Source organism: Eumetopias jubatus, unplaced genomic scaffold (assembly GCF_037043125.1).
Source record: "Eumetopias jubatus isolate StellerSeaLion01/CBP00866 unplaced genomic scaffold, mEumJub1_p1.0 scaffold_13, whole genome shotgun sequence".
Classification (NCBI taxonomy): Eukaryota; Metazoa; Chordata; class Mammalia; order Carnivora; family Otariidae; genus Eumetopias; species Eumetopias jubatus.
In genome coordinates, this window is record NW_028274819.1 from 9,650,049 (window position 1) to 9,720,687 (window position 70,639).

Genomic DNA, 70,639 nt, shown 5'->3' on the forward strand with positions numbered 1-70,639 from the left:
TCAATAGCAAAAACACAAAACAATTCAATTTAAAAATGGGCAGAAGCCCTGAATAGACATTTCTTTTTCCTGAAGAAGACATACAGGTGATGGGATTTCACTTAATTCTCACTGTGAGAGCTCTCTTCTTACATGCATCCTACAGATAAAGCCCACAGATATTGCTTGGGGGGGTAAGGAACCATTCCTATATCCTTCACCCAATCCGCTGTGCAGGTCAGAACCAGTATACACACTGTATATACATGCTGCTCCCCGCCTCACCTACCTGACACACTCCAGTGAGTCCTTCAAGCTTCCACTCAAGTAACCTCCCCAAAGCATGCCTTGATTTACCCACGTAGGTTGAGGGTGATAGGACACAGGGGGTAGAACTGGCCAGCCTCACCTTTGTGTCTCCACTGAAACCTACAACTTGCCCAGGGCCTTGCACAAGCCATTTGACCTTGAACAAGTGACTAACGTTTTCAGTCTCACTTTCCAAAAGCTTAAGAGGAAGATGAAAATAATACCAGCCCCCATCTTGGAGAACAGATGTGATTGAAGAACACAACCAAGGCCAAGCACCGTGCACCATGCCTCACACACAGTAGGTGCTTTATTATCCATACTCCTACACTATTCCCCAGGAAGACTTAGGTGGGGCTGGATGACAAATCCCACATCCTTGGCCCCGACAGAGTGAGTTTACTGGATGAATTACTGCCATGTTGTGTTCTCTCCCTGAGTCACTCTTCTTGATCTATTGCAGCAAAGCATGAGACACAGCTGGTGAAGGGCCAGTGGCACCCAGTCCTGAGGACAGGAGCTCCACAGGGAGTGTGCTTCCCACCGGAGCTCCTAAGGGCTGGGCCTGAGTGGGGACACAGTCCTGTTCCCTCAAGGGCCACCATCTTCACCTGGACCCACTTCATTGCCACCTTTCCTTGGCTCCTCTCAATAAAAACACTGCAATTGCTTTCTTGGCTAGGCTCTGCCCTGCTGGGATCTCCTACAGAGGTGAACCCAGTGAGGGCTGGGTGCTATGGGTGGAAGAGGGTGGCATGGTGGCTGAAATAATCAGGGGTACTGGGGTAAGAGGGAGAGGATTGGGAGCCACACAAGTTGTCCATCCAGGGACGATGGTAGGCACCTAGATCAAGCCAAGTGGCTATGAAGTTGGGTCCTTTGAAAGTGTTGGCCTTCACATCCACTTTTTCAGGCTGAATAAATTGCAATTAAGGCAAGTACCAAAGGAAGGTGTGACTATCCTAAAAGTTCCCCATTGCAAGAAAATGAGTTTACTTCCTCTTTACGGCATGTAAGGCAGATTTCTTTGGTTGAGAATGTTCAAAATAATTGGGCAGGAGTGGGGATTTGGCTGGGTTGGCCAAGTAAATTATTGGCTACTTGGTTGGGGGCAACTGAGTTTGTACTTCTCAGTGACAAATACAAAAACCTCAGGCCTAGAGTAACTCAGCTTTCTATGGTTCTGGGTGCTGCTATCCGGCTCTGTAGATATCTAAGGGAACCTCAGAATTAAGCTCCAAGCAGCTCAGACAGGACAATAACTTGAGATCTGGGGAGAGATGGGAAACCTTTGTAATACAGGTTATGACCAACCTCCCTTCTCATGCCTGGTCTTCCTTCTTTCCTAAACCTTCTGGAGAAATGTTTGCATCGTGGAAGCCCAGAGGAAGCAGAGCCTGCCAGGGCTCTTGCCCAAGCCGAGTTTACCCAACATTCACCATTGCTCAGCAGACCAAAGCTGCAGGGGGTGTGCTGGTGGCTCACGGTTCATTGCAGCACAGACACTGAGGCCTGTGCTGTGAAGAAGCCCAGATGGAACCAGAAAGAAGCTGTACCTTGGTCTACCTGAGGGAGACAGGTGAAGTCTCATGGGACAGGCAACTAGCTGGGGCCCAACAAGAGGAAGAGTACCAGGTAGGCAAGCGGGTGGGGTTAGGGGTAAGGTTGGCTGGGCGGGTCCTACTGAAGCAAGAGAATCTACACGAACCTGTGTCATTCACCCTCACCGTGACCACGTGGTGAAGATCATTCCCAGTACTATATCCAGGAACATGATAGGATAGGTTATTTGCACCATTCCACTCATGCGGAGGGCAGGAGAGAAGATGTTGAATAATAGCAACTTTTAAAGAGGAAAAAGTTGTTGATTTTGATTGACTTTTACCTTTATACCCATCCAACGTAGACTTTTTCTTTTATAGTTCATACTTGTTGTGTCAAGTGTAAGAAATTTGTACCAAATACAAACACTATGATTTTGTCCCATTTTCTTCTGGGAGTTGTACATTTAGGCCTATGATCTATCATGAATTAAATCTGATATATGATGCGAGGAAGGGTTGCAGATTTTTTTTAACATATCCAATTGCTCCAGGACAATTTGTTGAATATCTTTCCCCACACTGAATTGCCTTTCCACTTTTGTCGAAAACCAAGTGATTATATGTATGTAGTTCTGTTTCTGGACTCCGTATAGTTCCACTGATTTGTCTATCCTTACACCAATACCATACCATTCTTAACGTTGTAACTGTAGAGTGAGTCTTGAAGGTATGTACGTAGCCCCTCCATATTTGTTCTTCTTTTTCAAAGTTGTTTCGGCTATTGTAGGTCCTTTGAAGTTAAATATACATTTCAAAACCACATTTTTCATAGACTTCTGCCAAAAAAAATCCTATTTGGGCTTTCAAATTGCATTGCATTAAATCTATAGATCAAATTGGAAGAAATTGACATCTTAAAAAAATTGCTTCCAATCCACGAACACTATGTATGTCCCATTTAGGTCTCCATTAACTGCTCTCAGAAATGTTTTATGTTTTAATGGATAGGTCTTTCACATCTCTTGTCAAATTTACTCCTAAGATTTTGATAATTTCTGACATTATCATAAAATGCAATGTTTCTTAATATTGATTTCTGATTGTGCAAGGTAAGCATATAGAAGTAGATGTGATTAAGTGATTTAGTGAATATGTTTTGAACATTATCATTAATTTTATTGTTTTTATATTACAAAAACAATATTTGCAAAAATACTACATAGTTTAGAAAAAAATGTTTGACAATGGATTCACTGTACTTATTTTGTAATTTGTTTTTTCCCTTTCAAATATCTAAGATACCTTTTCATGTTGATTTATACAGACTTTTATTGTTATGTTAATCACCATACATTACACCTTGAGTTTTTGATGTAGTGCTCCATGATTCATTGTTTGCGTATAACACCCAGTGCTCCATTCAGTACGTGCCCTCTTCAATACCCATCACCGGGCTAACCCATCCCCCCCACCCGCCTCCCCTCTAGAACCCTCAGTTTGTTTCTTAGAGTCCATAGTCTCTCATGGTTCGTCTCCCCCTCCGATTTCGCCCCTTCATTCTTCCCCTCCTGCTATCCTTTTTTTTAACATATAATGTATTATTGTTTCAGAGGTACAGATCTGTGATTCAACAGTCTTGCACAATTCACAGCGCTCACCGTAGCACATACCCTCCCCAATGTCTTATCACCCAGCCACCCCATCCCTCCCACCCCCCACCACTCCAGCAACCCTGTTTCCTGAGATTAAGAATTCCTCATATCAGTGAGATCATATACTTGTCTGTCTCTGATTGACTTGTTTCGCTCAGCATAATACCCTCCAGTTCCATCCACGTCATTGCAAATAGCAAGATTTCATTCCTTTTGATGGCTGCATAATATTCCATTATACAGAGACTTCTGTGTGATATTTCATTCTGTTTATTGCACTTTGCTTATCTGAGCTTCCACTGGATGGGCATATGAACTGTTTCCAATTAAAATGTTAAACTTAAAAAAAAGAAATACATGTGATTTTTTTTTATATTAATTTTGTATCCGACAACCATGCTAAACTCACATATTCATCCCGGTAGACACTACCAGATTTTGCACAAGTTGTCTCTGAATATAGTTGTAATCCTTCCTCTCTCCTGCCTTTTTTCTGTCCTATTGCACTGGCTAGAACCTCCAGTAAAATGTTCAGAAGTAATGAGTGGACATCTTTGCATTGGACCTATTAGTAAGACAGTCACCATGATGTTTGCTGGAGTTTTTTGTTGTTGTTGTAGATGTGGTTTATCAAACCAAGGAAATTCCTTTTAGATTCTAATTTGCATGTTATAATTCATTCACTCATTTATTTTTTGAGATACTTAAATTTAAGTCATATTATTGGCCATACCTTCAGCTTAATGGGAGAGGCAGAGTTGAATATGAGACCAAAAAAAATTCTAATTTGCTTAGAGCTTTTATCACAAATTAGCGTTGAATTGTCAAATGCACTTTCTGCATCTATTAATCACACGGTCTTCCTCCTGTATTAATATGGCAAATTACATTAGTTGACTTTCACATGTTAAACCTACTTTGCATTCTTGGGATAAACCCTATTTGGTTAAGATGTATTATCCTCTTTATAGAACTTGTTGGATTTAACTTACTATAATTTTAAGAATTTGTGTGTTGAGATTTTTGAGGGATAGGTATCTAATTTTCCCTTCTTCCAGTGTCTTCGTATGGTTTTGGGATCAGGGCAATGTTGGCCTCACTGATGGAGCGGAAAATATTCTTTCCTCTTTAATTTCCTGAAAGAGGTTATGTAGAACCGGTGTTAATGTCTTTCCTGAATACGTGGTTGCATTTACCACTAAAGTAATCTAGGTCTAGAGTAGTCTTTGTGAGATTCAATTTCTTTCACAAGTAGAGCTATTTAGGTTTTCTATTTCTTCTTGATTGAACTAAAATAATTTGGATCTCCCAAAGAATTTGTGTTCATCTAAATTGTCCAATTCATTATAAGTTGCTCATAGTATTCTTTCTGTTGTTTTAATAACTACAGAATCTATAATGGTTGTACCTCTCATTCCTGACACTGGCCATTTGTTTCTTTTGCTGCCGATCGATCCAGTTAGAGGTTTATGATTTTTTTTTTTTTTTGAGCTTCTTAAAGACTCAGCTTTTGGTTTAGTTAAATTTTCCCTATTATTTTTCTCTCTCCAATGTCATAGATTTCTGCTCTACCTTCATTATTTCCCTTCTTCTGCTTATACTTTTATTTGCTCTTCTTTTTCTAATTTCTTAAAGTGGAAGCGGAAGTCACTGATTCAACACCTTTCATCTAACACAGATATTTAGTACTATAAATGCCCCTCTACACACTGCTCTACACACTGCTTTAGTTGCATCACAAGATACAAGGTCAACACACAAAAATCAATTGTATTTCTATATATCAGCAATGAATAACTGGGAACCAAAATTAGAAAAACAATACCATTTATAGTAACTCCAAGAAAATGAAATACTTAGCTATAAGTCCAACAAAACTTGTACAGGATCTGTATGCTGAGACTATGAAACGCTGATGGCAGAAGCCATAGATGCAAATAAATGGAGAGACAAGTCAGATGACGGTTTAGAAGACTCACCATCATATGTGAGTTCTCCCCAAACTTATCTACAGATTTAATGTAATTCCAATCAAAATCCCAGCAACATTTTTGTATAAATAAGCTCATCCTGAAATTTAGATGGAGAGGCAAAATTGATGGAAAAGTGAATATAATTCTGAAAAGGAAGAATAAAACTAGAGGAATCATACAAACGGATTTTTAAGATGGATACAAGCTACAGTAACTTTGACGATGTGGTATTGGTAACAGGAGAGACTCACAGACCAATGGAAGAGAATACAAAGTCCAGACATAGACCCATACAAATAGGGCTAATTGATTCTTGACAAAGATGCAAAAGAAATTCAGTAGAAAACAAACAACAGTCTTTTCAACAAAATGGTCCTGGAACAACTGGACATATTGCCCCCCAAAACCAAATAAGCCAAAAACAGAAACCTCACACTTTAAAAAAACTAACTCCAAGTAGATCATAAAGCTAAATGTAGTATTTGTAAAACTATAAAACACTTAGAAGAAAACATAAGAGGAAAGCTTTGAGAACTGGGGCTAGACAAAGATGACTAAGACGTGGTACCAAAAAAGTACAGTCCATAAAAGAAAAAAAATTGATCAATTCTAGGTAAAGACGCCCTCGCCAATGGGCTCCACACAACAGTTTCTAGTCCAAGAGCATATGGAACCAATTTGAATTGTGCACCATATTTGAATGAAGCATCAAATTTTTTTTTAATGGGTGGATTCCTCTCAACTTCAGTCTGTTGTGCATGTTCACTATGTCCTCATTTTTCAAGCACTCTTGAACTTAGCCTGTATTTTTGTCCTAAAGCAGGGGTCAGCAAACTTTCTGTAAAGGGGCACAGTATCTTCAGCTTTGTGGGCCATAAGGCCTCTGTTACAACTACTTAACTCTGCCCTCAGCGGAGCAGCCGGAGAAAACAGGTATTTGTTACAAAACAAAAACTGACTGCGGTTTCATTTGGCCCACGAGGCCATAGTTCGCCAACCCGTTCTCGGGGTGGGGCAGCAGATGAGAAGGAGGTGGCCGCTGCAGCTAAGGGACAGCACCAGAGCCACTAAGTTCTTGACACTAAGCATTCAATGAGCAGCTGCCTGGATTTGTTGGAGAAACATCTCAACTGCTTGCCAGCACTGGACCCAACGTGGTTTCAGGAGACATCTTTCTAATCAGAGCTCCTGCTTTAGCTGTGTTGCACACCTCGTCAGGTCCTTTGACCATCCGCGTGCCTAGGGCGGAGCCCGTGGGGCTGAGGGACTGTCCTAGGTGGCACAGCTGTGTCAAGAGCCCGGTCCTCCTGACCTCAACCCCATGTCTTTCCCACGGAACAAGCTCCCCTTTACAAACAGGGGGCTCTCCAGAAAATCAGAAAGTAGCTTCACCTGCCCCATTGTGCCAGTAACTGACCTGTGTCTTAGCATTGCCCAAGGACAGGATCAGAATCACCCACCGCATCAGCATCTTGACGTGGGACCCGGGTGACCTAGAAGTACACCCCAGGAAAAGGCAAAGTCCCTTGGGGCCCCCCGCCCATCAGTGGCCTGAGACATGTGGCTGCAGGGCCAGGGTCCAGGGCATTCTGCCAAGGCCCCCCATCTCCACAAGACCCACAGCAGGCTTGAAGGAACAGACTTTATTAATCTAGCTCTCGAACACTAGAGGCTAAAATTCTGCTGAATTATAACAATCTATTTACAGAGTGCTGTCTGCAGGCCAGGTGGGGCTGGGCTGGTTCTCCCCCAACCGCCCACCGAGTGCAGCCTCCAAACAGGCCTGGGCCACGTTCTACCTGCAGCACACAGAGGACATTTATATACACATGGCAAAGCCCCAGAGACAGAACACCAGGCAGGATGGCACCAGACCACCAGAGGGGCGGACAGACACACACAGGGGCGGAGACTGCCGAGAAGGCCTGGGGGCCTCAGTACTTCTTCAGGCTGTAGGCCAGGCTGCTGGGGATCCTGGCGCCCAGCAGGGGCGGCGAGTTCCAGACAGCAGAGCTGGTGCGCTTGTGGTAGCGGGGCTTGCTCTTCTTGAAGATGTCCTCCAAGTCCAGTGGGAGAATGGTTCCAAAGAGCTCGAGCAGGTTCGGGGGGTGGTAGTACTGGTGGATGATGGCCTGGCTTAGCTGAGTGCCTGTGGGGGACACGGAGGGTCAGGTCACTGCCTTGGGGCGCCTCATGAGCCCCCCCATCCCCCATCCCCTCATCACCCTCTCCACCCCAGCACGCCCCCACCTCTGCCACACGAGCTCCTGTCTCAGAGCCCTCTTCCCTAAAAATGCTCTTCCTGCCTGTTCCCACTGCCATCCTCCGGCAGCTCTGCCTGAACACGGGTCCTCAGGCGCTCACATAAGCCGGGCCCTGCGTGGGGCCCTCACTGCCTGACCTCATTACCCCCACAACCACCAAGGAGGCAGCTCCTTTATTCTCCCCACTTTATAATGGGGAGATTTGCCCAGAGGCACACGGCTAGTGAGTGGGGAGCTGGGGTCTGGAGACCAGTCTAGCTCCAGAACGTTAAGCACACACCGCCGTCCCTGACTGCTATGCTCGGCTGCTTCTCTCCCCAGCCCCCACCCCTGGTCCCGTGGCGCAGGGTGCTTACCAACGGGGCCCCCGGGACACAGCTGTGGGTGGCACACAACCCTGTCAACAAGGCTTTAGGAGGACCCTGGGGGGTCAGGAGGTGGAAAATGTGCCCGCCGCTTACAAACACTAACTCACTTCATCCTAAATAACCCCCCTCAGCTGGCATCACCCCCATTTCACAGATGAGAAAACTGAGCCAGTTTAAGTAAGCTGGCGAAGGTCAACCACCATTAGGTGGCTCTGTCGGCCATCTGGCTCCTCGGCCATGCTCACCCCTGCCTGCTGCCACCTCCCAAATGACCTGAAGTCAGAAGTTAGGGAGACCAAATCAGATTCTGGCTAACATGGAGTTCAAATGAGGTGATACCGAAGCAAGTTGTCTTCTCTAGAAAGCTGATCCCCGACGGAGCTCTGGGCCCTTCTCGCTGGAGAGTGAGACTGCATCCCACCCTGACCCCCAGCTCAGCACACTCTATAAAAGTGCCCACTGTATGCACGGGCCCCGCCTCTTTCCCAGTAGGCCCTGCGCCCTGGTCGGCAGTGGCCTGATCACCCTCACCCACACTCCTGTTTAGACACTGGGGCTTGTAAACTCTGAGGTCAAATCCTGCTCAAGTGCCCCTGCCCTGGGCCTTCCCCAGCTGCCTTCAGCTCTTGGGGCGCTGCCTAAAATCTGTTACCCCTCTTGGCGCTATTCCTACCCTAAGCTGCTTATTGGGGTCCAACTCTCAGCTGGCCCATCGGGTGGGGCTCCAAGGAGGGGCCTAGAGCCCAAGCTAGAACACCCAGCACCATGCCTGCCTGCAGCCAGCCATCATTTAACTCATTTGTTGAGAACAGAGGTGCCCAACACTGTTGATCTGGTCCTCAGATGAGCCCACTGGCCATAGAGTGCCCACCCCTCCCTGGGCACATCCCAAGGCCCAACGCAGGCTTGTTGGGCCAATGCTTCAGTCTGCCAGCCCGTGGGTACAACAGCCTCCTGACACCCACAGCTGCCGAGCCACTACCTCCAGGGTCCTAGATGTCACAAGTGAGGACCCAGGTCTCCCGGGGAACTTTGGGCCCTGCTCACCTCTGGCCCAGGTGGGGATGGGCTTCCGGGGATGGGCCTCATCATCGGTGGAGTCATCACTATTCAGATCCATCCCGTAGTTATCTGGGTTGATCTTGGGGGGGGCCCTGTGGCCCTGTGGCGTCATCTGATAGGAGGTACAAGCTGGAGACTGGAGAAGACAAACGTGGCCGTCAGCTCCCCCTCCCCCCGCATTCCTGCATCTCTCACCGCTGAGGAGTGCTGGGGCTCTAGTCAGCACCCCTCACTTCATGGGGAATAAAAACGGTTCAGGGGTTCGCTTTTTAATTTAAAAAAGTCACACCACATACATGACTGTGTCTTCCTTTTTCAAGTTGAAGTGTTTTGCAAATGTTCTGTCTGGTCAGTGTGTCCCCTTTCCAACAGCCCAGGATACTCCCCTGGGAACCCCATGATTGGTACTTTTTTTTAACCATCTGTTATAGATGAACATTTGGTTCATTTCATTATCATAAACTATACCGCAACGAAAACATACATTTTGTTTATAAGAATATCAAGCTGTTACCAGGGCTTGTTTTTTTGTTTTGTTTTGTTTTTATTTGACAGAGAGAGACAGCGAGAGAGAGAGAAGAGAAGCAGCGGGAGTGGGAGACGGAGAAGCAGGCTTCCCGCAGAGCATGGAGCCCGATGCGGGACTCGATCCCAGGACCCTGGGACCATGACCTGAGCCGAAGGCAGACGCTTAACGACTGAGCCACCCAGGCGCTCACCAGGGCTTGTTAAAGAAATTCTGGTTCAAGGGGCGCCTGGGTGGCTCAGTCAGTTGAGTGTCTGACTCTTGATTTCAGCTTAAGTCATTATCTCAGGTTCCTGAACTAGAGCCTCGCGTTGGGCTCCGCGCTCAGCACACAGTGTGCCTCAGATGCTCTCTCTTCCTCTCCCTCCCCACCTGCTCGCACTGTAAACAAATAAATAAAATCTTAAAAAAAAAAAATTCTGGTACAAGTAACTGGTACACAGCCGTCAAATAGGAGATTTACAAGTGCTGAAACACACAGATGTCTACAACATACTAAATGAAAGGGGAAAAAAAAGGAGGAAAAAATTCAAATGGCCAAATTGGTATATGTTATAGACTAAATGTTTGTGCCCCCCACACCCCCCAAATTCTTCTGTTAAATCCTCCCCCCTAGTGTGATGGTATTGAGAAGTGGGGCCTTTGGAGGTGATTAGGTCACAAGAGTGGAGGCCACATGAGTGAGATCAGTGCCTTTGGAACACAGTCTCCAGAGAGCCCCCTCCCCCCAGCCATGGGAGGACATGGGGAGAGGACCGCCGTCTGTGAGCCAGGGAGAGGACGCTCACCGGCTGCTGAATCTGCTGGCGCCTTGGCCTTGGACGTCCGGCCTCCAGAACTGTTGCTGAAGCCACCCAGTGTGGCAGTTTGTGGCAGGAGCCCGAGCAGACTGACAGTATGTACAGCGGTGCTCACTGAAAACTCTGTGCGTGTGCATGTGAGTGTGAGAGAGAATGAGTGTATGTATGTGTGTGTGTGTGTGTGTGTGTGTGCGTGTTGAGAATGAGTGCGTGTACATGTGTGCGAGTGTGTGCGTGAGAATGAATGTGTGAGAGAATGAGCGCGTGTACATGTGTGCGAGTGTGTGCGTGAGAATGTGTGTGTGAGAGAATGAACGTGTGTATGTGTGCGAGTGTGCGTGAGAATGAATGTGAATGAGCGTATGTGTGTGCGTGTGAGAATGAGTGTGTACATGTGTGCGAGTGTGTGCGAGAGAATGAGTGCGAGTGTGTGCGTGAGAATGAGCGCGTGTACATGTGTGAGAATGTGTGTGTGAGAGAATGAACGTGTGTATGTGTGCGAGTGTGCGTGAGAATGAATGTGAGAGAATGAGCGTGTATGTGTGTGCATGTGAGAATGAGTGTGTACATGTGTGCGAGTGTGTGCGTGAGAGGATGAGTGCGAGTGTGTGCGTGAGAATGTGTGTATATGTGTGCGAGAGTGTTTGTGAGAGAATGTGTGTGAGAATGAGTGTATATGTGTGTAAGTGTTCGTGAGAATGAATATGTGTGAGAGAGAATGAGTGTGTGTGTATGTGTGCGAGTGTGTGCGTGAATGTGTGTATGTGAGTGTATGTGCGAGTGTGCGGGAGAATGAGTGCGTGTGTGCGTGTGAGAGAATGAGTGTATGTGTGCGTGAGAGAGAGAATGAGTGTGTGTATATGTGTGCGTGTGTAGAGAAGGTTTATGTGTGCAAACTATAGAAAGACACCAGACTTCGAGTTTTCCTGTAAGGGTGCCTTTCTTTCACTTTATACTCTTTAAAAAAAGTTTAGTTTCTTCTTTTTTTAACAACGAATTCTACTTTTAAGAGTAAGAAAACATACATACCAAAAATGGTAAAAACAGTTGGGCCAACTGTATGCTTCCTCTTTCTTGTGGTCCTAGTACACAGTCCGCGCCTCCAGCCACTGGGAAGGGACGAACCAGAGCCGGCCGGGGGTGGGGGGTGGGGGGGGCTCACCTGCGCGTCCGCGGTCGCAGTCAGGCCTTTGCTGGCCGCCGCCGCCTCCCTGGCTCTCCTCTGCTGCTCCTCCTGCAGCCGCTCCTCCGCCAGGCGCTGCTGCTCCTCCTGGGGCCCGGCGGCGGCGGGGCGTTAGAGACCGTGCGTGTGGGCCCCCCCCGCCCGGCTCGGGCCACCCCCACGCAGCGAGGCAGCGAGGCAGAGGCAGCGCCTGCAGCCCGCAGGGGAGCCCCGGCCCGCTCCCCGCTACCTTCTTCTTCTTCTCCTCCAGTTCCCGCTGCAGCCGCTCCTTGTGTAGCCGCAGGGCCTTCTCCCGCTCCCGCTCCCGCTCCTGCTGCTCCCTGAGGACCCGGCAAGGGCCTGTCAGGGCAGGAAGCCGCGCCCTGGCCCAGTCCCCGACCAGAGAAGAGCCCGTCCTCTCGCACACCCCCAGGTGAGGGGGGAGCCGCCTCCCTTCCCCACGGCCCCAGGGAAGCGGCGGCACGACGCCAGGATGCCAGGCTGGGGCGCGGGGGCCCCTCACCTCTCAGCCCGGAGCCGCTCCTGCTCCTCCTCCTTCTTCTTCTGCAGCAGCTCTTGGTGCCGCCGCTCGTCCTCGTCCTGGTGAACAGACAGCAAAAGGTCGGGGGCCTCCAGCCAGCCCTGGGCTGGCGACGTGAGAGGCGCCGGTCCGGGAAGGAGCGAGGACAGCCCGGCCAGACAAGCCTGCTCCCCTCCCAGCGGGGACACCCCGGGGCAAAGCTCCACGAGAATCCCCACCACCACTGCTCTTCATTCAGCGGCACAGCCAGGACTTAAGGGTTGCCGCTGAAGCCAGACTCCCCGGCTGTGTGACCCCGGCCCGGTGGCTTAAGCTCTCCGGCCCCGCTTTCCTCACTGATAAAGCGGGAACAACAGGCAGGTATAATACCTACAAGCTCCCCAAGCTGCGGAGTCCATACGGCGGACAGACTGCGAGCGGCGCCGGGCGCACGGCAAATACTAACTACACTTCGGTTACTAGGGTTTACAACCCCCTAGTGACAGATCTGTGTTCCCTACCGTCCTCAGCCTGACGGTCCCCAGGAAGAAGCAAACCCCTCCTCTTCGAGGTGACATGTTCAGTCCTCCCACCAACCCTATCAAGCAGATACCCCTGTTCCCTGAAGGCACGGATGCCCCGCCGAGTCGGGTGACCCGCCCAGGGTCGCACGGCTGCCAAGCAGCAGAGCCGAGACTGGAAGTCAGGCTCCAGAGTCTATACACTTAACCCTCGAACCGTCCACAGGACACGGGAGGCCAGTCACTGTCACCGTCCACGTCTCCAAGGCATTTGTTGAACCTCTTCCGGGCTTGAAGCCACAAGAGCCACCAAGACCGACCCAACAGAGTGGGGTGTGCGCAGTGGCACGGCCCGGCCTTCCCCACCCTTCCCGAGGCCCGAGGCCCACCTGTCCTCGTACCTGTTGGAGCCGCCTGAGCCGCCGGGCCTCCTCTTCCTGCTTCCGGCGCGCCTCCACCTCCTCCATCTTCCTGGCTGCTGCCTTTTTCTTGGCTTTCTCCTCAGCCAGCCGCTCCTCCTTGGCCTGCAGAGCACACCCCTCCTCACTCAGCCCTGCAGAATGGGCCCAGAACTCTGCACCCCCTGCCCCTGCAAACCCGGCTTGTTCCCCATGGCCCGGGGAGGAGAGGGGGGCACCCAGAAGCCGTGGGCCCCCGAGTCTGACCTGCCTGGGGCCCACCAGGGTACAACCCACCAGCCTGAGGCTCGCACCTTCTCAGTCTTCTCGTCGATCTGAGCAAACTTCTGCTCGATCTGCTTCTTCTTCTCCTCCTTCATCTGCTCCACCCGCTCCCGGGCCTGCAGCACCTTGCGGAGGCGCTCCTCACGCTTCCTGCGGGCACAGGGCAGTCACGGGGAGCCGAGCCAGGGCTGGGCCGGGGCTGGGCGGGGGCCAGGAGCCAGAGCACTTACAGCTTCACCTCCTCCAGCCGCCGCCGCTTGTCTTCTTCTACCTTCTGCCTGCGGAGCAGCTCGGCCTCCTCCTTCCGCCGCAGGTTCTCTAGGCGCTGCCGCTCCTTCTCCTGGGGCGGGGCGGGGCGGGAGGGGGTGGGGGGGGTGAGCAAAGCCCTGGTGCAGCAGGGAGGGGGGGAGCCCCCCGGGGCCCCGGCCGGACTGCTTGAGAGGCAGAGTCATCCGCAAACATGCCTCCCTCCCCAGATTGAGGCCTGGGGCTGCAGTCCTTCTGGGGAGTCGGGGACCATAAGGCCTCCCAAGTGCCCTTGACTGAACCCTGCCAAGTCCCAGCAGCACAAAAATCAGGCTCAAAATTAGATATATGTTCTGATTAGAACTATGTTAAAGTGCACTTGGGAAGAGATGGAAGGATGAGACCGGGAAGGGAGAGACAGCTGTAGAAGTTGGGGTTAATGTTCTACACAGGGGGTGGTGGGTACATCAGTGTTCATCTATTAGTACCATGCTCTGTTTATACTATGTGTGTGTACACACACACACACACACACACACACACACACTCTTTTGTGTTTCTCAATATTTAAAAAAAATGAAATATGGCCAAATGCTAACACAGATTACCACAAGCTGGGGAGATATATTAAGGATGGCATATTTTCCAAACTCCCTGTGATACAGGTACATAACGATTTTTACAACTTTTTTAAAGTACTAGTTGGTTGTTCAGCAGATCAATGCTGGGCCCCTCCTTCTCCGCATGCCCAGAAAAGCCCCAGAGGCACAGCAGTGGGCAACCAGAGGGCATAGGTGGGGGCTCCGAGCCCTCCCTGGCCAAGGACAAGACCTGTACTTGCCCCCTGATGGCCAAGGGCATGGACCAGAGCCGCTCCCCCCCCAACCCCCTCTCCTGGCTCCCATCAGACTCTCACCTCTGGGCTCGGCCAGCCATAGGCCCCTCTCCCTGCATGAGTGACTGTCCATCTGCCTTTGGCCTCTGACCTTGACTGCAGATTTCCCACCTAGAAATCTGGCCCCAAGGTAATACAACCCTTAAAGATGGAGAGAAGGGTTTCTCCTGGTTGAGGGTAGACACGCTCCACGCAGCCTCTCCCGCTGAATGTGCCTATAAAACCCAACTGGCACGGAGCAGCTATGTGAAGCCTATGTGAGCACGCAGAGGGGGAAGATCAGGCTTTGAAGCATCACTGAACCGCAGGAAGTTTACCATTATTTTTCCTCTAGTCTAAACTCAGTGAGGTCTGAAACCCCAAAGGGACCTGTGGGGTGCAGACAGACTCTGGGAAAGGCCCTCTCGTTCCGACTCAGGGGGTGGAAAGGGGACGTCTAATGCTCCGAGTATGCAGAATCCCGGTTCTGGTTTGTCCTTTCCTTCCTCCTCTCATGCCCCAGGCCACAAGGAACCCTGTGGCGGTGCGAACAGCGGCAGTTACAGGAACCTGCAGTCAAACCCTGAGGGAGGAGAAGCTCCCCCTCCACACAGCAGAGCTGCGATCCCAGAAGGTTGTGACAAGGCTTCTGGTCTTCTCTGTGTACCCCACACTGGGTGACCCTGGATGCGGCCATGGAAGCACACAGCAGAGCAGGGTAACTGAAGCCCCAGCTTCCCGGCTGAAGGACGGAGAGGGGGAACCCCAGAGAGGGGAAATGTATACAGGACGGAGGGAGAAAACACCGTAGGGTTGTCTGTGAACGCCAAGGTGCAGCGCGGGCTGCAGATGCACAGATCGGACCCTAAATATGACACCACAAACTTCGGAGAATTAAACTCACAGACCACCTGCCAGATCCTATCCTGACCACCGACCAGCACACCCAGGACAGATCCAAAGAGCACGGCAGAGGCTTTGAAATCTGAACATCGGAACCACACCCCACAGCAGGCAGGGTGGCACCTGCAGCCTGAACCAAAGCCGGTGGGTCGCTGGCAGAGCAAAATACCAACATTCTCTGTAAGATTTAAACACGCAGCCCCCTAACATGATATTCAAAATGGCAAGGATATGATCCACAGTTCCTGAGCACACAAAGAACCAGGAAAGTCTCAGCTCCCAGGTGAAGGCAATCAGCAGCCACCCACACCAAGATGACAGATGTTGTTAGACTTATCTGACAAAGATGTCACAGCCGCTATTATAGAAATGTTTCGACAGTTAATCACGTTAAGACACTTGGCAAAAAAGAAAATCTCAGCAAACAGGAGATCTAGAAAAAAGCAAATTGGAAATTTTAGAGCTCAAAATATAGTAACAGAGATAAAAAATTCAGTGCCGAGGTCCAAAAGCAGAATGGGAAAGACAGGCAGATGTCAGTAAACACGAAGGTAAGTCAATAAAATGTATCCGATCCAAACAGACAGAAAAAGCGACTGAAGAGAAATGAACAGAGCCCGAAGGACCAAGAGACACGCAGGAAGGGCCACTGCTGGCAGGGGGTCGTCACCACCCACGATGGAGAGGAAAGAACGCAATACTGAAACAGAATTTCTTAGCAACAGTGGCTGCAAACACTCCACGTTTGCTACAAGGTGTAACTCTGCAGGTTCAAGAGGGTCACCCAAGCAGAAGTCGACTCCCACCCCCTGCTCTTCGGTGAGGAAAGCACCTGGGAGGCAAAGCTCCCGTGGCACCTGGAGCACCCACCACCCTTTCTTCCTGCCCCAAGTGCCGACCAGACTCCTGCTTCCCATAGGGCTCAGCAAAACCGGTATCAGTCCCGAAGTTTGAGTGCTAAAATTTCCCAACCCAGGTCGGGGAAACTATCCTGAGCATTGTGAATTTCATAGAAGAAAGCAACAGTTGCCCTGGTCATAGAATCCATGTGCGCCCTCTGCCCCCAAGCCTCCGAGGTGGGCTGGGTTGTCCCTGCTCCCCAGGGGCTGCCATCGGGGCCAAGGCAGCAGGTGAGAAAACCAAAAGCTTGTTGGGCTCCTTCTGCCTCCAGGGGCCTCAACCGAGCCGTCTCTCTGCCTTTTACTAAAAACCACTTCATACCAAGCCCTGTGCAGGGTGCTTGGAACACAGGACTCTGGCTCATCCATTTCTAGGAAGCGACCTCCATCTCCTTTTGTGGCCAAAGGAAACTCAGCCAAAGGTTAGGCAACTAGTCCAAGGCCCTGAGGTCCCTGTGACCCACCTAGGCCCCCCATCTCCTAACCGAGAACTGGCCCCCCCACCCCCAGATGCCCGGTGAGGGACCTGGGCTCCCCAGAGCAGGAAAGGGCAGCTCTCTGGACCTCTCGGTCACCCCCACGAGGCCTGTCAGGTTCCAGGCCGTCCGTGTGGGCCATGGGAGTTCTCTGTAGGAAGAGCAAGTCCAAGTCCGGCTCACTGCCGTGGGCCCAGGTGCCTAGCAGGGGCCTGGCACACAAGTAGGTGTGGAAGGCCACACAGCCTGCTTGCCTGCACAATGGAAGGCATGCCATCGCCTCGTTCAACCGAAGGGGACCGGCCTCCTTGCAGGAGAGGCAAGTTCAGGGCCGACCCCGTCTAGCTGCTGAGAAGCCCCGTGACCCGCCAAGCCCCAGGCCCTCAGCTAGAGGCAGAAGCCCTCTTAGTAGGAGGCCCTTCAAAGCGCCAGTGGGAACAAAGGAGACCCCAGGAAGCCGAGACCCCAGACTGAGCCGATCCCGGCTATCTGGGGCTCCTTCCTCAGGGCCCAAGGCCCGGCTCAGCTCTGAGGTACCTGAGAAGAGAACAGCTTCGGCGGCCTTCCCTTCAGAGGCCGCTCTTGACGGTTCCACTGCTACGCCCACAAGACCCAGCCTTCAGCCCTGCTCCCCCCACTGCTCTGCCCCTCACGGCAGTAGCTCCCGTCTGCCACCCGCTCGAGCTCAGTGGTCTGGGGATCAGAGACAACGTCTCTGTTCTCTTCGCAGCCCCCGCCCCCCTACCCCCGGACTCTGAGTGGGAGGAGCCCGGTGCTGGGGAGCGGGGAGGGAGGTGTTGTGGGGAAATTCAAGCTGTGGCCCCATAAACAGCCACAGGCCGCGCCCCCTCTGCCTCCTCGGCCTTCGGGGAGGCTCTGAGATCAACGCTCGTCCTCCGGGGAGCAGAGGCAAGGGCAGAGAGGGCAGGCCCTGCAGGGGGAGGACACCCGGAAGGGCTGGGCGTCTCCAGGCGGTCACCCAGCGCCTCAGGCTCCCCCACCCCCTTGGCCGCACCCCTCCACTTCCCATGTTAGTGCTTCTACAGGCGCTGGTGGGTTTGCAGGAGCAGGGCTAAGCAGGTGAGTGCTAGGGGCAGCTAGGTTACCGGGGCAGGAAAAGGCTTTACTTACAACGAAGCTGCACTGTGGGGGAGAGGAGACAAGGAAAGAGCCAGGAGTTAATGCCAGGCTGGGGGACGCCCTGAAAGCAGGCCACCCTCCTGGCCATGCCAGCATCAGCTTGGGGCCCCGCAGCCTCTCACCAGCAGCTCCCCCCGCCACGTCCTCCCATCTTACCAGCCCCCATCCCCAGCGAGCACAGCGTCCACGTGTGTCCCTCACCCTAACTACTCAAGGCCCCGGAGGGGGTGTGGGGAGCGTGGGGGTGGACAGTCACGGCAACAGCCGGCTACGCCGTTTCCACTGCTTCCCGGCTCAGCGCCCGAGGCCCACGCGTCGCGCTGAGCCGGCCGAGCCTCTACGCCGCAGTGCGGAGCCCAAGGAGCCAGGACCGTCCTCAAATGAGGAGGCAGCCCGTGGCCATAGAGGATGGAGCTGGCCCTTGAGCAGGGCCAGGTCACAGCTGCCTTGGCCCAGGTCCACGCTACTCCCAGCAGCCAAGGGGACAGGTGGGACGGCTCTAGCCAAGCTCGGCCAGGGGTACGGGCTCCCTCACCTTAGGGTCCACGCGCAGGGGAGTGTTGCGCTTGATGAAGGATTTCATGACACTGCTGCGGGGCGCCGAGGTCGGGGTCATGAGCATCTGGTTCCTCTGCACGGTGTGCAGGAAGGTGCGGAGGGGACGCACCACCTGTGGACGAGGGCCATGGTAAGGACTCAGGCACAGGGCAGGGCACCGAGGGAGGGCAGGTGCCCACTCACCTTGCTGGCCGGACAGGGCGGGGAGGGGGTCTTGCTCCTGGGGGCTTGCAGCTCCTCATCCTCCAGCTGCTGCCCCTCGTCCAGCTCACTCACTGCCTGCTTGTAGCTGCGCTTCCTCCTGCCGCAGCATGGCAAAAGCCGCGTCACGGGGCTGAGCCCAGGGCCCGCCGCAGGGCCCCTGCCCCACCCCATAAAAGGTCACCCTTTGCACAAAAGTGGGCCCAGCATAGGGCTCCAGACTAAAAAGCACTGGTGAGGTAGGGTCTCCCTGACCACCCCTCTGCTGCCCAGAGGAAGGGAAGTGACCTGTCCTAGGTCACAAAGCCAGACGGATGCAGAGGACGGGGTCCAGGATCTGGTCACCCACTCCCAGACCAGGTTTGTCTCAATAGCAGTGAACCAGCTCCTTCAGGCAGCCAGAGTACTAGGGCCCACCCCTGTCGAGAGGAAGCGGAGGCCCCCGACCCCATGCCCACCCTCCCCGAAAAAGGACTCAAGGTTCAGGCCCCTCTGGGCCCCTCACAATAGTTGCCTGCACAGCCCTGCCCAGATGCAAACCTGACACTCTGGGGTGGCTCCTTGGGGCCATCTGCTTGGTCGGTCTTGGGCCCTGTGAAGATGGCAATTTTGCTGAGACTGCAGGGACAGCTCGGAGGGGTCAGCCACCCCACCCCACCCTCACTCCCAGCAGCAGCTGTGGCGGGGGCAAGGCTCTCTTCCTGGCAGACCCCAGGCTGGTCAGTGGCAGAAGCCATCAGCCTCAGCACCGACTGGCCTTGAGAAATCTGGGGACATCCAGAGCCCAGCATGCTATGCCCAGCCTGTGGACCCCTCACCCCCCATGCCTGGCGCCTATGACAAGAACGGCAGGACAATCCTACTGAGGTGACCCCAACCATGGCTCGTCCACCTCTAACACTGAGACCCAGGGGGGTGGGTACCTTTCAGGAGCAGAAGCCCATGGAAACTGCAAACTCTAACAGACCCCTCACCCAGCTTCGAAACCCCACTCCTCCAGGCCTATCAGCTGGGGCCGGCATGACAGGAGGAGGGAAGGGCTCCCGTGCAGGGTCCCCACGTGGCGTGTGGGGTGAGGACATTTTGTTTCACTGCTCAGGGCAAGCACCAATCTCCCTCTCCCGTTTTAACACTCTCCAAAGGGACCTTGCAGCTCGCCCGTGGGCTACAGGGCTGGCGCGGCCCTTGTCCCTGACCCCCTTTGAACATGAAGCTGGGAAGCCATGTTCAGAGACCTCACAGCTGTTGTGCTCTTCCCGCTGAGGAGACGTGAGCCGGGCCCTCGGACGCCCCTGGCAGCCGGGGGGTGCCAAGAGCCCATAGCTCGCCTGTCCTCTTCACGCAGGGAGACCCACAAAGGTGAGGAGTGAGCCGGCGGCAGAGACATAACAAGGCCAGGTGTTCACACCCCAGCACAGAGTTCCTCCCACTGCCCCCAGGAGAGGGGCTCAAGTCTCTGACCTGGCACATTCGCAGTCAATGCCCCAATTCAGGCCCCCCGCCCTCCCCCAGCTTCACACACCGACCAGCCATGGCCACTGACGTGGTGCTCAGCAGCAGCTCCAGACAAAAGCTGGGCGATGTACCCTACAGACCCAAAGGGGATCGACCACCCCTGGGTCTCATTTACCCTCTGGCCAACAGCCCAGGATATGGGCTTCCCTCTCCCCAGACAGGAAGTCAGGCCAAGGCCACCAAGGCCAGCACGGCCCTGGTCCCTGTCCACGGCAGGTCAGAAAGACTCACCTTGCTGCCCTTCAGAGGGTGTTTCCTGGCCACCAGCCACAGGCCGCGAGCCAGGTGTGCTAATGGCGATCTTAGTGGCACTGCGGGGCATGTTCTTGGGGACCTGGGGGGAGGAACCAAGGTGCTGGGGTCTCACCCGGGAGGGACTCCCAGGCCCTTGAGACCTCCTCTCCCTGGCCCGCTCGCCTTACCTCTGGCTCAGCCGCCTCCACAGGCTCAGCCTCCTCGCTGGGCTTCTGCTCAAGGCTGAAAGCGGACCAAGAGGCATGTGGGACGCGCTCAGCCGGCTTGAGTCCTCCTCACAGGAGCCCCTCCCCCACCCATCAGACGCCCTAGCCTGGGTCACAAACCCACAGTGCCAGGCAGGCCAGGACGGCAGCCAGAGCCAGGGGCCTGATTCGGGATGTCAGCCCCTTCCCAGCTGCACCCCAACCCCGTATGCCCCGATGAGCCACTGTCTCTTGTCTCTGGTGAGGCCGGCTCTCGATTCACCGAAGGGCCAGCAGGCCCTGTGGATTTGACAACCCATGGAGCCCATGCCCCAGGGTAAGCCTTAGAAGAGTCACGGCCAGGCCAGGACTGACACCTGTGTTATCTGCTGCCTGGTTAGAATGGGGTGAGACTGCAGCAGTAGGCGGTCCCCAACCAGGAGGGAAAGCTTGGGTACAGGAAATGCTTCCAGGCCTGGGGCTCACCTGCACAGAATCCATGTGCCCTGCCCAGCCCTGGAAAGGTCCCCAAGTCCTGGAACTGAACTCACCCAACTTTCTGGGGCACCTCCACATTCAGGAACCTCTCCAGGTAACTGTGACCTGCGGGGACAACAATGAACGAATGATACCTCAGAAACTGGCCAGGTGCCAGTCCAAAAGGCCCAGGTGCTGGTTGGGACTTGGCCACTCTTCACTTGCAGCTGGACCCTCTCCACCTCAGAGACCCCTCCCTTCACTAGACCCGGGCCGTCTCGACCCCAGAGACCCCCTCCCTTCACTAGACCCAGGCCCTCTCCACCCCAGAGACCGTTCCCTTCACTGGGTGGAGAGGCCCTGAGTACATTCTCTCTGCTCCTAGCACCCACAGTAGAGCTGTTGGTTTTATGTCTCCCACTACTCCCTAGCTGGCAACCTGCCCATCCGAGGGCACATCTTGGCTCCTTCACCAGGCTGGGAGTGTCTTGGGAATGTCTGATTCCAGGCCCCCAACATGCAGCATGGGGCCCAACACAAAGCAGCTTATTCATTCAACAATTATTCTTTGAGGCCCTACTATGTACCAGGCCCTGACCCAGGCCCTGGGGACCCAATGGTGAGCAAAACAGACAAAGCCACAATCCGGTCTATATAAGCGTCAAATAATCCTGTGAAAGACATGTGGTATGTGCAAGGACAGGAGAGAGCAGAGGATTTTGAAAGACTATAAGGGGGATGGGAACTGAGCTGGTCTAGAGGCTGAAACGTGAAGGAAAAGAAGGTCACAAAGGGGCAGGGTTGGCAGGGAGAAGGATGTCCAGGCCAGTGGTTCCCAAAGCATACTCTCAGACTCCTGGAAGTCAAGTGCACAAGACCCTTTCAGGTGGGATCTGTGGAGTCCTGTTTCCACGGCAACACAAAAACATAATTTTCCCTTTTCGCTGTGCTGGGATTTGCCCTGAAAGTTCAAAAGCAACGCTAGGTGAGACGGCTGGAGGCTGAGCACCAGACAGAGGTCGTGAAGCCAACTGTACACCACACTCAGCACAGAAATGTCCAGTTTCACTTAAGAATGTCCTCGATGAAGGAGTAAAAACTACAAATTTTATCAAATCTAAATTTAAGTACCTATCTTCCAAATCCTCTGTATGGTAGGGTGGAAAGTTTGCGCAGCGCCCTCTGCTGCACACCCTTGTCTCTGGAAAGCGCCCATGTTTGAGTACCCAGCTCAACTAGCCACTCTTTTTCATGGAACTATTTTTAATTGAAAAGGCAACTGGCAAACCATGGCTATTCAATCTTGGATAGCTGACAGACATTTTCTTAAAAAATGAAGTGAGTCTGTCACTTAATATAAAACAATAAATAACATTTGTTGCCAATAGTTAAAAAAAAGAGGCCCCCCCAAAAAAGGCCAAAAATAGAATTCTGAAAAATATGTACACACTACCATGAGCTTCATAGCTTCCCAATACCTAAAGATTTTTCCGATGAGATCAGAAGACAAATGTGCTCCCTTTAAAAAAACATGATGAAGGGCGCCTGGGTGGCTCAGTTGGTTAAGTGACTGCCTTCGGCTCAGGTCATGATTGATCCTGGAGTCCCGGGATCGAGTCCCGCATCGGGTTCCCTGCTCAGCAGGGAGTCTGCTTCTCCCTCTGACCTTCTCCCCTCTCATGCTCTCTATCTCATTCTCTCTCTCAAATAAATAAATAAACTCTTTAAAAAACAAAAAACAAAAAACAGACTGATGAAGGGTGTCGACATTTGGAAGAGGCACGTAACTCAGTAACATAGTACTTTCCAAATGATCAACGCACGAGGCTACAAAATCACACATGGCTAAAAGTTCCGTTCACAGTGAAAGACAGACCAAGGTGGGATCAAGGATGGTTTCCGATTCCACACTGCACTGAGCCTCTAAGAAGCCACACACAGATTATTTGAAAAAAAAAAAAAAAAAAAGAGTGTGCGCAATTATCTGGAAAGTCTTTTAAAGTACTCCTCTCTTTTCCAACTACATATCTGTGTGAGGCCAACTTTTCTTCATGTGCTTTAACCCAAACAACACAAGGCAACAGATGGAGTACAGAATCCAGCTGCCTTCCTTAGAGTCACACATTCAAAAGATCTGCAAGATGTAGAAGTGTGCCAGTCTCCTCATTACAGTTTTGTTTTGGAAAAGAGTTGTTTATTTTATTCAATAAGAAAAAAAACAACGTTTTTTATAACGTTTAACGTTACTAGGTGATGGGCTTGTTTTTTTTATATCAAAGTATTAAATAATATTCTTAATCTTTAGTATCACAATAATTAATATGACTACAGAGAATAAAATATTAAATAAAATGAAACATTTTAAATCCCTCAGTTTTAGTTTCTAATACAGTAACTATCAATGGACAGAACCCTCATAAACTGAAGCTCTTTGGGGTCCTCCATAATTTTTAAGACTGGAAGCAGGTGCTTAGACCGAAAGTTGAGAGCTGCTGGTCTAGGCAGAAGGAACAGCCCCTGCGAAGGCCATGAGGCAGGAAAGGGCAGGCTTTTCTGAGGTGAAGCTGAGAGGCAGCCGGAGTGAGGCCAGGCAGTGCCCATGGGCAAAGGGAAGGTGGGAAGAACAAAGGGCTGGAGCAGCAAACTGTGAGGGACAGAGAGAAGAGCAGCAGGACACTGCTTCCGGGGGTGTAGCGGGGCCTGGGGCAGAGCCCGCTTGCTGTCATGGGTGGGGCCTGCTCCCACCTGCCGGGGGCCAGTAGCCAGAATGGCTCCCCTTGTCTCGCATCCCAGCTCAGTCAGTGCTCACCGAGGGAGCAGAGGGATGAGGAGAGGCCACGTGACAGCACAACTCTTCCACCAGCACAAGGACTCCTCTGGAATGTTAAGGGCCATCTCCATGCCATTCAGGCCTCAGGCCTGGTGTGGTGGCAGGGAGATGGTGACAGTCCTGGCAGAGGGACGGATGGGCTGTTCCCCAATGCAGAGGTGGCTGGGGGACCCCAAGGAGGAGTCTGGCCCAAAGAGCAGACTCCAAACACCCCAAACACCCCAAGGCAGCCTCCGCCTAACCACATCAGAGCCCACTTGCCCGCCAACTGCTGTACCATTTCTTTGCCCAATGGCTCCCTCTGGCCAACGTGCGCCAGGCCAGGAGCGCAGGGGATGAATGCCCCCCGCCCGGCAGCCCCTTGCCTCAGTGCTCCACCTGACTTCCAGGGCCCCCCCCCCCGCGAAGCACCAGGCCCCTTCACTGGCAGGCCTTCCCTGTCTCACTTCCCCACGACCCCACTGCAGGTGTGTCCTGCACCTCCAAAATTAATAAGTTGCACTCAAATCCTGACATCAAGGCTGCTTCTGGGGAAACCCAAACTAAGACCCTCCCCCCCAACTCCAAGTTGCCTGGCCAGCCAAGCCCCAGAGCCTGGGTGTCAGAAAGGCCTCCAGGAAGGCCCTCTCCCTCACTGTTCCATACCCTTGCAGCCCAGTTCAGTTCAGGGTAAGACTGGCCACACCCAGACTGAGCTTCAGGAACACAGGCTTTGGGTCTTATGGTTTAAGACTGACTGGGCTGGTACCCTACCCTAGCATTAAGATGGGGTCCACACTCAAGGCAGGTTTTATCACCATTTAACGGATGGGAAAACTGAGGTCCTGAGAAGGGTGTGCCTAAGGTCACCGAGGCTCCATGTTTTACTGTCTCCCTCCTTTCCCTCTTCCTTCCACCTCAAGGTGGACGAGCCCTGCGCTCAGAACGAGACAGACTTGTCTGGAGTCTCTCCCCTACCCTCCCTCTGGAGCTCCAGGCTCACCTGCTCCATCAGACCCCTTCCAAGGATCAGAGTCAAGCCTGAGGTAACCACCGAGGCAAGTCAGACACATCTCAGCCATTCTGAGAATCCAAAAATGGACAGTGTGCCGGACACCCGGACTGCATGTCCTTAGGCCCCATGACCCGGAGCAAGTCCTGCCCAAGTCCTTCCCCAGGTGGGGAAGAGACCTGGCAAGGTGAGGTGCCTTTACCTGCCGGACCGAACCCCATTCCGGGGCTCTCCACAAGGCCTCCTCAGCAAGCAGCCCACCATCCCAGAAAGGCTGAAACATGGGGCTCAAGACCGTTTCCCAATTTTATAGATTTGGTGGCCACCATAAGCTTCAGGTTCCTCCTCCATAAAATAGGGGAATTCTAACAGGCTAACAGTGTTGGTGCAAGGGCCAAATGAGAACCTACTGTTTCATACATCTGGAAGCGCCAGGCAGACGCTGACCCCAATTTTAAGACACATTCACTTAAAACCTGGCCCTTCTTCTCCATCAGCCCACTGCCTCGCCATCCCCTGGCTGGACCCTGGCAGCAGCCTCTTTCCTGGTCTCCCTGCCTACTTCCTTTTGGCCATTTTTCACACAGTGCCAGAGACCTTTCAATAACCATCAAGGGACCACACCCTCCGCATCAGTGGGGTCAAGCCCAAGCCCCCTGTGTGGCATATGAGCCCAAGATACCCCATTACTTGCCATGTTATTCCTCTGGGTCTTCATTCAGGCTGTTCCCTCTGTTAGGGATACCTTTCCCTACATTTTTTCCCACGTGCCTAAAGCCCGGGCATCCTTCAAAACCCTCCCATCTCCGACCCCACCTCCTCCAGGCAGCCACCCCTGATTTTTACAGCTACCTATCCTCCTCTGTAGCTCATAACAGCTGCTCCCACCGAAACAAAGGTCCCCTGAGCTGGCACAAGATGATGATAAAAATGGCTAACGTAAGAGGCGCCTGAGTGGTGCAGTCGATCAAGATTAAGCCAACTCTTGGTTTCGGCTCAGGTCATGATCTCAGGATTGTGGGATGTGCCCCACGTTGGGCTCCATACTCAGCACAGAATCCGCTGAAGACGCTCTCTCCTTCTCTCTCAGCCCCTCCCCCCTGCGCACACTCTCCCTCTCAAATAAATAAATAAATCGTAAAATAAAAACATGGCTAACGTTAACAGGTGAGGCCCACGAAGAAGTTTCTGTAACCTGCTCCAGGTCACAGGGCAGGTAAATGGCTGAGTTCTCTGTCCCTCCAGAATGAGCCTACTGCGGTGAGCATCCCCATCTCTTCCCCTCAGTATCTCCAGACCAGCAGTTGCGCTACCAGGAGGCGGCCTACAAACGTGGTCAATCTACGTGAGCCTCTGTGGGAAGAAAGTGGAACACACTGGCCCTGGGTAAAAGATCTGGGTTTGAGCCTCAGCAAGGCCATTACTCACAGGGACACTGTGGCCAACCTCCCTGGACCTCAGTTTCCTCATTTGTAAAATAAGAGGGTTGGACTAGATTTGCGCTCTCTAGTACGGTATACACACGTTTAAATCTAAATTAAGTAAAATGTGATAAAACTAAATATTCAGTTCCCCAACTAGCCACTTTCTGAGGGCTCAACAGCCACACGGGTCTAGCAGTGGCTATGGTAGGGCACAGCACAGACCGGGAACATTTACACTGCTGCGGAAAGTTCTAGGGACAGCTCCTTGCTCGATGGTTCCCCAGAGCTCCTCTGGCTGAGCCAGGCGCCAAGGACCCTCCACGGTGCCCCCACCTGCTGCTGAGCCCCACCCCCGACTCACAGATGATGTGGGCAGAGGCAGCTGGCTCTTCAGGGGCTTTCTTGCCAATCCTTCTGCTTGATCTGCGGACAGGTTTCTCCTGTTTGGCCACCAGGGAGTACTTCTGGGCCAGCGAGGGCTGGTGGCCAGGGGACGACGGCGCAATCAGGCTGCGCCGCACCGACTGCCGGTTCACGCGGGTACCCGTGGGCGTGGAGCAGTTATCCGGCAGGATGGGAGCCAGGACCCGCTCCTGCCACGGGGAGGCCGGAGAGCCCGACAGGTCCTGTGGGCCTGGGGAAGCCTGCGCGATCCTGAGCTTGGAGGCCGACCGGCTTGCTCCGACCCCTCGGCTCTTGGGGTCCTGGGGTGTGGCCATCAGGGAGCTCACGGTAACAGATTCCAGTCTCCCAGCCTCTGGCTTCTTGGGGGTTGATTCCTCCTCTGATATCGAGATGCTGTGGGAGGTGGGAGCTGTGGCTGGAGGGAACGGAGCCGGAGAGGGAGCCTGGGCGGACTCGAGCCGGCCGAGGTGCTGCTCGGCACTCTGGCGCTCGCTGATGCTGATCTCCACCACGGGCACCAGCTGGCCCTCGGCCAGACTGTTTTCAGGCTTTGTGGTCACTGCTGTGGGAGACTCAGGGCTGGACGAAGGGGCAGCGAACGCCACGGTGGCTGCTGCGGCTGCGGCCGCGGCGCGCGTCACCCGCCGCAGGACAGAGCCGTTCTCCCCCACCACCGTGGCCAGCTTCTCCACCTTGTCCTTGCTGCGCAGGTGCCGGGAGCTCAGCTGGCTGCTCCGCGTTTTTCTGCGGGACAACCTGCTGAAGGCAGTGGAGCAGAAGCTGAGACAACCCAACAAGGCAAGGGGCACCCCAAAATCGAGCAGGGCACCAATCTTCCCAGGAGCCACTAGCTTGCATGGAGGATGAATCAGAGGCCTTGGAGGTGGAAGACCAAGGCTCTAGTCCAGGCTTGGCCAACCCCCAGCCGGGACCCCTGGCTGCTCCTCTCTGAGCCTCAGGCTCCTTACCTATAAACTGGGATAACGCCAGACCTCACAGAACTGTTGGGAAGATTAAATTCATACAAGCCTCCCGCTGACTGAGATCACACTGTACCAAGCATCTTGCTGGAGGCTCTATTCACGCTGTCGCTTAATCCAGAAGATGGCCCTGAGAGGCAGGGACCATCCTCCTCACCTTAGAGCAAACTGAGGCTCAAAGGTGGAAAATTAACCCACGGACACCCAGCCGAGAAGGGGCAGAGCTAGGGTGTGAGCTAGGGACTACCTGACCCCAAGACCCAGCCTCTTTACCCCAGTACTCTGCAGCCCATGGTCATTTTCATGGGCATTATCAAATGCAGCAACAGGGGGAGGCCTGGTCCATACCTCTGCTTCCTTTCACCCAAGCAGTAGGTTGGGTTCTCTTTCTTCTCCCACGTCTGGAAATCCTTCCCATTCTCCAAGGCCCAGAACACACACACACACACGAACACGCACACACACACACACACACGAACACGCACACACACACACACACGTGCGCGCACGCGCACACACACACACACACACAATGTGCACGACACATGCACACTCTGCACTCCATGGTCTTGGGGTCTTGGGTCATACTTTATTTCCCTAGGACATCTTACCCCTCAGCACGGCCCACATGGTACCCACCACTACTCCTGCTAAGCCTCTGCTCCCCATGAACACCTGCGAATCAACGTCTCCTGGCGGGCACCAAGCCTCCACAGAGCCCATCTGCCCCTCCTCCCACCTTTTCCGGATGGGGTCTCTGTTTTCATCCTGAACATAAGAAACCCGTCTCTTCTTCCGTCGGTTCTTCTGAGAAGGTGTTTTGGGCATCAGCTCAGGCTCCTTGCTGAATTCTCTGTTTGGTACAAGGAGAGTGATGTTCGAAGCTGCCCCCTGAACCGCCAGCCCACTCCCCCGACCCAGCTGGCCCCACCCCTTTCCTGGCAGTGACAGGGCAAGCTGGGGTGACCTGCACCAAGCTCTTGTAGGCCATGTGCAAGGACCCTGCCAGGCATTCAAGGCTTCCTCCCAGAGACACAGAGCAGAGCAAGGCTACCAGGCAAGCCTCTGCAGCCCCATCCTGAGGGTCAGCTCAGCACCACCTCCCCTTCTTCCCATTATCCTAGGGCAGCCCCCAGCACAGCGGGCACTCTGGAGGAACCCCCCGGCAGCCTGTCTTGTGGGTCAGGTAGGGATGTAGGCTGCTATGCCCCCAAGGCACCTCCTGCCAACATGCTCCCCGCCTTTACCTGGTGAACATGCGCTCGGCCTCCTCCTCGATCTCTTCGAGCCACACCAAGTCTTTATTGTCCACATTGCAGATAAACTCCATGAGCTTCTGGTCACACAGCTCCAGCAGGTGAATGGGCCCTGGGGCTGTCGACCCCATGGTGGCTCTGTCTGGTGAAAGCAGACGAGAGGCAGAAGGGTTCAGGGTTAGGGGCTGGGACCTTCTCCAGGGGAAGAGCCTGCTAGGGCACAGTGCCCATCCCCAGCCACAACCACCCAGTACCTGAATCAGAGCCCCTTCCTGCTCACAGCCACCCCCACAGGTGCAAAATCCCAAATGCCAATCCACTAACCTCATTTTTAGAAAAAGAAGGGCCCACCCTTCTTGCTCTTCAAATGCCTTCCCAATCGACCCCCCTACCCACAGCCCACTGTCCCCTTAAGTCCACACTTCCCAGCCAATTCTGGTAGCAACAGTCCTTACGAATGGCCTTTTCTGGGGCTTAAAATGACAAGACATGGCCAACCGCTTTCCTAGATCAGCACAGGACCCCTCTCTACCTGCCCAATCACAGGCCTGTGGGCTCTCCTCTTACTACCTGTGGGTAAGCAAGGGCTAGACACACCCACCCTGCGCTATACACAAGTTGACCCCTGGCATCAGGCCAAAGAACATCAGCTCCAACTGCTTCTTCAAAAGGCCAGTGAACAGAGAGTTCTGCATTCCAAAGGAGTTGGTAAGAAAGTAGGGGTTCAGAGACATGCTCCTCTCCGAAGAGCCCCCTGCCACCTTCTCCCTTAAACTGAAATGCCCTAGACGTGGAGGAGAGAGCATGAGAGGAGTGGATAAGCAGTGTCTTATTTTTAAGAAAATACAAAAAATACAAAACCAATGTCTCTTAATTTCTAAAATAACCCAGCAACTCACGTATCCTCCTTAAGGCTCAGTTATAAAATCATCATCAAAGCCCCAGGCCAGGAAGTGTTCATTAGGGTCACAGCAGGAACTCAGTAAATACCCCTACAGGGGAATGAATGAGTGATGGACATCAGCCATCATAACAGACTGCATGTCTCATGCCATCGCAGTGACCCACCACCCTGATCTACACCCCTAAAATCAAGAACCATGCAGAGCTCAGCCTCCCACCAAAGATGGAAGCTCCTGGTTGGGGGCGCCTGGGTGGCACAGTCAGTTAAGCAGCCAGCTCTTGGTTTCGGCTTGGGTCATGAGCTGAGGGTCACAGAATCGAGCCCCACGTCAGGCTCTGCGCTCAGCTGGGAATCTGCTTGAGTTTCTCTCTCCCTCTGCCCCTCCCCCCGCCGTGCACGCTCTCGCTCTCTCTAAAATAAATAAATCTAAAAAAAAAGATGGAAGCTCCTGGAAGGAGGGGCTAAGTCACTGATCCCTCGACACCTTATAGAGCTTAACACCAGGTCCTGTTGCACCTTCACAAGACTTCCTGAGGCCTAATTTCCAGGGCACACTAGCCTTGTTCCTCAAGCAAGATCTGCCCTCTATCTGGAAACTTCCTATTTGTACCTGGATCTCAGCAACTCAGGAAGGACCTGACCACCATCACGATCCCATCCATCGATTTCAATTCTCTGCATGGCACTTGGATAACTGTATATCTGTTTACTTACTGCCTGTCATTGCCCACTAAACATTTGCTCCCTCGGGGCAAGCCCTTGTCTGTCTTGCTTGCAGAGGAAAAAGCCCAGAGCCTGGCATAAAGGGAATACTTATTGACTGAATTAATTCATCTGTCAGTTCTACACCTAGAAATAAACATCCTACAGGTACTTCTCCCCCCCAGACACACACACAGAGACACCATTCTACACAGGTTAGGGCACGCCATACACACACGCCATTCACACATCCCTCCTAGATGCCAGAAGCAGCACTAATCCGGGTAGGGCCAGTTGGGCAGGACGGCAGAAGCTTTGCGCAGAGACAGCTCTGAAGTCAGCCAATCACAGGCATGGCCTCTGCTGTCATCCCTCCCCGCAGACCCTCTGTCCCAGAGCTCAGCCCTGGCAAAGTGTGGGACCCCAGTTCCAGGCCAGGAAAGAGAAAATTGTTTAAGGAAGCCAAAACCAAAACAAAAAAGCTCTTCACTGAAAAGCTATAGCAAGCAACAGTTTACTATCTTTTTTTTTTTCATTTTTAAATATTTGTTCAAAATACAGTTGGTGAGAGCTTCTTTCACAAAGTGCAAAAAAAAGTGTTTATTTACGCTTCTTCCCTGGAAAAGTTGTTGTTGTTGTTTTAGAGACCTCAGCTTGGCTATTTAAGGGTCACTGTAAGTTAGAACAGAGGTGACTCTGAGAGAGAAAGGAACAGTGTACCACAGAGGCTCCGGGAAAGAACAGCAAAAAAAAATCTCTTTTGCGGGTCTAAGAACCCGTGTGCACACACCCAGGGCACCCAATATCCCACCAAGGGAGAAGAGAGCTCACCTTCCTCTCCCAGTACCTCCCTCACACCACCCACCAGACCAGAGGCCCCACCGGCCTCCTTTGCGATGCCTGTTTTTTGAGGTGTAGGAAGTGGGGCACTTAACCGTCTACCACACCTCAGTGAAGGACGGTCGCGATCATAAATAGCTGCTCTCGCTTACGGAGGCCTGCCTCGATGCTCAGGTGGAGCATCGTTCCATTTAACACTCACCAGGATCTCAAGGATACCCGTGTGCAAATGAGGTAACTGAGGCAAAGAGAAGTTAAGTCAAAGTCACCCAGCAAGTCAGGGGTGGGGCCTGGATTTAAACTGTGCTCGTAACCACAAGCTATGCCGCCGGCTCGATTTCAGTCTCTGAAAGGTGGGCGCCAAGTTTTGGCCCTGGGCACCCGCAGGGAAGGCCACGGCGGCGGGATGGAATTGAACCGCTGACTGAGAAAGTCCTTGAGGAGGGACAAAATGAGGGGCAGCACTGGCCTCCGGAAATGGTCAATTTAAAACGTTGCTAGCTGGGGGGGGGAGGTGTTGAGCAAGGGCTAACTGTACAGAAATGCCATCCGGCATAATCCCGGGTTGGTGTGCGCTTCATGAGCGTCCAGGTCAACAAAGGGCCTCCTAGCACAAAACAGGGTGCAAGGCACCCGACCTGGGGGGGCGGGGAGGATTATTATTCTTCCGGAATCTGCTGACCTAGGTGGAGGGTAAGGAGTCATCTCAGGCCCCAGGACCGAGGCAGGTCACCTCGCCACTTGGAAGAGGTGGCCCGTCCATTTCCAGGCCCCGGGGCGAAGCGGGGTGGTGTCACGCCCCGGGTCTGGAGTTGGCGGGAGGGTAAAGAATCGCCAACCACCCCCAGCCCCGCCGGCCGCCCCGCGCACTCACTCGACTGCACCACGTCTCCTAAATGCTGCTCCGATCCAAGTCCAGCGGCCTCCCTAGCAGAAACCCCCGGCCGGCCCAAACCCTCGGCTCCGGGTCTCCAGGGATCAAGGGTTCGGAGAAGCAATGGGGCGGTGCAGCGCGGCGAAACCTCCGAAATTTCAAAACTGAAGATTCGACCAATCCCCGGCGAGTTTGTCTGGACGCTACAAGACTCTAGACCAATCAGGTAAGAGAAAGCGCCAGCCCGGCCACCTATTAGCTACGTGGGTTGGCAATCTGCGGGACTAAGAGGAGAGGAAACTTTAACCTGCTCAGCTTCCGGGAGCGGCGGCAGGCCGCGGAGGGAGGAAGTCGCGCTGGGGGAGGGATGCGCGCGCAGGGCCTCTTACGCCGGAACTGCAAGCCCCAGCATGCACTGCGAGGCCCCGCAGGGCGGGGAGGTGTGCGGGGGTCCTCTGCGGGGCCAAACCTCAGAACCGTGCTTATCTCGGGAGCTTTACACTTTGCAGTTTCTTAGTCTAGCTGTCTTCTCGATACTGGATGACATCCATCTGCCCTCTCCCATTTTTTGAGAATTAAAAAGAAAATTCTTTGCAAATCGCGCCAGACTTTGTGTTTCTCCAGAGCCCTCTGTCATCTCTTGGGGGGCAGCAGCCTGGGTCCTACCTATCCTGGACCCCGAGTGTTTCTTTGGAACAGTGTTCTCAACCCCGGATACTTTTGCCCCACCCCCCCCATTTGGCAATATACAATTATGCTTTCTGGCGGGGGGTGGCGGCGAGGGTCGTGGTGCCATGGCATGTGCCGGGTAGAGGCTAGCCATGCTGTTAAATAGCCTGTAATGCATAGGACAGATACCCCACCCATTCCCCACAAAAAAAACTATCCAACCCCAAATAGCAATACCACCACCGTTGAGAAAGTGCTTTAGTTAGTCACTTTACTCTGTGAGTCAGGCTTGCCGTTACCTGTAAAAGAAAGCAATTAAATCTGGAAGAGGTATTCATAGACCAATGTTCATTGCTGCAGCATTATTCATAATAGCCAAGAGGTGGAGGCAATCTAAATGTTTATTAATTGCTGACTGGATAAAGAAAATGTGGTATAGGCATACACAGGAATATTATTCATCCTTGAAGAAAAAAAATGCTGTCCTCTGCTACAACATGGGTGAATCTTAAGGACATTGTGCCAAGTGAAATGAGCCAGTCACAAAAAGACCAATACTTCATGATTTTGCTTATAAGAGGTATCTAAAGCAGTCAAACTCTTAGAAAGTCGAGTGGTGGTTGCCAGGGGCTGGCGGAGAGGAGGGAAAAGGGGAATTATCCAATATAGTTTCTGTTTTGCAAGATGGAAAAGTTTTAGGAATCTGTTGCACAACCATGGGCTTATAGTTAACAATGTGCTTTATAATTACTATACTGTAATGTCCATTTAAAAATGGTTAAGATGGGGACGCCTGGGTGGCTCAGTCGGTCGGGCGTCTGCCTTTGGCTCAGGTCATGATGCCGGGGTCCTGGGATCGAGTCCCGCATCAGGCTCCTTGCTCAGTGGGGAGCCTGTTTCTCCTGCTTGTGCGCGCTCTCTCTCTCTCTCTCTCTCTGACAAATGAATAAATAAAAAATCTTAAAAAAATAAAAATTAAAAAATAAAAATGGTTAAGATGGTAAATTTTACATGTTTTGGTCAAAATTGAAAAAAAAAAAGATGGTTAAGCTGGATCATCTCTCCAGTTCCTATGTTTCTGTGGCATTGCTTTCTTCTGAACCTCCTCCTATGCTGTCTAGTTCCACTGCCTCCTTCAGAGATGTCCTGCAGTGCCCCAGTTTCAACCCCCAAACCATGTTAAAGATTTTATTTATTTACTTATTTGAGAGAGAGAGCGCACAGGAGAGGGGGGAGGGTCAGAGGGAGAAGCAGACTCCCTGCTGAGCAGGGAGCCCGATGCGGGACTCGATCCTGAGACTCCAGGATCATGACCTGAGCCGAAAGCAGTCGCTCAACCAACTGAGCCACCCAGGCGCCCCCCAAACCATGTTAAAGCAAACTGAGAGACGGGAACATGAAGGAGAGTGTGTGAACGGAGGAAAAAGTCTTGTTCTACTCCACCCAGCCCTAGGGGCCTGTGTCTACCCTGCAACAATGTGGAACACAGGGGTGACCAAACAGGATAGTAACAGCAGAACCTTACCTCCAAGCTATCGTTTCCTGAACGCCCAATCTGTGACCATATTTGTTCTGGGCACTCTTCCATGCATTATCTCCCCACAACAGGCTAGAGAGTTTTATCTCCATTTTAACTGATGAAAAAAGTGGATAAGTAACCTGTTGAGATACCATAGCTAAAGAACTGGAATCAAACCTCGTGTCTCTGGAAGAGCTTGCCTCCTCTTTAGGAAGAATTATTTAAAGGCAGATGTGAGAAAAGAGATTTATTTAAATGCCTTCAAATCACAAAAAGACTACCCTGCAAACTTAAAAAAAAAAGGGAAAAAAAGAAAAAAACCTTCTCCCACAAAATCGGCTGCCCCTCTTAATTCAATTTAATAACTTTTGTGCGTCCACGGTGTTCCAGACACTGCTGAGGACACAGCAGTGAGCCTAGCAGATGTGGCCCTGGTCTCATGGAGTTTACAACTGCTGTAAGCAGGGTGGACTATATATCGTTAGAAAGTTGGGAATTAGAGTTGGATTTCTGACAGTGAAATAGAGTAGAAGCCACAGCTAGAGATTAGCATAAAGAAGCCTAGAATGGAATGTTCTGGAAAGCAATGAGGAAGCCTCCTCCCAGATGAGCACTGCAGCCCTCCCCGACCAGATCCTTTGGAGACAAAGGCAGTAGTGCCTGAAATGTGGATTCCCTGTGAGATTAGGAAACCCTCTTAACATCTGCCCCACAGGGGAAACTGGTAGCTCCAGGTCTCTAGAGCAGAGACAGAAAGTCCAGAGGTCTGCAACTTGTCCACGAAGACAATTTTAAAACCACATACACATTTTTTTTTTCTAAAGATTTAATTTATTTGACAGAGAGACACAGCAAGAGAGGGAATGCAAGCAGGGGGAGTGGGAGAGCGAGAAGCAGACTTCCCACCGAGCAGGAAGCCCGAACTCGGGGCTCGATCCCAGGACCCTGGGATCATGACCCGAGCTGAAGGCAGACGCTTAACAACTGAGCCACCCAGGTGCTCCCACATACACATTTTTTAAATTGACCTAATGACAGTAAAATGCCATAGCAATTTAATGTCTGCCATGACCAATTTTTCTGTGTATCTTTTTTCTCTATCGAGGTATAATTGAGAAATTAAAATTATACATATTTGAGGTGTACCGCATGACATCTGATGTATTTACACATTGTGAAATAATCACTACAACCAAGCTAATTAACATATGCTTCACCTCACATAATTACTTTGTCTTTTGTTCTTTCTTTTTCTTTTTTCTTTTTTGATGGTGAGGACACTTAAGATCCATCCTCTTAGCAAATTTCAAGTACACGATAACAGTATATTCACATAGCTGTACATTAGATCTCCAGAACTTAATCATCTTGCATAACTGCAACTTTGTGCTCCTTGAACAACACCTCATCCTTTCTCCCTCCACAACCCCTAGAAACCACCATCCTACTCTCTACTTCTATGAGTTTGCCTATTTTATATTCCATATATAAGTGAGATCATGCAGAATTTGTCCTTCTGTGTCTTTCTTATTTCATTTAGTGTAGTGTCCTCCAGGTTCATCCATGTTTTTCGAAATGCCTGGACTTCCTTCTTTTATAAGGCTAATTAATATTCCATTCTCTATATACACCACATTTTCTTTTCTTTTTTTTAAAGTATTTATTTATTTGAGAGAGAGAACAGGTGAAAGGAGGAGCAGAGGGAAAGGGTCAAGCAGACGCCCAGCTGAGAATGGAGCCCTATTCGGGGCTCAACCTCATGACCTTGAGACCATGACCGGAGCCCAAATCAAGAGTCGGACGTTTAAAAGACTTAGCCACTCATGTGCCCCACCACATTTTCTTAAAAAAAAAAAAAAAAAAAAAATTCTTTATATGTTTTTATTTATTTTTTTAAGTAGTCTCTACACCCAACGTGAGGCTTGACCTCACGACCCCAAGATCAAGAGTTGCATGCTCAGGACGCCTGGGTGGCTCAGTCAGTTAAGCGTCTGTCTTCGGCTCAGGTCATGATCCCAGGGTCCTGGGAACGAGCCCCGCATCGGGCTCCCTGCTCAGCGGGGAGACTGCTTCTCCCTCTCCTGCTCCCCCTGCTTGTGTTCCCTCTCTCGCTGTGTCTCTCTCTGTCAAATGAATAAAATCTTTCAAAAAAAAAAAAAAGAGTTGCATGCTCTACCAACTGAGCCTGCCAGGCACCCCTATATATACCACATTTTCTTTATCCATTCAATCATCAACATTCAGGTTGTTTGCATATCTTTGCTAAAATTAACCCATAAAGGTGTTCCTTTATGAGTTAATTTTTAAGATAGGGGCCCAGTTTCGGGGCTCAGTGAGTTAAGCATCTGACTCTTGATTTCAGCTCAGGTCATGATCTCGGGGGCCCTGGGATTGAGCTCCGATGGGGAGCCTGCTTCTCCCTCTCCCTCTGCTCCTCCCCCACACTCAGGCTCACACGCTCTCTCTCTCTCTCTCTCTCTCTCTCAAATAAATAAAATCTTTTTTAAAAAAGATAGGGGCCCAGTTTCATTCTTTTGCATGTGAATATCCAGTTTTCCCAACACCTTTTATTGAGGAAACTATCCTGTTCCCATTGTGCATTCCTGGCACCTTCATCGAACATTAGTTGACCATATTTGTGTGGGCTTATTTCTGGGCTCTCTATTCTGTTCCATTGGTCTGTGTGTCTGTTTTCACACCACTACCATACTTTCTGATTACTGTGATATATTTTGGAATCAGGAAGTGCAATGCCTCCAACTTTCTTTTGCTCAAGATTGATTTGGGCTATTTGGTCTTTTGTGGTTCCATATGAATTTTAGAATTATTTTTCCTATTTCTGTCAAGAATGCCATTGAAGGGGCGCCTGGGTGGCTCAGTCGTTAAGCGTGTGCCTTCGGCTCGGGTCATGATCCCCAGGGTCCTGGGATCGAGCCCCGCATCGGGCTCCCTGCTCGGCAGGAAGCCTGCTTCTCCCTCTCCCACTCCCCCTGTTGTGTTCCCTCTCTTGCTGTGTCTCTCTCTGTCAAATAAATAAATAAAATCTTAAAAAAAAAAAAGAATGCCATTGAAATTTGGTAGAAATTGCATTGAACCTGTAGATTACTTTGCATAGGACGGACATTTTAACAATATTAAATTTCCCAGTCCATGAGTATAGGATGTTCTTCCATTTGTTGCCTTTTATTTCCTGTCATCAATGTTTTATAATTTTCAGTGTACCCGTCTTTTACCTCTTTGGTTAAGTTTACTCCTAAGCATTTAATTCTCTCTGTTGCTATTGTGAATTGTATTGCTTTCTCTTTTTTTTTTAGATTTATTTATTTATTTGAGATAGGGAGAGAGCAAGCGGACTCCTCACTGAGCCCAGAGCCTGACCCCGGGCTCAATCTCCGGACCCTGAGGTCATGACAGGAGTGGAAACCAAGGGTTGGACATGACTGCGCCATCCAGGCGCCCCTATATTGCTTTCTTAATTTCCTTTTCAGATGGTTCATTGTTTGCGTATGGAAATGTGACTGAATTTTGTGTGCTGACTTTGTATCCTGCAACTTTACTGAATTTGTCTCTTACTTTTTACAGGTTGTTGCTGCTGTTGCGTTCTTTGTGAGGAATTCAGACATCTCCATTTCTTTAGGGTTGGTTATTGGAAATGTATTGTGTTCCTTTGGTGGTGTACTATTTTCTTAATTCTTCATGTTCCCCCACAGCCTTGTGTTGCTCTCCTCTCACTTAAAGGAGCTGTCACCTCTTCCAGACTTTTTGCACTGGCCATTGTGGGGAAAGCCCTTCACCTGAAGATGGGCGTGAGCGCGCCGGCTAGATGGGGGTGGTAGCTCCAGCCCTGAGGGAAGCAGTGGCATGGGTTCTGGGAGGCTCCATCAGCTGAGGTCGGTCTCAGCAAAGACTGTGGGGCTCCTTGGTGGTCAAGGCTGAAGGTGTCCACAGGGGTAGTAAGGGCTGTTAGGGTCCTTTGGCTCTCCCTTCCCCCCAGAGGGTAGGTTGTGGCTTTGGGGATTTCTCTTGGCCCTGAGCTGTGCCACCCTGGGGGAGGCGGTGACACGGATAAAAGGCCTCCTACACCTTTCTCTGAGGCTGTTCCCAATTTTTGTTCTCCGCTGTGTTGCTGCAGCTTCTTCGTCATACTCTTGAGCTCCCCCAGAGCTACTTTTCTCAGTGGGTAGTTGTTAAAACATTGTTTTTGTAGGAGGACAAGGGATGGGCTCTCCTAGTCCTCCATCTTGCTGACATCCCACTTCCATCAATATCCATGGGGTCCATTTAAAAACTACACGAACGAGTTCTTCTTTAACAACAAAAATAAACTTACATTATTTTTTTCTTCTTCAACTCATATTTACATTGTACTTCGTCACATGATTTATCTTAATGTAATATGCTTAAAATTGTGATTATTTTATAATTCTCTGAGACAAAAAAAAAATATATATATATATACACACTGAACTTTTTTTCTTGTGACCATAAAGCTCTATGTGTTGAAAATTTTCCTTTGGACTGAGTCATCATTCCAAATTTTATTCGCACATTAATTAATCAAAATAATATAATTACACATTTTGATAAATAATATTTTTAGGGCGCCTGGGTGGCTCAGTTGGTTAAGCGACTGCCTTCGGCTCGGGTCATGATCCTGGAGTCCTGGGATCGAGTCCCGCATCCGGCTCCCTGCTCGGCGGGGAGTCTGCTTCTCCCTCTGACCCTCTTCCCTCTCGTGCTCTCTGTCTCTCATTCTCTCTCAAATAAATAAATAAAATCTTAAAAAAAATAATATTTTTAAATGTCAAAAACACAAAATACATCTTAAAACTTAAAAAATGAATCTCAATTATCTGGATATTAAAATGAATCTCAATTATCTGGATATTAAAATATATATGTATCTATACTTGGATTAATGGTATATTAATGTATCCATTAACATCATTATTTATTACTGTAACGAAACAGGCTTCATATACAATTTATTCCTATTTTTCCCCTTTTTGTTTTTCATGCATTCAAACTCTTGACAACTTATTCATATCAGTAAATAAAAGGACATGGAGATCTGGCTATAGCATATGACATATAACACGTAGCATATCACTCAGTCCTTTGAATTCCTTTTGAGATACAAGCCAAAAATTCCATGGAGATATATAAACCCAAATTATGTGTAATAACTGATCAGTTGATAAGGCCATCCACTTTATGAGTATTTGTGAGGAATTCTAAGGGGAGAAGTGGTGCAGAGCTGGCCTCACTGAGGTGGAGTTGCCGATGGGAAACCATTGGCAGCCATTACCCAGAGCCTGGCAGTGTGATCTACAGCTGCATGCTCAAGAACTTTCTGGAGAATCCAAGAACAACTGGAACTGTTTTCTTTGGTACCTCCAGTTAGCCTATCCAGGTCCTGACCTCTCTGCGGGCTGCCAGCTAATTGAAAACTTTGCAAATAAGACTCCCTGTTTCCAGACTGTCCGAAGTGTTTTACTTTTCTTTTACCGCTCTTAGCCCAGTCACTCTCAAATTACCTTTTGATGCACAAAGACCACTCTCAAGGGCGCCAGGAGATTCTTAAAAGGTATTGTACAGGACAACAATCTTATCATTCATCCAACTGGTATACCTGCACTGAGCACTCTTCTGTCCCGAAGATTCCAATCACCTTGATAGCTCATTTCTTTAAAAAGAAAAAAAAAAAGATTTATTTATTTTAGAGAAAGAAAGTGCACGCTCATGTGAGCAGAAGGAGGGGCAGAGGAAGAGGGAGAGAGGCAGACTCCCCGCTCAGCGCGGAGCCCGACCCAGGGCTCAATCCCATGACCCTGAGAACATGACCTGAGCAGAAATCAGGAGTCAGGCCCCCAGATAGCTCATTTCTTCTTAGTACTGACTAGCGTTCCATAGTCGGGATGTATCCATTTATTTATGTGTCCACCTGCTGGAGAACATCTCAGTTGCTTCTAGTAGGTTGACTTTTTGCATGTGCAGAGCTGTATTCTTCAAAACCTTCCTCCTCAGGGGTGCCTGGGTGGCTCAGTTGGTTAAGTGACTGCCTTCGGCTCGGGTCATGATCCTGGAGTCCCGGGATCGAGTCCCACATCGGGCTCCCCGCTCAGCAGGGAGTCTGCTTCTCCCTCTGACCCTCCCCCCCTCATGCTCTCTATCTCATTCTCTCTCTCAAATAAATAAATAAAATCTTTAAAAAAAAACCTTCCTCATCAGAATGAGTTTCAGTTACATCCCATTAAATCCATTATCTCAAATTAAAGCTCTGATGAAATCCATGAAAACAGTGGCTCTCTAGACCCTGGGATGTCACAAGGCAGTAAAATTAACAAAAATGTTTGGTCATCTACATCGGGTTAATTTTACTGAATAAATACGCAGGTTTTAATTTTAAACCTATCTCTTACTGTGATCCTATTATTATAAGATAAGAGACATTTTAACTAAAGAAGTAGAGGGTACACGATCTCCGAATACATCACAGTGAGATAAATACATTCCTGTGTGAAAAAACTCTGGCATTGTTCTATCTGTCTCATTTGCACAAGTCAGTAAAATCCTTGTCTCCCACTGAAGCCAGCCTACGGATCAGCCTCGGGAACCACGGCTTTAAGGAATTGGCCAATGTTACACAGGTTCCTCTACAAGAGAGCCCTTCTGCCTATGAATGGCTCCCTTCAAGAGCCAGGGAGGCCGACAACATTTCCTAGCTGGTAAGAGAAAACAGGGAGGGTGGGGAAAATACATCTTTTAAAGCTGAAGTTAGGAAGAACTTTCTGGGAGAAGGTTTGTGAATTCTATTTCTATATGGTAAAACACTCTTGAGGCCTAAAATCATTTCCTTCTGTGAACGCAAACACACTGGCCCAGTAAGGTCTGGGTTGTACCCTAGAACAAGGGTGTAGACTGCTGCTGTGTGGGCCTCTCACCCTCACCTTCACCTTCAGCAATAAATGGAGAAGCCAGAATTCCTGCTTTTATTTACTCAGTGGCTTTTTGGCAGACTGTCTAATCCCAGTCCAAGGTTTTAAAGAGTGCCATAAGATTGCTAGCAGTAGCCACTTGGATAATGCTAGAACTTCTTTTTAAACAATGTTCCAGTTTTGCAAACCAATGTTCCTCACAATTTGTGCATTCCACTCTCTGTCTCTTACATTATATTATCTGACAAAAGATATGCTTAAAAAAAAAACACACCAAACCTTTATCCCCTTGTGGGATTTACTAGGTACATGCAAGTCAGGGTATAATTCCTATCATCCCTTTTGGTCATAGACTGTGCCCATGGGGTGCCTGGGTGGTTCAGTCGGTTAAGCATCTGCCTTCGGCTCAGGTCCTGGGATCAAGCCTCTGGATCATATGGTTCTTGTTCTTTCTTTCTTTCTTTCTGCATCTGCCTCTGCTCCCCCACCCCCCCGCTCTCATGCTCTGCTCTCGCTCTCTCTCAAATAAATAAATAAAAATCTTAAAGAAAAAAAAAAGACTGTGCCCATGTTCTGTTTTATCAATAATGCTGCATTTTGCTATCTCCTACTATATACTCTTCCCCTCTTCTTCTAAGTGGAGAAAATCAATCTAGAGCTCCTCCTGGATGGTAGGGGCGTTCAGGGCACTCCTCAGGCACTGTGTGTTCCTGGAAAACTAGGAACCCTGGAGGCTTTCTGCAGGAAAACAGGAAACCCCAACTGCTTGGAATGTAGAGGGGTTCTTGCCAGTCCAGTCCAGACTTCTCTCCTGGACTGGAAGTTATGCCCAAAGATGTCCTTTCCTCAGAAAAGCTGAAAGAAAACATTCTAAGTGTGAAACTGGGGATGCAAGCACCTGCAGACCCCACAATTTAGACATAGGGCTCTTCCCTGCCTCTGACCAGCCAAGCAGCCTAGTCACTGTTCAAGAAACCCGCAAAATCTCCTCAGGAAACAACCCGAAGTTGCCTCCCCAGAGGTCTGTGGTTGCTGTTCTGCCTGAGATAGCAAACATAATGTGCAGGGTTTGGAAGAAAAAAAATAATAGTAATTTGCAGCTTAGTAATAGTCACAAGATGTAGAACTTCTGCCTTTGTACGCTTAGACATGACATCACAAAGGCAAACCACCCAGAATGGTTTGCAGTTCCCAGGTCCCTAAAGCCACCTCACTGCGATCACACCAAAACCAGCAGGGAATTGCCAGGCACCAGGTGATCAAGAAAGGAAATACCGCAGCTGACTCAATCCCTAACCAATCAGCATGATCCAAGACCCTTACCCTGAATTTTTGCCCTTTAAGAACCCCTGCTTATAAACCATTGGGGCATTTGGGACTTTTGAGCACGAGCTCCCCATGCTCCTGGGTGACGCCACACTAGTAAACAGCCTATTTCTTCTCACTGCAAAAGCTTGGTGTCAGTTTGTATTGGCTTGCTACGCATCAGGTGGACGAACTCTCCTTTGGTTTGGCTAGAGGTGGGCTGAACAAGGGGAAGAAGGTGAAATATGAAGAAAAATAGTTTAGGATTCTAAAGTCTCTGCTATTCTAATAAGCTCTGGTGGGTTCCCACAGTTTTCTCCAAAGGTAAGTGTAGATTATTGGCAAAGCCTTTTTCACTAGGGTACGCTCTGAGGCTCTTAGGGATGTTCTAGAATCCTTCAGGAGAATGTTGTGGAGAGTTCGACGGTCCCTGCAATTTAAGCTTTCATCACCATGAGAGCTGTTTCATGTTACCCGTCTAGATGTTTACATAATAAACATCCAGTTTTCAAAATAAAACAGGGACTGCTGGCTGGCTCCAGTCAGAGGAGTGTACAACTCCTGATCTTGGGGTCATGACTTCGAGCCCCACGTGGGGTATAGAGATTATTCAAAATAAGTACATAAATAAACTTCAAAATAAAATAGAATGTAAAAGAAAATGTCAAAACAACATATCCTCATTATAGAAACTTTGAGAAATATAGAACTGGAGGGTGATCACCAGACTCTCACCACCTGATGGCACCATGGCTATATTTCTTCCTATTACTCTGTGTATTTCTCTTAAACACAGCTGTAATCAGGGTGTCCTAACCGCCTTATGTTCTTCTGCTCCTTTTATGCATGTGTGTCTTATCATGCATGAATCTCACTTTTATGGGCTATGAAATCCCTTCTTGTGGGCAGCACATTTTAGTTAAATATTCCCTTTGATGAGTTTGAGGACAATGGGTTTTCGTTTGGTTGTTACTGACTGGAAGTCTACGAAAGTGTCCGTTTTGCCAAGCCTTTGCCTATGTTAGCCATTGTTATGTTTCAGAGTCCTTATTAAGTGAAGAGATACAAATAGCGGCTCATCTTTATATCTATTTCTTTTGTTTACAGTGAAATTAAACTCTTTTCCCCAGTCTTTGATTCTACCTTCTATTTTGGTGACATCCTGGTTAAGTCCTTCGGGCAGAACCAGTTAGAATGATGTTTCCCCTCGATGGCCATTTAGGGATTAGCAGTAAATGTTCAAAGGCGGAGCATTCTGCAGAGAATGGGAGAGAGCTAAAACACTCCATTGTGATGATCAAATGTTCTATTACACATATAATTATAAGTAGATGAAATGTCATCTAAAAACGGAAGACTAGAACTTCCCCCTCTTTGTTCTTAGGGTAGTTGTAATTTAGTTCAGCATTACATATCAGTATTTGACATTGAAGGCTGTCTGACTGGTTTCACTGTTTTGCCACATCGTCCCCTTTCTTTGCACCTTTTCATTTATTGGCATCATAAATTCTTTTGCAGATCATTTATGTTTGGTTTATGTTACTAACACCCATTGGATATGTTAAGGCATTACTCATTGAATGTTGATGTTCTAATAGGGTGTTATAAGCACTCTATCTGGTAGTTACTATTCTCCCCATTTTACAAACATGGGCACTGAGTCCCGAAGACAAAAGCCAGCTTGCTCTGGACCCAGAAAAGGCACCCGGGGAGCAGCATGGACGTGAACTCACAACCTTCTGATTTCAGAGCCACCACAGTACGTCACCACCAACCTTCAGTTTAACCCTAGAGGCTATGAATAAAAGCACTCTACTCTTAAATCTCATGTAAAATGGCCTAACATTTGTACATAGTAGAAGCTTATTAGAAACCCCACTGACCAAAAAGGGGGTTACTCATGCAAAAGTATTTTATGTCTCCAAGTGAGGCCATTTCTCTCTCCCTCTCCACAAACTATATGCTCGCTTAGCTGAACATTCCTTGGGGGTGCAGTGGATTAGAGCATTTTAAAAGTCTTTGGAATGACCTAAATGACATTAGAGTTGTTGATCTAAAAGACTCTTTATTACTGAAAAGCCAGTAAGCTGTGGATTAACTATGTAGTGGGGAATGTCCATCTTCTGGTCTCAAAACTGTTTCCCTGCCTGAACTTGACACCTCTGGGTCTTTATGGCCTCCCACGACATTTTTATACACTTAGCAAAGGAACCACCTTCTCAAGCGTGGGCCTTAAAATCCCAGTTGTGAGATCTTCCTCACAAAAGGCCTCCACGGTAGGGACACACTCCTCTAACAAAGTACAAATTGTAGTGTTGGTCCTCTCCCAAACACAAGCAGCACCTTAGCAACCTGCCACCACCCGGAACCACCTGGAACCACTTCATCTATCTCTTTGGACAAATTAAATATACTTACTGTAAACTCTTTTTCTGATTACTTTGTTAGATTAATTTCACCGGAAATAAACTCATATTCTAATTACTGATTTTGTTGATGGTCTTAGTATTGCATTTTGTCAAGGTTTTATTATGTTTGTGTTTAGGGACTTAGTTCAGAGTTTATTGTATGTTTGTTTCTTCTCGTCTCTCTCTTGCTCTGTGCTCACCTCTCCCAATCTTATGGTTTTGCATCTGCCTTACTCCCAACCTCAAGGGCTCCAGTCCAGAACAGGCTGTCATTATGACAGTTGGGCACTGCTGCCTCTCCTGAGTGACTAAGGATGATACAGATCCAGGCGCTGACCCAGCAGAATGAACCCTGGTCCTCTCACTACTCTGGACTTGCAGCTTGTTATACACCCTAGCCCAGACAGTGCTCAGCAGCAATGAAGTTCAGCTCCTGGCCTGGCCTGGCCCAGCCCACAACTTCAAGCAGGGTTCCAGCTTTGTCTAATTTGAGACCTTTAGTCCCTGCGACCACCCAGGAATGAAAATGGGGGCTTCTATGGACCCTCTGGGCCTGGAGCTCTGCAACCCACTTACCACAGTGCATTTCAATTCTGTTTCTCATCGTGGTTCCGAGGCCACCTGGGGTTAGCATAATAAGGGTCCCTAGAGATGGATGTCCATGTTTCTAGTGACCTGACATAGCAAAAGGGAGTTTGCAGATAGGATGGGTTCAGGATTCCGAGATGGGGAGATTTTCTTGGATTCTCTGGGTGGGCCGATGTGATCACAGGGTCTTTATAAGGGAAAGAGAGAGACAAGAGAGTCTGAGAAGGAGATGTGACCCTGGAAACAGCAGAGACAGAAATCTGACGGTGGGGCTCCACTGGCTTTGAAGACAGAGGGAGGGGCCACGAGCCAAGGCAGGCAGGCAGCCTCCAGAGGTTGCAAGGAAACGGTCTCCCCTCGAGTCTTCAGAATGGTTGCAGGCCTGATGACACCTTGGTTTTTTAGCTCAATAAGACCGATTTTGGACTTCTGACTTCCAGAACCACAAGATCATAAATTTATGTTGCTCTAAGCCACGAAGTTTTCAGTAATTTGTTACAGCAGCCATAGGAAACCATCTTTGGAGGGGTTTGGGAATTGGCCCATATGTTGACCCCCTTTCTCCAGGAATCAATCTTGACCGTTTATTAAATGGAAAACAGGGACGCCTGGGTGGCTCATTTGGTTAAACATCTGCCTTCGACTCAGGTCATGATCCCAGGCTCCTGGGATCGAGCCCTGCATCCTGCTCCCTGCTCAGTGGGGAGCCTGCTTCTCCCTCTCCCTCTGCCTGCCTTTTCCCCTGCTTGTGCTCTCTCTCTCTCTCTCTGTCAAATAAATCAATAAAATCTTAAAAAAAAATAAAGTGGAAACACGGACTGGAAATGAGGGGAGTGCATAGAATACACTAGTGGTGTATTTTCAGTGCTTTAAAATGTTGCAAGGCTTCTTTCTAACTCACACATATGCCCTGTTTGCACCTCAACCCTAACACTATAAAGCCATACGTGACTTGCCAGACTGTTTTTGAAATAGTTGTAACCTATCCAATAGTGAAAGTACTGGACATAATGTGTTGAAATCTGGGACATCTTTTTATCTCTGTAACTTAATCCCCATAATACTTAAAGAAATAATTTATTTTCTCTAAGACTTTCATTTTACTTTCTGTCCATTTCAGTGTTTGTAGGAATAATAAAAATATTTAAACGCTTTTAAGTAATTAGAATTGCTTTCTTCTTATTAGGTTAGTAATGCATCTATATGAAAGCCATTGTATTAGCTGTCTCTCACCACGCAACAAATTACACCAGAGCTTAGTGACTTAAAAAAATAACAAACAGGGTGCCTGGGTGGCTCAGCTGGTTAAGCGTCCGACTCGTGATTTCAGCTCAGGTCATGATCTCATGGGTCGTGGGATTGAGCCCCACATTGGGCTCCACGCTCAGTGCAGAGTCTGCTTGTCCCTCTCCCTCTGCTCCTCCCCCTGCGCTCTCACTCTCTCTTTCTCTCTCAAATAAACAAACAAAATCTTTTTAAAAAATTTATTATCTTATGTAATTTCTGTACATCAGGAATTGGTGAGCAGCTTAGCTGGGTAGATCTGGCCCCAAGTCTCTCATGGGGCTGTGGTCAGATGTCAGCCATGGGTGCAGTCCATCTGAAGTCTAGCTAGGGTTAGGGATCTGCTCCCCGGGTGGCCTGTGCACAAGGTTGGCAAGTTAGTGCTGACTGTTGGCGGGAAGTCTCACTGTTCACCACAGGGCCCTTCCCACAGGGCTGCTTGAGTATCCTTACAACATGGCAGCTGGCTTCCCACAGGGCAAGCAGTTCATGAGAGAGCAGGCAGAAGCCTTGAAGCCCTTCATGACGTACCATCACCAGGGAGAAGATTTTGTTTTGTTTTCAGCCACAAAGCCTTCCTTATCTCATAAATCTCTAAAGATGCAGAGTGGAAAAGAAATTCCAAGATCGAGGGGCGCCTGAGTGGCTCAGTCGTTAAGCATCTGCCTTTGGCTCAGGTCATGGTCCCAGGGTCCTGGGATGGAGCCCCGCATCGGGCTCCCTGCTCGATGGGAAGCCTGCTTCTCCCTCTCCCCCTCCCCCTGCTTGTGTTCCCTCTCTCACTGTGTCTCTGTCAAATAAATAAATAAGATCTTTTTAAAAAAAGAAAGAAAGAAAGAAATTCCAAGATTGATTAGTCCAAGCAGCTAGATCATGTGAATCACTTTCGAAAAATCATATCACTTAAAAATCTCCACTGATAATTTTTTTTAAGTAGGCTCCATGCCCAGCATGAAGCCCAGTGTGGGGCTTGAACTCTCGACTCTGAGATCAAGCCCTGAACTTCGATCAAGAATCGGATGCTTAACCAGCTGAGCCACCCAGGTGCCCCTCTACTGATAATTTAAAACTGAGTTGTGTAAACCTTGTGTCTTTTACATTAGAGTCTCAATATCTCCAAAGAGCAGAACGTGCCTCCTACTTCTGAAACCCTCAGAACATGTTGCCCGTTCCTTGGCCTGTAGTCAGGAATGCATACATTTTTGTAAACTTGACAAATTCCTGGTTGTTGACTGGCATTTGAAGATTAACTCATTGGTCCATATCCAGCCTCCCCTAATTTGGTGTTTCTGTGTGTGTGTGTGTGTGTGTGTGTGTGTGTGTGTGTGTGTGTGTTTGTGTGTGTTGAAACCCTGGGCTTTGGGGAGTGGCTGACTCCAGAATTTAGGGAGAGGTCAGTTGTATGGTGACTCTCTCTCTTCAAGCTGGGGCTGAATTTATAGTCTGAATAGGAGCCAGATGGGGGCACACAGAACCAAAAATATCACCGGGGTCCCAGTCCAGTGATGCTAGTGAGTGAAGCATGTTCAACAGGAGTGATATGTGTAAATGGAAGGGCAGAATGGCAGAGAAAGTGGAAAACACAGGAGCAGTCTTTGTGAATTTAGGAAAGTCCAGTCACCTGAATTGTCTTAACACTATCACTTAATGGGATAATAATGCACAGGTATTTTCAAAGATATGAAATGCCTGGAACTCTCCTATTGGAAGGACCCTAAATAGTTACAGTCACTTTACAGAGCATTGGCAATATGGAGTATAACTAATCACATAATATACACCCCAGCAGTTCTACTCTCGGCTGAACTTAGGGCAGAAGTTCTCAGCCCCGACTGCGCATTAGAACCACCTGGGGGAGTTGGTGTTTTTACTCCCAGAGATTAAGACTTCATCAATTTTGGGATGAGCCCCAGAAATTGGTTTTTTAAAAGCCCCAAGGCTACTCTACTGTGCACCCTGCCAAAAATTCACACATACGGACAGAGACATCCACCTTGTACCAATTACATTAATAAAACCAAGGGGAATGAAGCATCTAAATGTAAAAAGCAAGTCTTTAAAAAATTATTTAAAAATCGGGGCCTGGGTAGCTCAGTCATTGAGCGTCTGCCTTCGGCTCAGGTCATGATCCCAGGGTCCTGGGATGGAGCCACGCATCTGGCTGCCTGCTCAGTGGGAGGCCTGTTTCTCCCTCTCCCACTCACCCCTGCTTGTGTTCCCTCTCTCACTGTGTCTCTGTCTATCAAATAAATTGAAAAATCTTAAAAAATAAAAAATAAATAAAATAAAATAATTTAAAAATATAGAAAACTACCTTCTAACCTCAGGAGAGAGAAGGATTTCAAAAGAGTCAAACTGGATAAACCATAAACAGATTGATACACCTGGCTTTGAAATGTAAAAATCTTGTATTTGGAAAGACACCATTCATGAAGAGAAAAGATAAGCCACAGACTGAAAGAAGTAATTTGCTAATCATATTACCAAACAAAGGATTAGTGTTCAGAATGTAAAAAGAATTCAAATGTGTTAATCAGGAAAAGATGAACTATTAACAGGACTTTATTATAAGGATGATAGATAAATAAAATGGGCAGCGTTACACAAGGAATTTTTCAGTAGTAAAAAAATGGATCAACTATGTATTAACATATATACACACAGACATATGCTGAGACATTTGTATGTATTGACGTGAATAATTCTTTAAACACATTGATCAATAACAGCAAGATCTTCAGAATGATATATGACCCCAATTTTTTGAAAAAGTCAAAACACACAAATCAATACTATTTGTGTTTCTGGATACCTATACAAGTTGAACAAGTTTGAATACACACATGGATCTGCAAATTACTATCCTGAGTTTTATTTTACCTCCAAGAAGAAAGGGAAATTGAATTGGGGCTACGAATAAAGTTGTCGTATTTTGGGTGTTCAGCAGAGTCATCGATACATGAGCGTTGTGGGCGCGCCTGGGTGGCTCAGTCGTTAAGCGTCTGCCTTCGGCTGAGGTCGTGATCCCAGGGTCCTGGGATCGCGCCCCATGTTGGGCTCCCCGCTCTGCGGGAAGCCTGCTCTTCCCTCTCCTGCTCCCCCTGCTTGTGTTCCCTCTCTCGCTGTGTCTCTCTCTGTCAAATAAATAGATAAAATCTTTAAAAAAAAAAATACGTGAGTGTTGTAATCCTTACCTATACTTTTTTGGTATGCTTTGAAATATTATAAAAATTATCGAAATAGCTAAAAATTAGATATTTCTTTTGGGGACTAATCCTCTAGAGCCACAGTAGACTCCCCTCTATGAAACTTGGCTCTAAGTATCCTGGTTTTGTGAGCTGTCACTTTAAAGAGAAAGCAGATCAACTTGCAGAGAAACGGTGGCAGAAGGTCTTTAGTCCGTCCAAAGTAGTAAATGTGGTTTTAACTTCCTCTATGCAATTAACCCTAAATACCCATTTGGGGGCGCCAGAGGACAGCACAGGCAAGCCGAGCCATCGTTCTCCCTGGGGAACTGACTGGGGCGGGTTCCACCTGCTCCACACTGTTTAGTAAGTAATCCAACCACTCACTAGTGGGTTCTTGCCCCGCTGGAGTGACTTGTGATGACGTTGCACATGTCTTTACTGCCCTTGGCTTGATATAGTAATGGTTTGGGGAGCCCCTGAAATGCAGCCTATTTTCCATCTGAATGCTTAGAGCTTTAAGAACTGAGTCCGAGTCCTGGGTGTAGCAGCTCCCCCCTGCCTGGGGTGATGGAAAACTACCCTGGCTGAGCTATTGCTCTTTCTGACACCCACGGATCCTCAATAGCACGAAACGAGGCTGCTTGATAAACGTGCTTTTTTTCAGCTGTCACATATCCCAAAAATAATTTGAAAGAAAAAAAAGGGACGATCAAAGTTGTCGCCCAAATACTATAAAGCGAATTAGGGGTAGATGGGTTGATGCCTGATGAAAGTGGGAGTCAGTGGTTTGCAAACGTGGGAAAGACTTCTCTAAGAGGAGGGTCTCCTGAGAGGGCTGGTGAAAACCCCCTCTGGGCACTGAGGTCCTCCCTTCTTCCTGCCAGTTTCTTTGTGGTTTTTTCCTTTCTACTTATTGTGGGAGACAGATGATACCCCATACGTGAGGTCAGCCTGCATCTTTGTTTGCTTTTCAAAGCAGAAGCTACCTTCTTTTTTGCATAAGTCTTTGCCAGGAATATGCACACGGAGGGTGCTCAGGACAGACTTGCGCAACAAATGAATGAGGGCCCTCAGGCCTGCTCTCACCTGCCGTGGGGGCAGGAGTTGTAAGGCTCTGGACTGGCCACACTCGCTGTTATAATTGTTTTGAAACACAGACCAAACCTGATTTCTGTAATTGGTGACCATCGTGAACATGGTATAAATTCTGCTTCCACTTGAAGGGTTGAGTGAGTTTCCTTCATCTGTAGAATAGATGATATTACCTACCTATTTGGGTAGAGAGATGATGAAGGATGGGGAGTGGATAGAAAACAGCGTATAAGGCAGCAAGCATTAGGCTTTTTTGGTTTGGGGGTGGTTTTCAGTGACACTTTCAACAGCTGTTCTTTTTATTTTACTATTTTTTTCTTCTGCTTAGGGGACAAAGGAGCGGTACAACTGACAAAACCTGAGTGTCAGTAAGTAATTTTGTAGACATGCTTAGCGCCGGGTTTATGGTAAAACCCCCAGAAGTTCCCAGTTTGGTGCAACGAAAAACACTCTTCTTGGGCGCCTGGGTGGCTCAGTTGGTTAAGCGACTGCCTTCAGCTCAGGTCATGATCCCTGAGTCCTGGGATCGAGTCCCGCATCGGGCTCCCTGCTAGGCAAGGAGCCTGCTTCTCCCTCTGACCCTCCCCCCTCTCATGTACACTCTCTCTCTCTCATTCTCGCTCTCTCAAATAAATAAATCCCTTTCTCTCTGACAAATACATAAATAAAATCTTTAAAAAAAAGAAAAACACTCTTCTTATTTTTGCTTTTATTTTATTTTTCGCTATTGTAAATAATGCTGCAATAAACAGAGGGGTTCATGCATCTTTTCAAATTAATGTGTTTGTTTTCTTTGGGTAAATACCCAGTAGTGATTATTGGATCGTAGGGTAGTTCTATTTTTGACTTTTTGAGGAAACTCTGTACTGTTTTCCACAGGGGCTGCACCAGCTTGCATTCCCCCCAACAGTGTACAAGGGTTCATTCCCCTTTCTCCACAACCTCGCCAACTCTTGTTGTTGCTTGTGTTTTTGATTTTAGCCATCCTGACAGGTGTGAGGTGATATCTCACTGTGGTTTTGATTTGCATTTCCCTGAAGATGAATGATATTGAGCATCTTTCCATGTGTCTGTTGACCATCTGGATGTCTTCTTTGGGAAAACGGCTGTTCAGTACAAAGAAGATTAGCATGGCCCTTGTGCAAGGATGACATGCAAATTTGTGAAACGTTCCTTATTTATTTATTTATTTGAGAGAAAGAGAGAGTGGGGGCGGGGGAGGGGCAGAGGGAGAGAGAGAATCTTAAACAGGCTCCACACCCAGTGTGGAGTCAGACGTGGGGCTTGATCTCACAACCCTGAGATCATGACCTGAGTCAAAATCAAGAGTTGGAGGCTTCACCGACTGAACCACCCAGAAGCCCTGAAGCATTCCAATTTTTAAAAAAAGAAGAAAGAAAAATGTCTATTCAGGTCCTCTGCCCATTTTTTAATTGGGTTATTTTGGGGTTTTTTTGGTGTTGAGTTGTATAAATTCCTTATATATTTTCGGTATTATCCCCTTATCAGATATATCATTTGCAAATATCTTCTCCCATTCCAAAGGTTGTCTTTTTTTTTTTAAGATTTTATTTATTTATTTGAGAGAGAGAGAATGAGAGATAGAGAGCACGAGAGGGAAGAGGGTAAGAGGGAGAAGCTGACTCCCCACTGAGCAGGGAGCCCGATGTGGGACTCGATCCCGGGACTCCAGGATCATGACCTGAGCCGAAGGCAGTCGCTTAACCAATTGAGCCACCCAGGCGCCCCAAAGGTTGTCTTTTTATTTTGTTGGTTTCCTTTGCTGTGCAGAAGCTTTTTATTTTGGTGTAGTTGCAATAGTTTAATTTTGCTTCTGTTTCCCTTGCCTGAGGAGATACATCCAGAAGAACATTTCTACGGCAGATGTCAAAGAAATTGCTACCTATGTTTTCTAGGAATTTTATGGTTTCAGGTCTCAAATTTAGGTCTTTAATCCATTTTGAGTTTATTTTTGTGTGTGCTATTAAAAGATGATCCAATTTCATTCTTTTGCAAGTAGCTGTCCAGTTTTCCCAACACCATTTGTTGAAGAGACTGTCTTTTCCCCCATTGTATATTCTTGCCTCTTTAGTTGTAGATTATTTGACCATAGATGTGTGGGTTTATCCCTGGGTTCTCTATTCTGTTCCATTGATCTATGTGTCTTATTTTTGTGCCAGTAGCATGCCGTTTTGATGATACAGTTTTGTAGTATATCTTGAAATCTGGGATGATGATACCTCCAGCTTTGTTCTTTCTCAACATTGTTTTGGTGTTAAGGGTCTTTTGTGGTTTCATACAAATTTTAGGATTATTTGTTCTAGTTCTGTGGAAAATGTTAGTGGTATTTTGCTAGGGACTGCATTAAATGTGCAGATTGTTTGGGGTAATATAAATATTTTAACAATATTGGTTCTTCCAACCCATGAGCATGGAATATCTTTCCATTTGTTTGTGTCGTCTTCAATTTCTTTCATCAATGTTTTATAGTTTTCAGAGAACAGATCTTTTACCTCCTTGGTTAAGTTTATTCCTAGGTATCTTATCATTTTTGGTGCAACTGTAAATGGGATTGTTTTCTTAATTTCTTTTTCTGCTACCTCATTATTAGTGTATAGATTTTTTTATATTAATTTTGTATCCTGTGACTTTACTGAATTCATTTACTGACTTGAAAATACTCTTCCTGTTTCTGCTCTTCTGATAGGAATTACAGCAGAATTATTCCCCGAGCCCTAAAGATGTTGATGCCCCAATCCGTGGAACCTGTGTATATGTTGCCTGACATGGCAAAGGAGAATTAAGGCTGCAGATGGAATTGAGGTTGTCCGTCAGCTGATCTTAAAAGAGGAAGATTGTCCTGAATTATCCAGCGGTCCCACGGTAATCGTGGGGGTTATCAAATTTTGAAGAGGAGATTGGAGGGCCAGGACTCAACCCACCATTGTTGGCATTGAACACCCTGACCCGAGAAATGTGGGCAGCTTCTGGAAACTGGAAAAGGCAAGAAAATAGATTCTCCCCTGGAGCGTCCAGAAAGGAACACAGCCTTGGTGACACCCACGTGTAGCCCAGTGACACTTCTGACCTCCAGACCTGTAAGGGAATGACTTTTTACTGTTTCAAGCCACCAAGAATGTGGTAATTTGTTACAGCAGCCAAAGAACCCTGATACAGAGGATAAATCATGTAAGTTCCTTAGGATGGTAAGATTAGTTGGTTTTCCCCATGCCAGTCTCTTAACTAGTTTGCAAACTTAACTATATGATTGCTTCTCTCCAGGAATATCTATAGGACACCCCACTAAGCGTCTTTCCAGAGGGTTATAAAAATGCCACCATCTAGAAAATAAGAGATCTGCGCTGTCTTAATCCTGAATTAAACCCTAGAGGAGATTGTTACTGCTTCACACACATAACTCCGTGGAGCTCCGTCCTGAAGATAGGAGTGGGAGGGAAGGGTACAATCTTAGTCCACATTCCCAAGTGAGAGTTCTCCATAGGTGCCTTTGCTTTTTTAATATAGAGACTTCTCTAAAGCCAGCTGTTAGAGGTCAAGCTGTCTTTGCAAACCAGGCCCTCGGCTCCCCACTCTTCCCTCCCCGTCTGTAGGGCTCTGCAGTCCCTGTTTTCCCTCCTCTAGGGTTTCAGTTGGAGACATCTGCCCTCTTTGTCCTTCGGCCTACCTTTCTGTAACTGATTCCCCACTGTGGACAAGAGAGAGCAAAACTTCAGGTTAATGTCAAAAGGACTTTAACCCGTGCTCTGCTCAGAACCCTCCTGTGTGTGTGCCTGGGAGGCAGGAAAGAGTCCCAAGGCTTGGTCCTCATCAAGGTTAAGAGGAACTTATTACTCAGCACCATGCGCAAAATAAGAAAAAAATGAAACATGACATCATGTTCCCAGTGCCCAGGAGCCCACTGGAAATAATCGGAGGAAACATCAGAGACGGGTCTTCGTGCTCAGTAGCAGCAACTGCCAAGAAGCTCTCCAGCTCTCTGCTTTCCACAGAACCCGATGAGTACCCAGATTGTTCGGTCCACAAAAATAAACCCAAGAAAATTCTGGAAGTGGGTAGCGGTGATGGTTGCACAACATCGTGGTGGTTCTTAATGCCACTGATTGTACCCTTAAAAATGGATCAAGTGGTAACTTTTATGTTATGCATATTTCACTACAATTGGAAAAAAAAAAAGGAGGGGCACCTGGGTGGCTCAGTCATTAAGTGTCTGCCTTCGGCTCAGGTCATGATCCCGGGGTCCTGGGATCGAGCCCCGCATCGGGCTCCTTGCTCAGCGGGAAGCCTGCTTCTCCCTCTCCCACTCCCCCTGCTTGTGTTCCCTCTCTCACTGTGTCTCTCTCTGTGTCAAATAAATAAATAAAATCTTTAAAGAGAAAAAGGAAACTCAATTGCTTACTTCCAAAACCTAAGATGCATTCTTGATTCTCTCCTTTCCTCATCCCATAGGACCAATCTGTGGGAAGTCTGCTCACCTGTACCTCCAGGAGGCTTCTGGAATCTGCCCCTCCACTTCCACAGCCAGGTCTGGCTCCAAACTCCTGTCTCCCTGCTTTGACTGCCACAGCAGGAACCTCCTAACTTGTAACTTGTCTCTTCCGTAGACCCTTCCCCTTCCTCAGCCCACTCCCCCCTGAGCAGCCAGATCCTAGGTTAGCTCAGAGTGTTCCCCTGCTTGGAACTTAATGGATTCCCCTGGCTCGGGGAACAAAAGCCAAGCTTCCTACCTGGCCTCCAGGCCCCCAGTGATCTAACTCAGTCTCCCTCTCCAGCCCCATCTCCTGCCACTTGCTTTCCTGGTCACCATGCTCCAGCCACACTGGCCGTCTTTCTGCTCCTCGAAGGTGCTCAGCTCACTCCCACCTCAGGGCCCCTGCTTTTGCTGTTTCTCTGCCAAGTCTTTGCACACTGGCTCCTTCCTGGCACTCAGACACCAGCTTCACATCACCTCTGCAGTAAGACCTCCCCCTCTGAGTCAGCTCCATCACATGGCCTTGTTGCATTTTCCCTACGGCCCTCACCATTCCCTAATATTTCTTGTTTATTTGTCTAATAACATATGGCCCATCTCCTCCCCCTAGGATGGAAGTTCCGTGAAGAGCAAGAACCTGCACTCCTGTGTCCCCCAGCATCTAGAACGGTGTCTGGCACATAGTAGGTGCACCACAGGTAAGACTAAGTGAAGTATTCAAGTGCGGTTCCACTGGGACTATCACTGGCAGTGGCTTGAGTGGTGGAGCCCAAAAAGAGCTGTCCATGCACTTGGAAAAAACGGTCTTTGCAGATATAATTAAGTTAAGGGTCTTGTGGTAAGATCATCCGGGATTACCCAGGTGGGCCCTATAGCCAATGACAAGTGTCCCTGGAAGACACGGACATAGCGGAGCTGGCCATGTGAAGACAGGGGCAGAGATTGGAGTGATGTTGCCACAATCCAAGGAACACCTGAAGCCCCCAGAATCTGGAGGAGACAAAGAAAGATCCTCCCCCATTAAAGCCTTAGGAGGGAGCACTGCCCGGTCAACACCTTGATTCCAGACTTCTGGCCTCCGGAACTATGAGACAATGCTTTTCTATTGTTTGGAGCCACCCAGTTTGTGGTAATCTGTTTCAGCAGCCCTAGGACACGAATGCACTCCTCAAATTTACTTTTTTTTGGACTTTTTCTGGCACGCTGTGTTCCCGTTGAGGCTAAATTACCCATAGGAGCCAGGATGTGATTATCATCCGCCTACTTGTCATAGTCCACCACCCGCGAGCTGAAGGAAAGGTGTTATTGTCCCAGGCCTCGGGGCCACCCACACAGGGTGCCAGGGTCAGAACAGGCACGCAGCAGGCGGGTACGGACCCGCAGTGGGGACTATCCGCGTGTCCACTGCGCAGGTAGGGGTGACAAAGCAATGGTGCGGGCGTTATCATGGATCCAGGAAGTTCTGCTGCCTGCTGCAGCCCTGAGTTGATACAGGTCTGGGTATCATTTTGACCTTGTCCACACCTTGTCTGCAAGCCCCCAAGCCCCGCCTTTAGCTCCTCTTACCTCGGTCCTCCCTGAGCCTCGCTACAGTGGAAAGACTTCTGAAGCCTTGTTCTCTGACTGGGATTGTCAAGGTGACGGAGTGCAGGAGGGGAACGGCTAAGATGGCAGGAGGCTAATGGACTTGGTTCCCAGCCCCTCACTTGGCACACACCCAGTCCGACGGCGCTCCCTGGGATCTTCCCGGGCCAAGGAGGGCGGGGCGGCGGGAGAGAAAACCGAGAGGACAAAATTGCCCACAAGAGGGCAGGGCAAGTAACAGACCCAGGGAAAAAGCAAGGACCTCAGAGTTGGTTAGTCAGTCAAAACTGGTTCTGCACAAAAAAAAAAAAAAGAAAGAAAGAAAGAAAGAAAGAAAGAAAGAAAGAAAGAAAGAAAGAAAGAAAGAAAAGACGATGGCCCCCTGGACACCAAATGCAGAGAGAATTCCCGTGTGTGTCACTAGCGTCTGGCAGGCATGTTTGGGAAGAGCAGACACTTGTCTTTTCCCAAGGCCACACCTCTGCTTTTCTTTCCTTTTTGACTGTGGGTTTTTCCACTTTATCTTTCCTGCCCAGGCCTCTCGGGGGACCCTTGAGCTCCTTTGCAGTAGGTTCTTCTCGCCTTGTTGGAGAGAAGAGACGCTATAAACGCTCCATGAGGTACACAGGACCCGCTCCCCACAAAGGCGGCAGGACACCACCCCCTGCCCCCGCCAGGGCCTGTTGAGGGATGGGGGCAGGGAGGGGGGACTTCCCTGCCCTGGGGCAGTGGAGGGCACGTGGGGCCAAGCGGACTGCAGCTGGGACCAAGGTAGTGGGAGGTCTGTCTATTTTCTGCTTCTCTCGCTCCTTTTTTTCCCTTCCATTTTTTCCCCCAAATACAGAAAAGAGCAAAAATTAGTGTGAAGACTAAAGCTAAAATAAAGAGAGGAAAAGAACAGATAGAGATGGGAAGGTGATCCCTCTGTGGTAAAAACGGGAGGCTTGGGGCGCCTGGGTGGCTCAGTCGGTTAAGCGTCTGCCTTCGGCTCAGGTCATGATCCCGGGGTCCTGGGATGGAGCCCTGAATGGGGCTCTCTGCTCAGCGGGGAGCCTGCTTCTCCCTCTCCCACTCCCCCTGCTTGTGTTCCCTCTCTCGCTGTGTCTCTCTCTGTCAAATAAATAAATAAAATCTTAAAAAAAAATAAACATAAAAAAACTCATTTTGTTGTCAAACAAAACACAAGTACACACAACAATAAAATGAATTTTAAAATAAAACAAACCACACAAACCAAACATACGGCTTAATAGATCAGTATAAGGTGAACAAACACCATTGTAACCACTACCCAAGTCAACACAGCTGTTCCAGCCACTCCCTAAGTCCCTTCTGTGTGTCCCAACACAGCCACAGCCCTTCCCCAACGGGAGCTCCACCTCCTGACTTGTAGAGGAAACACAGACTTGAGCTTTCTGTAGGTTCTTACCCAGATGTGCATCACTAGAGTTTAGTCTTGCGCATTTTTAATTGGATGTGTCTTTTCAGTCTCTAAAAATTCTGAATTTCCTTCCAGATCCTTTCTTTCCCTCCCATTTCTCTGTGGCAGCAGACCTGAAGAGTTTCCCGGTCTGGATGTTGCCGGGTACACCCCCGACGGTGCCGGGAAAGCCACTGGCTACCATTTGAGAGGACAGTGGGTATGATGGAAAGACCCCTGGTCTGAGTGTCATCCCAGCTCTGACACTAACTGGGAAACCATCCGGTGTAGCCAGGGGACCTCTAGTGGAGCAGTTAAGAGACATGGGCCACGGAGTCAGGGGAGCAGGTGACCCATTTCCGGTTGCAGGACTTAGGATTCTCTGGGTCTGTTTCCTCATCTCTATAAAGGGTGCGCAATTCACATCGCAGGGTCATTGTACGGATTCAATGAGAAAGCCTCTTCTTGCTGCTCCTGATACAAGTATCAAGAGATACAGCATGTGGCTGCTATTACTACCCTCCCTCTTATTACTAGAATTACTTTGGGCAGATCAGCTCGCCTCGGAACTTCAGGCTGGTCATCCAAAGAAGCAGTGTTTCTCTTTTTTCGTTGTTACATAATTAAAAATAGATGCCTTTAAAAATACATCCTAGTGAGTTGAAATTCGTGTCCGCTTTTCTTTTTCCTACAAGGCTTCTCCTCTTTTCTATTTGCTTTGGCATTTGAACCTGTTTCAGACAAGCCAGTCAGTTGAGAGGAGGGCCTTAATTTGCTTGAAACAGACATGCGTCAGCCCTCCTGGCGGGGCGGGGCGGGGCGGGGGGGGGGGGCGGAGGTGTGCATTTCACGCCTTACCAAGAACACACGGAAAACATGCCCTGACTGCCCCATGGGTCTGTTCTGAGGTTCAAACAAGATGATAACAGTCTTCGGAGCCCTTTGAAAGTGAAAGCACTGGCGAGGGTTGGAGGTGTGTTCATGCCTTTCATTCTTACAGACCCAGAGCTCAGGCATGGCTCCTTCCCTCACCTTGCTGGCGGCTGTGCTGGGACCAGAACCCCGGGTCCCGACCCCCAGTCCCCGGGGAACGTGTGCCTGGCAGAGGGCTTAACCTTGTCCCACGTCTCACAGCTCCTTCAGCTGAAAGCAGTTTAAACCGTTGTCTAGAAGGAGGAGCCCCCGCCGCCATGTGCATTCAGTATGGAGGGAAGAATGTCAGTCAGTCCAAGGCTGGAAGGCCCCCAAGCCTCCTGCAGGACTGGCCCACTCTGAGTGCTGTTGTAAGAGAGAGCTGGTGGATCATCTGGTCCTTTTCCCCTCTGGTCCTTATATGTTGGTTTTGCCTCTTCAGGATTTCTGAAAATGAAAAACAACCACCTCGCCTTTTCCCAGAAAGAGAGAGGTTTGACTTATGAACTGAAGGATGCAAGAGAATGTTCTGGAAAGAGACTGGGTGGTGTAACATGGCTGATGGTCCCACCTTGCCAGAAGCTGCCCAGGCTGCGCTCCAGGGGCCTCTCTGCTGGGCGCAAGAATTCAGCTCTACCTTGCAACCCCCCACCATCTCTCTGCCGTGTGTCTGGGAACACACGTAGAGCACATCAGTCAGGACAGGAGAGATCCCACGGCAGATCACACTGACTTACAGAGGGGCTGGGATGAGAGCAGACCCCTTCTTATATTCCGGACAGTCATGCTCACGTTCATCTTATGTTGGGATGACACTGACTGTTCTCCTTGGAAATGCAGAACTTCCTGCCTCTCCTCCGCTATTTATGACCAGAGATGTTATCACCCTGGTTGGCTGATCATAATTCCAAAGTGACTCTTCCTTATCACAATTCATGCAATTATAAGCAACACCAAGGGCGCTCTTTGAGTCTGGTTTTATAACTCCTTGGGGTGCAAATAACCCCGAGATACAGGCCTGAGTCACTTAAGGGCGCCCTTTGGCCAGTACCGACTGCATTCTCTCCTTTGCCTTCTAGCCAAAAAGCAAAACAACAGATTGTTCCCTCTGTATTAAACTTCTACCAGGCTTTTCAACCCAGCTCACAGTCTTTTTTTTTTTTAATGATTTTCTTTTTTTAAAATTTTATTTATTTATTTATTTGAGAGAGAGAGAGAGAGAGAGCATGAGACGGGGGAGGGTCAGAGGGAGAAGCAGACTCCCCGCCGAGCAGGGAGCCCGATGCAGGACTCAATCCCGGGACTCCAGGATCATGACCTGAGCCGAAGGCAGTCGCTCAACCAACTGAGCCACCTACGCACCCACCAGCTCACAGTCTTCAAAGAAGCCTCTCTTCGCACAGTAATTTCTCTCATTAATTTGAACTCAGCGTACATACCTGCTGCTTTGACAAACCTATTGCACTCTATTTGTCCCCGTCCCCTGTTGTCATTTTGCACGTTCAGTGCTGTGTCATCTTCCTAGCTGGACTCAGAGTTCCTTGAAGACTTGCTTCTTTGCCTCCCCTACAGAGGCAGATGTGTAGAGTGTATGGATTCATTCAGAGGTGCTTCTTCTGAGTTTTGGTTTAGGCAGCCTCCTGCCCCAAATACTGAGATAGAAGCCTAAGGCAGCAGACATTTCTCAGCACGACCAGGACATTCTGAATTGTCTTCAACAGCTCTGACACCCATGGAGATCTTGAGGGTGGCCTGGAGGGCAGATGTGGCCCCGGGGTGAACCCGTTCTGAGAGTTGCATTTTGGTTACTAAGACTTTATTATTTCTTTTTTTTTTTTACTTTTAATATTTCTTATCATCAAGGGCAGGAGTTTAAAGTTGAGAAAATTCTATATGAACAGACTTTGTCAAACTAATTCTCTTCCCTTAGCCTCCTCTATGTTTTAGTGACTTTTCTACGATTGCCTCTCTTTGTTCAACCTGGTGTCGAAACATGTAGGTTTTGGGCGCCTGGGTGGCTCAGTTGGTCAAGCGACTGCCTTCGGCTCAGGTCATGATCCTGGAGTCCCAGGATCGAGTCCCAGGATCGAGTCCCAGGATTCAGCCCCGCGTAGGGCTCCCTGCTTGGTGGGAAACCTGCTTCTCCCTCTCCCTCTGCTGCTCCCCCTACTTGTGCTCTCTCTCTCAAATAAATAAATAAAATCTTAAAAAAAAAAGTTTTCATCACAAGGAAAAAAAGTTGTAACTGTGTGAGGTGATGGAAGTGAACTAAACTTAAAAAAAAAAAGAAGAAAAAGACAAAATATAAATCCTGTTGTCATTATTAGACTCAACAGTGAGAAAATTATTCCTTAGAGCACCTGGCTGGCTCAGCTGATGGAGCATGCAACTCTTAATCTCGGGGTTGTAAGTTCGAGCCCTGTGTTGGGTTGAAAGATTATTTAAAAATAAAAAAAAAAAAATCTCTAAAAAAGGAACAAAGAAAGAAAGAATTAAAGAAAGATTATTTTCTGGGGCGCCTGGGAGGCTCAGTCGTTAAGCATCTGCCTTTGGCTCAGGTCATGATCCCGGGGTCCTGGGATTGAGCCCTGCGTCGGGCTCCCTGTTCCGCGGGAAGCCTGCTTCTCCCTCTCCCGCTCCCCCTGCTTGTGTTCCCTCTCTCGCTGTGTCTCTCTCTGTCAAATAAATAAATAAAATCTTAAAAAAAATAAAATAAAATAAAAAAATAAAGAAAGATTATTTTCTCAGATTGCTATGAAACATTCTAGAAAATTTCTCCTAACTCCTGTACTTACTTCTTGAATGGATAACACAAGGATCAGTCCCTGTTCCTGAAAGTTTGGGAAGAAATGGTCTAGCCCATCTTGAAATAATTTGCCATGTTTTAATAAAACACATTCTTTACTATACTATTATAAGTAATATAATAATTAGTTTATAAAAAGCAAAACAAAACAATGTACTTATCCCTCCACAGTGTTCTCTGTCCCTCTCCTTGGCTCAGCTACACCTCCTTCTTCCTCTCTTCCTCCCTCTGTCCTTCCATTTTCTTTATCCAGAATCCTAATAGCCAACTAACTGGAGGGTTTGACCTTTTTCTACGAGTTAATTTAGCCCTGTGTTGCAACTTTTCTGGAGAACAGGTGGGAACAGAGCCAAGAACTCACTTCTCTGGAGAACAGGTGGGAACAGAGCCAAGACTCACACTGAACAGGAGCAGCGCCCGCGGGCACATCTGAAAACAAGGATGGCTGTAACCACTTGCTAACTGGCAGGACAAGAGATAAGAGAGACGTTATCTCTTGCTAAGCCGAAATTAAGTCTGTTCCCAGCTTCTACTTTAGGGAAGTTCCAGACCTTGGCACCTCTAGCTTCACTCCCTCCGGCATAACGTGGGTGCCCGTTGTTCTGGAAGCCAAGCTTAGCCACCCCTACCTTCCTCAATTCTTTCAAGAAGTCCACATACCCTGTGAATTCCAGTGGTTTGACCACTTTACCAAACTGTCTCTTCCCTTGTGAGCCAGCCTGCGGGGCTCATTGCGTGGCCCTGTTTCCTAATCGCCATAGTCAGACTCGTGTCTGCCCTGCTCATCTCCAAGGTGGTTGCCAGATAATGGATGAGGTCCATGTTCTTGCCAACAATGCCACTCAATGGCCTGTGGTAGGCAGAATTATAAAGATAAAACCCAAAGATAAGAGTTGTCTAAAGTTCAGTGAGGAAACAGTCTTAAGGCATACATCACATTTATCATTACATCTTATGGTGTGGGGCTACCTAATTGCCTGCTGGAGGAGTCTAGTGGGGTGGGGATCAGCCAGGGAAGGATCCACAGGCTATCTGAACAGTGCTCGCTGGGTTAGGGGAGAGGGATTGCAGAAATGGGGTGGGGGGTCTTGAGGGAAGAGAGCAGGATGACCCAGACGCTGGCTCAGGTCAGGGTGGCTGGAGCTGTGGGTGCCTAAGGGGGAGAAGCAGAGGATGATGCTGGAGGAGGTCGAGGCCTGGCTTAGGCAGCTTGGCCGAGCTCTTACCACTCTCCTGAGACCCCAACAGTAACCTTCTGTCCGGTCTCCCCACCTCCTTTCTTGTCCTCCCCAAATCCACAGTCAAAGTGATCCTTTTAAAGCATAGCTCAGCTGTGTCACTGTGCTGCTTCACCTCCTCCACTGGTTTTCTGTGACCGGTAGAATTACATCCAAACCTGGCCTCCACGTCCGGTGCAGCTCCCTCTGCTGGCCTATCAGGTGCTAGCCCGCCTGGCTCATTCTGATGAGCGTCCAGCTTGATGGCGGTGCTATTCACCAGCCTTTGGCATGGAAGGGGAGGAGGTGGGAGTGGCAGAGGGCTCAAGTCCCATGGGGACCACAGGAATGTCACTTTTTTCATGAAGCAGGTATCCACGGACTCAACTGCTTGAGAAGATGAAAGCCCATTGTCCACATGCTGAATTTGAGAGTGAGCATTACCTAGTGAAGCTAACGCTGTGGGAACCCTACGACCAACCATCACACTGCTGGAGACACATTTGTGCCCATGCTCCAGAGAGCTCAAATAGCAAAGGTCAGCAAACTGTAGTCCATGGGCCAAATCCTGCTCCTAATCTCCTTATTTTTTGCACCCCATGGGCTATTTTTACATTTTTAAATAGTTTTTCCTTTTTTGTTCTACATTTTTTAAGTGTATTTTAAGATAAAGATGAACATGCAACAGAAGACCACACGTGGCCACAAAGCCTATAAGGTTAGTAATCTGCTCCTTTACAGAAAAAGTTTGCCAATCCCTGATACATAGGAATGCTCACACAGGATTGTTTGTAATAACAAAAACTGGAAACATCTGAACTGTTCATCAACAGTAGAGTAAATAAAGGGCAGCTCATTCCCATAACGAATATCACACACTGATGGAAATGAACAAACCATAGCTCCATGTAGCAATTAAGATGATTATAATAAAGCATACACATAAACCAGAAGATTTTTCTCGTATCAAGATCAAAGACAATCAAAAGCCAACTATCTAATTGAGGGAAGCATATCTGGATCTTAAGCTATGAAGAAAAGTAAGAAATTATATTTTTTAAAAAGTCAAAACTGTGGGGCGCCTGGGTAGCTCAGTTGTTAAGCATCTGCCTTCGGCTCAGGTCATGATCCCAGGGTCCTGGGATGGAGCCCCGCATCAGGCTCCCTGCTCCGTGGGAAGACTGCTTCTCCCTCACCCACTCCCCCTGCTTGTGTTCCCTCTCTCACTGTCTCTCTCTCTGTCAAATAAATAAATAAAATCTTAAAAAAAAATCAAAACTGTGATCACCTCAAGGGCTGAGGGAGGGGTGGAGGTGGTGATCAAAGAGGCCCATGGAAGTTTGCCACGCCATGTTTCACTTCCTGACTTTGGTGGCAGTGATGTGGATTTTCCCTGCAAAACTAACCTTAATTTGTGTATCTATATTTTATACATTCATCTCTATGGAAGACTGTATTGGTCAACGATGGCTGCAATAATGCTGTGTAACAAACCAGCCCAACATTCAGGGGCTGAAAACCACGGTCCTTTATTCTCATAGCTCTGGGGGTCAGCAGGGCCCCTGGCTCTGATCCATCTGCTCCTCACATGAGGTTTGCACATTGGCCACGGAAGCCTTGTTAGGTGTGTTCATTCTGAGCCCGACTCAGGAGGCAGCAGCTACCCAGAGGACGCTCTCCCGGCAATTGCCAGAAGCTCATCCAGGGCACAGTGTTGTGCCCTTGACTGAAGGAAGTCATATGGCCAAGCCCAAAAATCAAGGGCTGGGAGAGTCTACTCTGCCTACAGTGAGACAGAGGGGTAAGGAAGTGGGCCAATAATGTGAGTTTATTCCTCCCCCAAAAAACATTAGTTAGTTAGAAGGGAACTTGAGGTTGCTTTGGGACATCCAGTTAGGAGTCAGAAATTCTGATCTGGAGCTCAGAAAGATCTCCAATGTAGACCAAGGCCTGATTCTTCTGCACTGTAGTAGCGACCAATGCCTTGAGGAGTCTGGGGACCATACACCCAGATGCAGCAAGAGCATATCGCTAATATGAGTTGGTCCCAAGAGGACAATCCAGTTTGGAGGATTTAGACAGGGACCAGTCGGAGGATGATAGGAGAGGACTAAGGAAGGAGCTTGATGCTGAACAAGGCTAATGCTACTGGCGGCCTAGAGTAGAATGTGCTGGGCCCTTGCTCCTGGGGGATCTGCTTAGAGAAAGGAATTTTGGTGGCTCCGTAGGGACCACAGCCCATCTGCAATGGGTCGAGGCAATAGGAGACAAAATGGGGCTGTTCTTTCAAGCAGCTGCAGTGGTCCTCAATTCACAGCTCTTTCCTGCCCTAGGTCATCAGTGCCTTGGATTCTAGGCAGGAACAGTGTTCACCATGACTGATTTTCAACACTTCTCACCTTCCTCCAGTCCCATTTTAAGAAACGCTGTTACACAAAAAAGGACAGAGAGATGGTAGCTGAGAAAGGATGCTGTCTGTGCCCAGAGAGGATATCGTATTGCCTGGACACAGGAGAGTTTGGGTTTCTGCGCTCACAAAGGTGAATTCATGGTCAGTGCCCTCAAGGAACTTACTGTGTGTAGGGGAAACGCTTGTAAACATCTCATGCGAAGGCAAGGACAGGGCCTCACGAGGGCTGAGTAGGTTCACCAGCTATTTGCAGTGATGGCATCGAGGAAGGGGCGGCTCATGCTGCCAGGAAGGAGCAGGAGGGGCAGGTTTACAAAGGAGGAGGCACTGAGGGTGTGGGCTGAGCTGGAGAAGGGACAGGAAATGGCATCCAGGGGAGGCAGGGCAGCTCGCCAAGTGTCTTAGAGGGTATGGACATGTAGGAAGTAGGTCGCGGATGAGCCTGGGAAGGAAGTTTGGGGCTCAGTAATGGAGGACATCCTGTGCCAGGTGGGCTCGTGCTAATACTCTGCAGGCAATGAATGGGGAGCCACTGTGGGTTTTTGAGGAGGACAATGGCCTCATCAAACTGACATCTTAGAAGATCTATGTGGTAGAGATGTGAAAATGAGTTGGTGGTCAGGACCTGAGGCAGGGATTATCAGGGGGCTGTTGCAAACTGTGAACATGATGAAATCTGAAGGTGGGAAGTGCGACTCAGGAATCCTTCGGAGGAGCGTCTCCTTGTCCTCTCTGGCCCGAGAACCAGCTGTGCGTCCTTCCCACTGGAGGGTAATGGGTTAGGCTAATTTAACTTCCTCTCTCCTCCCTGGTCTCCCTGTGAGACTCAGTCTCCTGAGAGCCAGGCTGTGACCAGGAGGGATCAAAGCTGGGGCCCACGTTGCGCAGGAGCAGAAATCAGCCCCTCTTCATGATATGACTCACTTGCGCCAGGAGGAGTCACTCTCAAGGGCTCACTCAGCCAAGTCTGGTGATTTCTGAATGAAGGCCGAACTCAAGTTGTAGTGAGAGAGGCGTTAAGTTCTCCAGAACAGTGCTGATTCAGAATGCTCTGCCTAGGTGAGCCCATTATAAACCTTCAAGATGATCCAGCATCACTGATATTTTAGGGTTCATTCAGATTACACCTCCCAGCTTGACTTTTTTTTTTAAACCAAGATGTATTAAAAATATCAAACCATCATCTTGGTTTGGGGGTTCAGATAATATGGTCACCATAGCTGTGGGACGAGTCACTTCACACCTTACATACTCAGTTTTCCTACCCGTAAAATACTTTGAACACATGGTAACTACAGTGCCCTCCTGCTGTGATATCCCAGACACTGGCCCAGGCACTCGACCCAGGAAAGCCTGCTGCACTCACGAGCTGGGTTGGAGTCCTGACTTGCTTGGGTACACAGGCAAGCTACTTTATGTCTCTGTGCCTTAGTTCCCTCGTCTGAAAAATGGCAATGAAAATAGAACCTAACTCACACGTTGTCGGGAGGACTACATGGGTGAATGAATACAAGTGAAGAATTTAAAAGAGCATTTGGCACTTAGAGAGTGCCCAGAAAGTATTAGCTATTGTGTAACTAGAAGGTAGAAGCAACCCATGTGTCTATCTCTGATGAACGGATGGACAAAATGTGGTCTATCTAAACAGTGGAATATCATTCAGCTTTAAAAAAGGAAGGAGAGGGGCGTCTGGGTGGCTGAGTTGGTTAGGCGACTGCCTTCAGCTCAGGTCATGATCCTGGAGTCCCGGGATCGAGTCCCGCATCGGGCTCCCTGTTCAGCGGGGAGTCTGCTTCTCCCTCTGACCCTCCCCCCCATGTGCTCTCTCTCTCATTCTCGATCTCTCAAATAAATAAATAAATCTTTAAAAAAAATAAATAAAAAATAAATAAAAAAGGAAGGAGATTCTGACTCGAACCACAACATGGAGGAATCTCCAAAATGTGATGCTGAGGAAAATAAACCAATCACAGAAGGACAAATACTCTGTGATTCCACTTGTATGAGGTACCTGCACTGTCAAATTCACAGAGACAGAAAAAAGAATGGTGGTTGCCAGGGGCTGGGGGTACGGGGAAGTAGGGATTTTTGTTTAATGGGGACAGAGTTTCAGTCTCGGAAGACGGAAAAGTTCCAGAGATGGATGGTGGAGATGGTTGCACAGCAGTGTGATGTACTTAATGCCATTGAACTGTATACTTAAAAATGGTGAAAACTATACATTTTAGGTTATGTATATTTTACCACCACTTAAAAAGAAAAGTACTGGGGTGCCTGGGTGGCTCTGTCAGTTAAGCGTCCAACTCTTGGCTCAGGTCGCAACCTCGTGGGTTGTGGGATCAAGTCCTGCGTCAAGTTCCATGATCAGTGGGGAGTCTGCTTCTCTCCCTCTCCCTCTGCCCTTCCCTCCACTCTCGCACACACCCTTTCTCTCTCTCAAATCAAGGAAGGAAGGAAGGAAGGAAGGAAGGAAGGGAGGAAGGAAGGAAAGAAGGAAGGATGGATGGATTAGCTATTGTCATCTCTAGCCTTAGCTATCTGGAGGGTTTCTCTAAGGAACCAAACGGTTGCCATGATCACCGCCTGCCCCTAACTCTGGCAGATAGGGTCAAATCTTCTCATACTGTCTCAGTTTTGCCTGTTATCTTGTCCGCTTAAATCCAGTTCCACCCTTCCACACCAGGAGAACTATGGAACAGACCGGCTTGAGGTGGAGTCCAAAAGCGCTGGAGGAAAGGAGTGGATCCCAGAGGGCCCCGCCCTCACCACCCTACCCCTGTCCACCACCGCGCTGGAAGTTTCTCCAGAGGCTGGCGGTGGGTTCTCGTGGCATCCCCTCCGATTAGCACCAAGCAAATGGCAGATCTGGGAGGAGTGACACTGAGGCTCTGGTGGCTGGTTGTTTGATGGCCCTTGGGTCCCACTTGTGCCCTCAGCAAAGCCATTTCCCCCAGACCCCCGGGGGGAGGGCCAGCAGGCTGTGCTTTGGGCAGATGATTCTCACTTACAGCCTGGCCCAGGAAATGCCCAGGACAAAAGCCCTGACACTGGCATTCACTGACGGAATCGTTCTTCACACTTTATTTAACAAATCTTTACAAAAGTGGCGCTGCTCAGCCTTGGCAGCACGCTGGGACCACCTTGGGGAGTTTGGAGAGCACTGATGCCCACAGCCAACTCCCACAGGTTGTAGTTTAATTGGTCTGGGTGTAGCCTGGATCCTGGGATTTTAAAAAACTCTCTGCATAATTCTAACGTGCAACCAACATTCGACGCTGCCCTGCAGTTCCTATAGGAAGCCCATGGCCTCCAGGAGCAAGGTGGGAGCAGCAGAGGTACATTAAAAGTTGCTCAGGAAGCCCAGCCACCAGGAGGTGATGGTTTCACGTGGGAGGGTCACAGACCAGGTGTTTTTGTGGTCAGGAGCCATTCTCCTGAAGCGGTTTGGTTTGTGCACACACAGCAACACGAAGGTCCTGCGTTATCTATTGAAGACGTGGTTTTGTAAAATATCAAATAGTTGCCCAAATGGCCACTTTTCTGCCAGTCATGGTGTCTGGGCTTTCCCCTTTGGCTTGTCCTGTAACTGCTTGGAGGGATGCAGTCAAAACAGATCCTGTCACATCCTGTGGGCGTCTACTGACTGCAGAATGCTCCTGCTGACTCCAGCTTTCTTGATGTCATAACAAAGTTGTCAGATGTGTTTCTTCATGCCTTGAAGTCTGCTGTCCCTTCTGTTTGGATCCACATGCAGCAAGACGCTGACTCACTTCCCTTAGCTTACCGAGTGCTAGCGCTTCCTGGATCAACAAACCCTGGGAGTGGCTCCTCCACCAGAGTTCACGGAAAGGTATGGAAGCCACCAGCATTCACAGCAAGGGCCTTGAGTTCTAACTCAAGTGAGGTGGCATTGTAGGGACAGCTAGCTGACATGAGCGGGCTTTGAGATCTCTGTAGACGAGATGTATAAATACAAAACGCGGTCAGCTCTAACTTAGCCCTTTGAGAAGAGGACCAGAATGTTCCTCTGGGTTGTGTAGAAGACTTGAGTGTTCTGCTGAGACACTCACCAGCTTTTGTTCAGTCATTCAAGGCATATTCATTGCCAGACACTGTTCTAGGCCCCTGAAAAATGGCGGAGGCAAGACAGGTGTGGACCCTGCCTCTTTTTTCTTTTTTTTTAAGATTTCATTTATTTGCGGGAGAGAGAATGAGAGACAGAGAACATGAGAGGGAGGAGGATCAGAGGGAGAAGCAGGCTCCCCGCTGAGCAGCGAGCCCGATGTGGGACTCGATCCCGGGACTCCAGGATCATGACCTGAGCCGAAGGCAGTTGCTTAACCAACTGAGCCACCCAGGCGCCCAAGACCTCATTTTTTTTTTAAGAGCAGTTTTAAGTTTACAACGCGATTGAGAGGAAGGTATGGAGATGTCCCATACGCTTCGTGCCCCGCCCCCATGCACAGATTTTCCCCATTATATATCATGATCATCCAATGTCCACTGTTCACT

At 49.1% G+C, this 70,639-nt stretch overlaps 1 protein-coding gene, 1 long non-coding RNA gene and 1 pseudogene across 6 annotated transcripts; 2 read left to right on the forward strand and 1 right to left on the reverse strand.

Moving 5' to 3' along the window:
- Positions 1-5,294: 5,294 nt before the first annotated feature.
- Positions 5,295-32,466, reverse strand: INCENP (inner centromere protein). Of its 5 annotated transcripts, none has more exons than XM_088017417.1 (19): positions 32,299-32,466; positions 28,970-29,116; positions 28,462-28,575; positions 26,699-27,501; positions 21,167-21,218; positions 20,598-20,652; positions 20,407-20,509; positions 19,201-19,252; positions 18,643-18,760; positions 18,437-18,571; positions 17,893-17,904; positions 13,594-13,703; positions 13,393-13,513; positions 13,082-13,204; positions 12,163-12,239; positions 11,890-11,980; positions 11,640-11,747; positions 9,137-9,287; positions 5,295-7,606 (listed from the first exon to the last, which is right to left on the reverse strand). In XM_088017417.1, exons 2-19 carry the CDS (start codon positions 29,107-29,109, stop codon positions 7,392-7,394), a joined length of 2,580 nt encoding a protein of 859 aa, XP_087873543.1. In that variant the 5' UTR covers positions 29,110-29,116; positions 32,299-32,466; the 3' UTR covers positions 5,295-7,391. The 5 variants fall into 5 exon arrangements, with proteins under 5 accessions (XP_087873543.1, XP_027973962.2, XP_087873542.1 ...); XM_028118161.2 differs by having other exon boundaries at positions 26,699-27,498; positions 28,970-29,120; XM_088017416.1 differs by having other exon boundaries at positions 28,970-29,120.
- Positions 31,537-38,836, forward strand: LOC114220352 (uncharacterized). Its single transcript, XR_003611549.2, has 3 exons — positions 31,537-31,658; positions 32,273-32,524; positions 38,069-38,836. It is a non-coding gene; the product is annotated as an uncharacterized LOC114220352 (long non-coding RNA).
- A 13,540-nt stretch (positions 38,837-52,376) lies between these two features.
- On the forward strand, positions 52,377-52,471 carry LOC114220554 (U6 spliceosomal RNA; annotated as a pseudogene).
- Positions 52,472-70,639: the final 18,168 nt, after the last annotated feature.

Coding starts and splice junctions, on each gene's coding strand:
- INCENP (XM_088017417.1), bottom strand. CDS start 29,109: ATGGGGTCGACAGCCCCAGGGCCCATTCACCTGCTGGAGCTGTGTGAC. Junction 28,576..28,969: donor GCCGAGCGCATGTTCACCAG/GTAAAGGCGGGG, acceptor TGTACCAAACAG/AGAATTCAGCAAGGAGCCTG. Junction 20,510..20,597: donor TGGAGGCGGCTGAGCCAGAG/GTAAGGCGAGCG, acceptor TCCTCCCCCCAG/GTCCCCAAGAACATGCCCCG.